Here is a 70,718-nt window from a genome sequence, read left to right on the forward strand (position 1 = left end):
GTTCTTGTGCAACATTTTGCTGCATCCCCTCTATCAGCTTTCAGATTCTCGGGACTTGAAGTGGGAGGAATCTCTTTTCAGCTCCCTACAATCTATGCAGGGGCTGCTAGAATGTCACCTCACTGTGTTGGGGGAGGGAGGTTAGTGTTAGCACAGGAAGGTCGTCGGTAGGCTGAGAGCTTCCAAACCACCTCCTGACTTGGTACCCCTAGTCAGGCACGGGAGCGGCAGTCAGATCATGTGGCCATATGGACAGCTGAAAGAGGATCTCTGGGGGGCTGGGAGGCAGGCGGTGGGTGATGGGCTAGGGTGTAAGCTCATGGACATATTTCTCAGGATGTACCACTCTTTGGTTCATCATTAAGCCTTCCCAGCTACAAGGCATTGTGGGACTTCTTCAAAATCCAGTGGGTCCCCAGCCAAAGGGAGGCCCCCTAGCTAGAGTTCCCAGCCCTTGCAAGCAGATGCCCTTGACACTGCTTTCTGGGAAGATGGGAGCTGGAGGGGCTTTGGGAGAGCAGTCTAACTGCCTCACTACAGATGAGGAAATGGAGGCATAGAGGGTTCACAGAGCAGGGATTCTTAAACAAAAGAGAACATAGGCAGAACTGGTTCTGTCACACATTACCTTGCAGTCTTGGGCAAATTTCTCAACTTTTCCGAGTTTCACTTTCCTTATTTATAAAACAGGGGTAATGAGAATACCTTTTAATAAATATCTCCAGCCAAAGACCACTAGAAACATTTCTGTTTCTGCTTGAACGAGTTGGGTTTATTACTCACTGCAGCCAGGGAGAGCGCGTGCGCGCGCACACACACACACACACACACACACACACACACACACCTCATTAAGAGGATGTTAGAAAGGACTTATGGGATTTGGGCTTGTGTTGGGTGATTTGGGGACAGGTTCAAGGAAGCTGGCTCTCCTGTGGATCGGATGTTGTCAGGAAGTGGGGCAGTTCTCTGACTGGGTATCTTAATCTCAACAATAAGAAGGGAATGAGAGGTACAGGTTAAAGCCTTAGTTGGTAAAGAAGGAACCATCCCTCAGATTGGCCAGGATAGGGGATGTTTGCTTATGTTTTTGGCTTGTGCAAGGCTCATGCTTTGTCTGTTCAAACAAGATCACAGAGGGCCATGCTTTTGTCTTGACCCCCCACAGTCACAGAAGGGCCTTGTCTGATGCTGATGTTCTGTGACATTGTGTTCAGTAGGAGAACATCGAAGACCACTGTGAGTGCCAGGTCAGCTCTCGGAAGTAAGTCAGGGGCTGCTTTTTTCTGTCTTGTATCAACCTCATAGAATTATGGGGACGATTAAAATGGTATGATGTTTGAAAATGCTTTGTACAAGTGGCTGGCAGAGTAACCGTCTCGTGAATGACAACTCTGATAACAGCAATAGTAATACTATTAATAAATGTGTTATTTTTAATTTTTTTAAATGTTTTATTTATTTCTAGGAGAGAGAGAGAGAGAGAGCGTGAGCAGGGGAGGGTCAGAGAGAGAGGGAGTCACAGACTCTGAAACAGGCTCCAGGCTCTGAGCTGGCAGTCAGCACAGAGCCCGACGCGGGGCTTGAACCCACGAACCGCGAGATCATGACCTGAGCGAAAGTCGGACGCTTAACCGACTAAGCCACCCGGGCGCCCCCCTTTTTTTTTTTAATTTTTTTACTGTTTTATTTATTTCTAGGAGAGAGAGAGAGAGAGAGAATAAATGTGTTATTTAATTGCTAATTTAAAACCTTGTAATAAAAAAGAGATTTGATACTAATGAGAAGCAGCTCTGGATGTTGCTGTGTGATCTTGGGCAAGTCGCTTCACCTCTCTGGGCCACAGTTACTTTCTTTGTAAAATAGGATGGTGGTATCTGCTTTCAGACATTCACGAGTTTGGTTATTTCTTTTTAATTAAAGATTTTTTAATGTTTATTCATTTTTTGAGAGACAGCACGAGCAGTGGAGGGGCATGGAGAGGGAGACACACTATCTGAAGTAGGCTCCAGGCTCTGAGTTTTCAACACAGACCCTGATGCGGGGGCTTGAATTCATAAACGGTGAGATCACGACTTGAGTCAAAGTCAGACGCTTCAGCGACTGAGCCACCCACGCGCTGCACAACTTTGGTTATTTTTGAGGACTATGATGATTATGGTGCTGAAGTGCTTTGAACACCGCACACCAAAACAACTTATCCAAAAGCACATAAATGTTTAGTTTCTTGGGCTCTTGACTGCTTTTAAAATGTGCCATCGACGACATTAAAGAAAGGAGCAAATAAACTTTTTTTTTTCCCCGTAGTGTCACCTTCCGGAAGTCTGCCCCTGGAAAGTCCCTCCAGTGCCCAAGAAGTGTCACAATCTCTCTTCCAAATGGGTCTCATGCTTCCTCAGGGGTAACTAAAGCTCTCTTGCTTTAGTGATAGGCCTCACCCAGGTCCATTCTCACGCTCACCCCACCTTGCTATTTATTTGACTTTCCTGTCTCTCAAAAGCCTGAGTAGGAGGTGGAGGATACCACTGGTTTTCTTTGGGATCAAGGACACCTCATCTTCAGCCAGTAGGAACCTCTTTTTAAGGAAAGGAAAGCTCTGTCTGCCCCCTGGTGGCAGCAGGAGGAAGTGCCACCTGCCCGGGAGGCCATATACACCCCTCCCCTGTAACGGGAAGATTTACCTCTTTCAGTATCTGCATTAAAATAAATAAATAAAATAAATATATATATATATATGTAATGTGTATATATGTATATATTATATATATTAAAGAAAGTGAGTTCATAAATCATAAATTAGTAGGAATAATTAATATAAAATATTTGTTGTGCATAGGTACGGACAATCTCTGCTCTCATGGTCTTCACCTTTGAGCAGGAAATCCCTTGAGACATTGAACAAGAGATTAACAGTGAATGTGGTGGCCATTTGTGGAGGGGAAGTGCAAGGTGTGATGGAAAAGTTAGCAAGGGACATGGCCAAGTGTGGAAGCGGTGGTGGTGGACGGGAGGATGCCCTGGAGACGTGAACTTGCAGCTGAGACCCAAGAGGTGAGCAAAAGTTACTCGGAGGGAGGTGTGTGTGTTGGGGGAGAGTGCTAAGTAGATGGGAAAGCAAGAGATAGCTTGAAGAAGAGAAGACACTCTGAGAATAAGTGGGGGGCCAGGATGAGATGGTAATGGGAGTAAAAGTAGGGACCAGATCCAAGGAGCCTTGCAAAACAAAGAGTTTGGGGCTTTATCCAAAGGCCAGAGAAAGGGCCTGAGCTTCTTAGAACCTGGTGGCTGGATGGGAGGAAGGGTGGGGCCTGTGGCGTGGGGGGCATGACAGTTGTCTAGATGGGAGAAGAGGGTGGCCTGTATTCATCAGAGAGCGATGGTTTGGGGAGGAGATCGTGAGAAAGTACAGTCAACAGGCTTTACTGACAGATTTCTCATGGGGGAGGCGAAGAAAAGGAAAAATTAAGGACAAGGGTCTGCTTCCTGAAAGAATGGAGAAGCAGGTCTTTGTGGGGGGCGGGGGGGGAGGACTGTGAGTTCAGTTTTGTAAATGTTGAGTCCAGGGTGCCTGTAGAACATTGAGGCGAATCAATGTTGAGTCGACATTGATTCAACCACTCACTTGTTCGGCAAATGTTTATTAGGGAGAGTGTATGTGGTGATTGAGGGCAAAGAGCCGACTCCATGGCCTCAGATTCTGGCTCTGCCAACTTACTAGCTCTGTGGGCAGATAAATCACTTCACTTCTCTGTCATCATCTGACTCACTTGCAAAGCAGGAGGGGTGGTAAGGTTACATACCTCTCTGGTTGTTAGTGAGGACTCAGGGAGTTAATCCATGTGAAGATGTCAGTGCCTGCACTCAGGAAGGACTCAATAACCGTGTCCTAACCGAGTGCCCACTGTGAGTTCCAGGCACTGTCTTGGGCTCTGGGTCATAGCCGTGGAGCTGACATTCTAGCCGGGCTGGGGGAAGGTACACAAGTAAACAATAATGGGCAAGATACGTTTCAGATAGTGATAACTGCTATGAAGAAAGTCACACAGGGTGCAGGGCCAAGAGGACCTACATTAGTCTGGGTGGCTCTGAATGGAGTGAGGGAGGAGCCATGTGAGTATGGGGGGAGGGTGTGGGTGGAAGAAGGGATGCGAAGATCCAGGATGGTCCAGGAACACAAAGGCCTGTATGGTAGGAGAAAATACAGAAGTAGGCAGCGGCTTGCTCGCAGGCTGTGGCAGCGCATAAGATTGTGATTCCCGGGGTGGTGGGCAACCACCGAAGGGCTTGGGGTGTGGGAATATCATGGCCTGATTTAGTTTTTTTTCCAAGTCACCCATTGGCCACTGTGAAGAGAATGCAATGTACCAAGAGGTCTGGGTTGGAGATGGATATTGGAGATTCTTCTAGATGGAAGACGATATAGCAGGGGTCGAAGGTACGGCCTGGGGACTGAGTTCAACAGCAACAGGGAGAAGGCAGCCCTGCTCTCCCCTTGTCAAGGTGACCCTGGATATGGCTTTACTTACCGTTGGGGGTGCTCCTAGGTGCCATGCAATGATCGAGATGAGTAACAACCACCGTGAAAATGTGCTGTACATGTCTGCTCCTTCCTTAGATGATTCTGTGAAGCCTTCCACACTCATTCCTGGCCTACTGGCTGTGTATGTAGACTGCTTTCAGGACCTGTGTTGTGCTGCCTGACCTTGAGATGCCAATTCATCCTTAGATCTCTCATCTATGAAGTGGGTGTGATAAAATCTGCCCTGCCCACCTCCCGGGAATACACGGAGGATATGATTAGATAAACCCCGGGGAAAGATGTTGAGGGGAGGAGGGGAGAGTTTCCTTCTTCCTCTCTTTCTACTTCACATCATGGATATTGCAAAGGGAAACAATGTTTAGGCATCACAGAGTGTGTGCGCAGAGTATCTTTGGTCCAGAACCCGAGGCTGTCAGAGTGAAGGAAGATAACACTGGCGCCCAATGAGATGGCGCAGGGCCAGCTACAAAGAGCCCAGAGCACCTACAGGGCATTTTGACAAGAGCTATTGCTCACATGGTGGCACTGTCTCATTGCTTTGCAAAAAAACTATCCCTTAATCCATGTTGACATTATGAGACTAGAACTGTTATCTTCACCTTAAAAATGAAGGAACTGAGGCTCAGAGAGGTTAAATAACTTGCCCAAGGTCACAGAGCTAGGAAGTAGTAGATTTGGGCTTCAAACCAGAACTTCTTGCTTCCAAATGGCCGGCTCTTAACTATTCTCAAGGGATGGGGAGTAGGTGATCATTTGCAAATGATGAACCTACTTGCTGGATTTTTCTTCTTCACTTATGCTGCAGAATGATTTCTGTGGGTTAACCTCAGTAATTGACAGAGAGCCTATTCTAATTCTACATAGTTCACTCACAGGCCCAATAGGATTATAAAAAAACCTACCAACATCTTTTACCTGCTCCAGTTACCTATGGGCATAGTAACCACCCTAAAGCTAGTGTAAAATAACAATCATTTTGCTATGTTCATGGACTCCATGGGTCAGGATTTTGGACAGGGCACAGTGGGAAGGGTGTCTCTGTTCCATAATGCCTCGGGCCTTAGCTGGGAAAACTCAAACAGCTGGAGGTGACTCCGTACTGGGGCTGGAATCATCTAGAAGCTTCTTCACTCATGTGTCTGGGCTGGAATAACTGTAAGGCTGGGCTAGCTGGGATGGTGGCCCAGAGTGCTTACCTGTGGCCTCTCCACGAGCCTTAGGGTTCCTTACAACATGGAAGCCTCAGAATAGCCAGACCTCGTCCACGGCAGCTCAGCGCTCCATGAGCTAGTATTCCAATAGAAACTTCCAGGAGAAAAGGTAGAAACTGTGTGACATTTTATGATCTAGCCTCAGAAATCCATAGCATCACTTCTACTAGACTATCGATTGAAGCGATCACAAGCCTGCCAACATTCAAGGGAAGGGGACATAGACCCTCACTTCTTAATACAAGGAGTTACAAAGGATGTAAAAAATGTTGCAGTTATGTCTAAACATTGCCACATTATTCTTAGGGGCAGGAAGATTTCATGGTTCTCCAACATGCTTCCCTTTGGGATGACATTCATGACAATTATGTGGGTCCCCAACCTTTCCATCCCAGGAAGGCCCAGAAAGAGCAATAGGCTGAATGTTTATGTCTCCCCCAAATTTGTATGATGAAAGTCTGATCCCACGGTGATGATATTTGGAGGTGGGACTTTGGGGAGGTGACTTGGTCGTGAGGTTGGCAGCCTTCGGGAATGGGGTTAGTGTCCTTCGAAGGAGAGGCCAGAGAGCCAGCCAGCTCTTTCTGCCACGTGAGGAGAGAATGAGAAGTTGACGGTCTACAACCTGAAGAGGATCCTCACCCGAACCTGACCATGCTGGCGCCCTAGTCTTAGACTTCCAGGCTCCAGAACCGTGAGAAATAAATGTGTTGCTTGTGGTACTTTGTGATAGCAGCCTGGAGGGGCTCAGACTAATAACGTTAGGCATCCCAAAAGACGAATTGGTCACCACACAACGTTTCTCTGTGATTTTATCTTTCTTAGAGTGACAAGTCTAATGTCTAATAAATCAGCCCTGTGTTCCAGATGTGATGGACTGATCAGCGCCAAGTGATTCAGGATCCTTTGCCTAATATAAGGAACCATTACCATTGATCCTTTGCTCAGTCAAGCAAACCGAAAGAAAAAACTCATTACTGTATCTCCAGTTTCCACAGCTGCCCTTTCACAATCCATTCGTTTAGAGCAGCTGAAATGATTTTCCAAAATTATAAGTCAGATGAGCTCATCCCCCTACCTTCTAGCGGAAACCAGCCCGTGACTTCCCATTACACTGAGAAGACATCCCGTATCACGTGGCCCTGTGCGATTTTTGTCTCTGCCCCAGCTACACAGGTTTTCTCACTGTTCTTGGCATCCATCAGACGTGTTCCTGCCTTAGGGCCTTTGGACTTGCTTTAGCCTTTTTGTTTGTTTGTTTTAAAACAATGGAATTTTATGTTGTTGAAAAACTCAAGTTTACAATCCCTTGGGAAATGGTCTTATTTCATGACTCCTTTTTTCTGATATACATATTTTAATATATATTAAATATCAAATAAATATATATTAATATTTGTATATATTTTAATATACTTTATTGTCAAGTTGGTTTCCATATAACACCCAGTGCTCATCCCCACAAGTGCCCTCCTCCATGCCCATCACCCCCCTTCCCTCTCCCCCACTCCCGTCAACCCTCAGTTTGTTCTCAGAACTTAAGAGTCTCTCATGGTTTGCCTCCCTCCCTCTCCTTAGCTACTTTCCCCCCCCTCCCCCTCCCCCATGGTCCTCTGTTAGGTTTCTCCTGTTCCACATATGAGTGAAAACATGTGGTATCTGTCCTTCTCTGCCTGACTTATTTCACTTAGCATAACACCCTCAAGTTCCATCCACATTGCTACAAATGGCCAGATTTCATTCTTTCTCATTGCCATGTAGTATTCCAGTGTATAGATAAACCACATCTTCTTGATCCATTCGTCCGTTGATGGACACTTAGGCTCTTTCCATGTTTTGGCTGTTGTTGAGAGTGCTGCTATGAACATTGGGGCACATGTGCCCCTATGTATCAGCACTCCTGTGTCCCTTGGGTAAATTCCTAGCAGTGCTATTGCTGGGTCATAGGGGAGTTCTATTGTTAATTTTTTGAGGAATCTCTGCACCGTTTTCCAGAGGGGCTACAGCAGTTCACATTCCCACCAACAGTGTAGGAGGGTGCTCGTTTCTCCAGATCCTCGCCAGCATCTAGAGTCTCCTGATTTGTTTCATGATTCTTTTAAAAACCATTGGTAGATAAGTATCCATGAACAGATGAAGAGTAAGGCAGACTGATGAATGGCTCTGGTGTTCACACTCCCTGTGTGTGACTCACTCCACAAGGGTGAAAGCAGCCCTGGTGAGAAGTGAGAAGGTACAATGTGGACATTGGATCGCATGCGAATCATTCAGGTCCAGTTGGTGACAAATACTCATGGTTTGCTCATTCTGGGCAGCCAACTATGCATATTTTACCGAAGAAATATTTTGAGGGAGTCCTTATTTAAGTTACATTGTGAAGCACAACTATAAAAATGGCTTAAACCCTTCTATTTAACCATCATTTGTAAAGTACAACTATACAACATTCTGCATTATATCTGAGGTATGATGAGTATCAGTCTAGATCAAAAGTACCCCACCTGCCAATTTCTACCATTTCTGAAAAGACCTAGATGTGTGAAAAAGGACTGTCCCCCCACTCAAAGAGGACTATGTCAGGAATTTAAACTTTTTATTATTTCTTTCTGTTCTTAGTGCCCATTCAAGGGAGGAAAAGAAAATTTCACATGGTCCCTTCCTTTCCAAATCCAGACCCAATGACTGACTATTGATCTTTTCTCTCCAAGAGATAGCTACTGTCTTCTTATCTTGTCTCGTTGTCACTGGGGTTGGCTTTCTGCCTGCCTGGGACAGGCAGGTGCCTGGTTCTTTCTTGTGGCTCCCATTGGGACTGAGTCTGGATTTCGGAAAGGTGATACTCTCTGCACCCTCCTCGGGGACCCTTCTGACACTAACGGGGGGGGGTGTTATTCAACACTGCCAGAAATATTTAAAATGACAACTATATCGTCAAAGGGAAAGAAGCAAGGTGAGGAGAATGGAGCTGGAAGAGGTGGATCAACTTTCGATGACATTTAAGTTACAAACAGGTTCTTTGAGGAATGGAAAGCAATTTTCCACATTTTACAAATTTTACAGAACTGGAAATACAGGTCTGGAAGCAATTTAAGGTTCCCTTTTCCTTTCCCAATCCCTGAACTTTCCCCATTTATCTTGAACAGCTTGTAAGTTACAAGCTTTAGAAAACCGAAGTCCTTAGAAAAACTTGCATTCTTTCTGTCCCTTAAAGTTATACATCTTATCATGTTTTTGAAATGTGAACACAGCTCACAATCACTGAAGACTGAAGGAAAAGAAAGGGAGGGGAGGGAAAGAGGCCTCTTAAAAACATAAACTGCTAAAAGGTCTCTTGTGCCCAAATCCCCCTATATATAATATATAGTCTCTTTAAGAAGAATTCTAGGGGCACCTGGGTGGCTTAGTTGGTTAAGCGTCCGACTTTCACTCAGGTCATGATCTCGCAGTTCGTGGGTTCGAGCCCCGCATCGGGCTCTGTGCTAACTGCCAGCTCAGAGCCTGGAGCCTGTTTCAGTCTGTGACTCCCTCTCTCTCTGACCCTCCCCTGCTCACACTGTCTCTCTCTCTCTCTCTCTCCTAGAAATTAAAAAAAAAAAAGGATTCTAGGGACAAATGCAAATTTCAAAAGTCTTCTTCACGAATATTAGCAACTACAAGGACTTTAAATCTGTGTGTTCATGTGCATGTTGTACATGTGAGATACTGTTCTAACTTGGGATGGTACTCCTCAAATTAATTTGTAAAAGACCCCTATTTAGTAGGTTCGAAAGTAAGCACTTGTAAGGATTGGACGTTCTAAAACTCTCAGAAAAATAGAAACTAACCCCTATTTTTTTCTTCAAGTTCACCTGATCTGGGAAAACATTTGATTGTTTGTTTAGTTAAAATAGACACGTCCTGGGGCATCTGGGGGGCTCAGTCGGTTAAGTGTCCGACTTCGGCTCAGGTCACAGTCTCACGGTTTGTGAGTTCAAGCCCCACAGTCGGGCTCTGTGCTGACATCTTGAAACCTGGAGCCTGCTTTGGATTCTGTGTGTGTGTCTCTCTCTCTGTCCCTCCCCTGCTCGCACTCCGTCTCTTCCTCTCTCCCTCAAAATAAATAAACATTAAAATTTTTTAAAAATAAAATAAAATAGACATGTCTTAGGGCCCCTAGGTGGCTCAGTCAGAGGAGCATACAGACTCTTGGTCTTGGGATTGTGAGTTCGAGCTCCACATTAGATGCAGAGATTACTAAAAAAATAAATAAACTTAAAAAATAGACATGCCTTCAGAGTTATCAGCATTAGAATGAAAACTTTTATTCTGCCTGGGTTAAAACCTGGGTTAAATAAGTTAATATGATCTCTGTTACAAAAGAACATTTTTTTAATAGCTTGGGAGAATGAAGGATTTTGATGTCCGATAAAGTTTTTATGGTTAATCTAAGCATAATTGTTATTAACAAGTAAAGAGGGGTAAATAAAATGAAACAATTTTTAGGCAAACTTTATTTTTTTTTAAATGTTTTTTATTTATTTCTAGGAGAGAGAGAGAGACAGTGTGAGCAGGGGAGGGTCAGAGAGAGAGGGAGTCACAGACTGAAACAGGCTCCAGGCTCTGAGCTGGCAGTCAGCACAGAGCCCGACGCGGGGCTCGAACCCACAAACTGCGAGATCATGACCCAAGCGAAAGTCGGACGCTTAACCGACTAAGCCACCCAGGCGCCCCTTAGGTAAACTTTAAATAGTCTCCCAAATCTTTTTGGTAACCTAACACCTTCAGGTTCTGCTGAGTTGGGTTAAGTGATAAGTTAAATTAACTAAATACCTAGATCATTTCCAAAGAAGATAAAATACCGCAACAGTAATTACTGAACCTAAGTTTATCTACTTTTAGCTTCCTTATTACAGAGAAACTAAAGATAAACTTGAGTCTGTTATAAAACATGTTTTGTGCTTTATTAAAAGACCATATGGGACACTCGGGTGGCTCAGTAGGTTGAGTGTCTGACTCTTGATTTTAGCTCAGGTCATGATCTCACGGTTTGTGAGATTGAGCCCCATATTGGGTTCACACTGGCAGTGTGAAGCCTGCTTGGGTCTCTCTCTCTCTCTCTCTCTCTCTCTCTCTGTCTCTGCTTCTCCCCTGTGCACACTTGCTCTCTCTCTCTCAAAATAAACAAATAAACTTAAAAATAAAATAAAATAATACTATACTATGAAAAAGTACATTTCTAAAAATTATGAAATGTATTTGTCAATTTGCCACTCTTGAGAATGTTGGTGTCCAGGTCACAATTGCTTAGTTATTAACTTGCACTAAAAATGAAGGTTTGTAAGAGTTAAAAAATTCTAGGGGCGCCTGGGTGGCTTAGTCGGTTAAGCGTCCGACTTTCGCTTAGGTCATGATCTCTCGGTTCGTGGGTTCGAGCCCCGCGTCGGGCTCTGTGCTGACTGCCAGCTCAGAGCCTGGAGCCTGTTTCAGAGTCTGTGACTCCCTCTCTCTCTGACTCTCCCCTGCTCACGCTGTCTCTCTCTCTCTCTCCTAGAAATAAATAAAACATTAAAAAATTTAAAAAAAAGTTAAAAAATTCTAATAAGGGAAATAGCTCTCTATGCAAGAAAGTAAGATGTTTGTTTTTGGCAAAAAGAAAAAGGAAAAAGAAAAAAAAAATATGAGGAATAGAAATATATTTTTGTTGAGGAAAAAGAAAGCAATTTTGTCCCGAAGTGAGGCTGGTTATTTAAAGAGGGTAAACTGAGGACGACATCTGAATGTGAAAAAGAAAGTTGTAGAAGTGTCATGAAAAACAAATCTTTGGGAAGGAATTTTATGTGTGGTGAGAAATGAGGAAGATTGGAATGAATGGGGTGGGGAGTTTTGAGAGTTTTGTTGGTTTATTTATTTGTTTTTACATTACTTACTGGTGAATTGTTTATTTGTATCTTTTGCACAATTTCTTTTGGAATGAGTTAAGTTTTACTATCAAAAGTAAGCTGGTCCAACATTAGAATTTGGTTTTCTCTCCATTAAAAGGGAAGTGGGTTTTTTTTAAGACTTGTGGTCTGCTTACGTTTTTTCAACCTCAAACATTCCAAAAGATTTGCTAAACTCATTAGGCTTACCTGCCGTGTTCTGTTGCTTGGGGAGCTTTGTCCAATAAGAAGGGACACTAAGTTTTCTTGATGTTGTTATTTGTAAGATTGAGGTACATCCATTCTGCTTCTAAAATGATGGCCCCTCTTGCCAGAACTTTGCCATCCTGATGTTCTGGTAACATGGCAATAGTCAGCAACCCAAGCAGAGAAATTGAGGTGGGTAAACAACGGCTGTAAAATGAAGCAAACAGACAGGGCTATGGGGAACAGCTTCCTGACAAACCTCATTTTTCAGTGTTTGCATTCCTTCGCTCTTCAGAGGACATTTAAGATGACTCAAATTATAAATGGACATTGGTGCAGAGACTTCTATAATATAGCAAAAAATAGTCTACCAGCAATGTCTGACTTGTCAGGTCCACAATCCTGGAAAAACTCTTTGTCTCCAGCTGGAGACACCTATAGCTGGATTTCTTTCTAACTGCCGCCGGGTACAGGTTACCAATATATTTTTGTTATTGCTTGTATGTTTTCTGATGGGCTGAAACTTTTCCCTGCTGCAAGGCTGATGCCCTCACTGTGTGGGGAGAAAACTGTTAAAAAATGTGTTTCCCACTTGGGATATACCTTCTGTAATCTCCAGTGATTGGAGCATTCACTTCATTGGACAAATCATACAACCCTTAACGAAAATCTTACAGATTTCTTGGAATCCCACCAGTGTACAACCTTCTGCCAATCGCTTGTCTCATGCTAGTACGCCCAGCTGCTGTAAGCTGCTAAAGTCTTATGCTCACGCCTATCACCAACAAGTTAAAGAAGACTTCCCAGATCCCAATTCAAAGGAAATTGTTGGTCACATTCTAGAGCCTGGTGACTGGGTATTTTAGAAACATTGTCGGAGGAAGACAGCCCTCGAGCCCTCTTGGAAAAGACCCTATCAAATGTTCCTGATGACTAACACTGTTGCAAAACTAGAAGGCACTGACCCTTGAGTCTACATTACACAGCTAAACAAGGCTCCGCTTGACATCTGGTCCCGTACAGACACCTGCTGTGGCCAACACCACCTGCTATACCTGGATTAATACTTCTGGGAAGTTGAAACTCAATTACATAAGAATGCTGAGTAAGCTACTTGGCTTGAAAGAGTAATCCCTTCAGTGGGGTCTTTCTTTGACTTATTTAATTTTGATTGGCTTGGGCCTTAGGGACCATGGCTTCGAAGGGCACACCAAATATTGGGAATTTTCCTGTTTATAGTAATCATGATCAACTTCCTGCCGTGTTATGCTCTCTCAAAAGCTTTAAATGGGTGTTCATTGCCACTAACCACCAAGCAAATGATCTCTCTGTGACTGAAATGTCAAAAAAGGAACAAAGATGACCAACTGAAAGCATGTGAGCCTAAAGTCATAACCTGTGAATATCACAGCGATTGAGCAAAAACATCCTGACCTATGAATACTGCCCAAGGGATCAACAGAAGCTGAAAGAACTATAGAGCATAGCCGAGAGTAGTGCTAATACCTTAAATTTTGAGCCCATCTCTCAGTTAAGCAGCGATTCTTTTTTTTAATGTATTTTTATTTTTATTTTTTAATGCTAATTTTATTTTATTTTATTTTTATTTTTTACAAATAGTTTATTGTCAAATTAGTTTCTACATAACACCCAGTGCTCATCCCCACAAGTGTCCTCCTCCATGCCCATCCCCCCTCCCCCCCCACATCCATCAGTCCTCAGTTTGTTCTCAGCATTCAAGAGTCTCTCATGGTTTGCCTCTCTCCCTTTCCCCCACCATTTCCCCCCTTCTTCTTCCCCATGGTCCTCAGTTAAGTTCCTCCTAATCCTCCTACACATGCAAACATATATTTGTCCTTCTCTGCCTGACTTATTTCGCTCAGCATAACACCCTCAAGGTCCATCCATGTTGCTACACATGGCCAGATTTCATTGTTTCTCATTGCCATGTAGTTTTCCATGGTATAGACAAACCACATCTTCTTGATCCATTCGTCCATTGATGGACACTTAGGCTCTTTCTATGTTTTAGCTATTGTTGAGAGTACAGTTAAGCAGAGATTCTGATCAAAAGGGAGTTCTTGTTGAAAAGAAAACCACAGGACTCCTGGGGGGCTCAGTCAGTTGAGCATCTGACTTTGGCTCAGGTCATGATCTCACGGTTCATGAGTTCAGGCCCCACAGTGGGCTCTGTGCTGACAGCTCAGAGCCTGGAGCCTCCTTCAGATTCTGTGTCTCCCTCTCTCTCTGCCCCTCCCCTATTCACGCCCTGTCTCTCTCAAAAAAAAAAAAAAAAAAAAAAAAGTTGGAAAGAAATTTAAAAGAAAAAAAAGAAAAGAAAACCACAGGCCCCAAATGGCTTCACTTAGGTTCAGGTCCCAAGCCAGTAAACCAAGACTTAATACCCAACCTGACTGCAGTCTCAACCCCCTAGAAATTTAACATTTTACTAGTCAGCGTGGGAATTTCCTGGTCAGCCCTAGGAAACCGACTGATACACCCTTTCTATTCCTCTTAGGAGGGTGATGTTGCCCAAAACAATAGATTCTTTGTTAATGATTTCCTTTTTTCTGCTCCTTGTTTCCCTTTAAAAACCTTTCCTTTTCTGCAGCCCTTTGGTGATCCCCTCTACTTGGTAGATTCATGAATCAATTAACAAAGCCAATTACACCTTTAAAATTTACTCCATCTAACTTTTGTTATTTTTAAAAAAATTTTTTTTTAAATTTTTTTTTAATGTTTTATTTATTTCTAGGAGAGAGAGAGAGAGACAGCATGAGCAGGGGAGGGTCAGAGAGAGAGGGAGTCACAGACTGAAACAGGCTCCAGGCTCTGAGCTGGCAGTCAGCACAGAGCCCGACGTGGGGCTCGAACCCATGAACCGAGAGATCATAACCTAAGCGAAAGTCGGACGCTTAACCGACTAAGCCACCCAGGCGCCCCTAAAAAATTTTTCTTAATGTTTGCTTATTTTGAGAGAGAGAAAGAGAGAGAGAGAGAGAGCATCCGTAGGGGAGGGGCGGACAGAGAGGGGGACACAGAATCTGAAGCAGGCTCCAGGCTCTGAGCTGTCAGCACAGAGCCCGACAGGGGGCCTGAACTCACAAACCATGAGATCATGACCTGAGCCGAAGTCGGACGCTTACCCAACTGAGCCACCCAGGCGCCCCTAACTTGTGTTATTTAACACCAGGATGTGGCCCATCTCTGACTCAGACCCGAAAGTATTGCTTCTAAAGCTTCTGCCCTTACTACTTTTTATGGAGAAGGGAAAATATATATGAACGTTCTAAGCACAGAGCCTAGGATCACAAAAGTGAAACATCGTTTCATGCTGTCGGCCATTGACAGAAGAAATTCTTCTCCATCTTCTGTCTTACCCAACCCCCTTAGCTTAAGACTAACCAGCATTCCTGCAAGAAGAGAGAACCAACGAGCAGGGGAGGGGGGGCAGGTGGGTGTGTGTGAAGGCTGGGGAGGGGCATGGCTGGGCAGTTTCCCTGCCTGGATAGCTGGGTGGGAAGCTGTGCCGGAGGCTGAATAGGGCCCAGTAGCCAACTGGGTCCAAAGGCTAAAACTGCCTGCTTTTCAAAGTGTCCTCTGTATGCCCTAGACTGAGCTTCAGGAGTGTGCCCAGCGCTGTCCCCCACCTCCTGCCACACGGCTGTTGCCTGTTCTCTGAGCTCAGAGAGCAAACAGTCCTGGCCCCTGGCAACCATCACACACCTCTACTCTCCAGGATGGCCATGGGAAGTTGGGGGAGGCATTCTCAGCCTCTTTTAGCAGGAGCCATCTGTGGGGACAGCAGCCTGATATGCTCATGTGACCAAAGCCCTACTCAGCTGTCATCCCAATGGTGGTGTCCCCCGTACCCTCTAGCCTCCAGCAGCGAAGACCTCCTGGGGATTACAGAGCCTCAGATTGTTGGATCAGGAAGGGCCTTGTCTAATGCCCTGGGCAACTCTGTTCTGACCTTTGCCAGCCTGGATTCTAAAGCTTAGAAGGCTTGTTGGTTATGGGAGACCAACCGAGCTCTCACACTCGCTGATCTACGACCTGCTATGTGTCAGGGCTGGAGTCCCTGTGTCAATCAGGTGGGCCCAGCCCTCAGTGAGTACGCAGCGAGTTCGTGGCAGTAACAATACATTCACATTCTTCCTGAATTCTTATACCATCATCATCTTTGTGGGTGACAGAGTGGAAGCTCAGAAGGGGGAAATGATTCATTCAAGACTCCTTAGCTGGGACTTAATGAAGATGGAGTCACACTCAGACCCCACCACCGTGCAGTCAGGGTCCGACGGCTCCTTCCGTGATTTCTCTACACCAATCGTCTTGCCCCATAGGTATCACACAGTAGGCGCCTAGTGAATATTTATGATGGAAAGGGGAAAAACAGAAGGACTCGAAGGGAAGGAGATGTGGGTTCAGAACCTTGTCCCTAGAGCTTTGCATGGGACCTTGGCGGGGTGGGGGGAGAGTCTAAATCTCTGATGGGCATTTACAGTTGATGATAATAGTAACTCTCAATTCATAGCTCTGATGCTGGGAAGATGGGTGAGACTCCATGAGACCATGAGCACAGAGCCTGGTACACAGTCAGCCCGGAAAGCGTGTTGGTGTGGAAAAGAGAGGGAGGGAAAAAAAGAAAAGAAAAGATAAGAGAGAGGGAAACATATCCAAAATGGCTTGAGACTGTTTAATAGGAGTTTCACCTTAATGGGCCTCAGGTTCTTGTATCAAATGCGTTCATTTATTTAAAACAACTGCTTTTTCTGTAGCGCCTACTATGTGCTCTGTATCAGGACACTAGCCTCCACCACCAGCCCTTCAACAGGGATCTACACGCGGATCCACCCGCCCCAAATCTAACCACTTAATCCCAGGCTCCATCGCTTCCCTGTAGGCCCTGCCCTTCGCTCTCCCGGCATTACAAGGAGACCCAGGGGTCCTGGGCCCAGCCCTCGCCCCACCGCAGCCCTGCGCTCAGGCCCCAGGGGGGAGTAGGGGAGGGAGGAGCAGGACCCGGGTCCGGTCGCAGCTGGTCTATAGCTGCGCCAGACCTGGAAGTTGCTCAGGTTCCTGGTTCCCACCGGGGCCAAGAGTGACACCTGACCCCGGGGGATTGTGAAATGGAGTGAGGTGGCAGCCCGCCCGCCGGGGCCGCTGAGCCCTCTCCCCCCGCGAGCGTCGCCCCACCCCTGCCCCACTCTGCCCCGCGCGCGTGGTTAAATCCCCGCACCCGGGCGGCGGTTCACACCTGCACCCCTCCCGGCGCAGCACCATGCCTGCTCGCCGCCGCGGCCTGCCCGCCGCCCCCCTCCTCCTCGGCCTGCTGCTGCTCTGCTTCTCCGCCATCCCAGGTGAGCGGGGCGGGGTACCCCGGCGCCCAGGGCGGGGGGGGGGGGGCGCTCCCGGAGCGCCAGGGCAGGGCCGGGCCCAGGTGCACGTAGCTTCTCTGGGAGCTGGAGAAATGGAGGATTCCTGGGGCGGAAGTGGGGAGACCCGCGAAGGCTAAAATTCGAGGATTCCCTGGTCCCTGGAGGTGGTGACTCCTGGAGCTGAAGGTGTGCGGTCCAGTGAGCTGGAGGTGGGGGACACCAATGGCGGCTGAAATTTGGGGCAGACCCTTTGTGCCGAAGGTGGAGACTTAGTTGCGGGGTGGGGGGAGAAGGGTCGGGGAGTGGGGGGAGGAGTGGAACCCTCTGCCGAGACATCGGAAGCTCCTAGATGCTCAGATGTGCGGGGGTCCCCCGAGGATTGAGGGCTCTGAGGACAAGGCCCTGTACTCACAAGTGTCGGGGGCCCCGGGCCTGGAGGGGGGCCCTCTGAAGGCTTTAAGGGGGGGGCCTAGGGGCAGAGACTGAGAACTCCTAGGAGCTTGAGATCTGGGGCCCGGGGAGCAGGAGGCGGGCGTCTTCCGGGACTAAGGCTTCTGGCCCCACTGACCGTGCGCCTCCCAGGCAGAGAAGCAGAGAAAGCGGGCGTATGCCCCCAGCTGCAGGCGGACCTGAACTGTACGCAGGAGTGCCACTCAGACGCCCAATGCGCCAGCAACCTCAAGTGCTGCCAGGCCGGCTGCGCCACCATCTGCCACCTGCCCAACGGTAACCCCGGGGCGCCCCGTGCGGGGCGGGGAAGGGCGCGGCGGGCTGGAGGAGGCCGCGGGCAGAGATCGGGGCAGGGGGGGCGCTCCCGCCGCACCCCAGGGACCCCTGCGGAGTGGAGACAGACGGAACCAGCTCCGCGCTCTCTCGCGGGGCCCGGGGGGACAAAGGCGTCGCTGAAGCGCAGCGGGGGAGCGGGGGAAGGGAAGTCCCCCACCCCTGGCCGGATTCCATTCCCTGGTGCGTGACGGGCTTCCGGGCAAGCACAGGCCGGGAAGGTGTTGCCGGAGGTCAGGGCACCTAGTTCGCAGTTTCCTTCCCAGCCGGTTGGAGCCGCAGGGAAGCCCGGGGCAGGCGAGTGGGCTGGGTCCCAAGACCTTGGGCGCTCAGCGCTCTCTGAGTCCCTCCCCTGGTGCCTCCCCCAGCGCTGGGGGAAGGGCTTGGAGCGCCCCGCCTGGCAAGACTCCCCGGCTTCCTCTGTCGAGGCGGAAAGACACTTTACAGAATTAGCAGAGCGCCTAGCCCATCTTAAAGATGTGATTGTGAGCGGCAGAGAAAGGTTCTTGCCCAAGGTCACACCGTCACCGCGTGACTTGGCATGAGTCATAGCGAAGTTCAACTTTTGCCCCTTCTTGGAAGGCTGGTTTGAAGGAAGTCGGGACTCCTCCTAGAGCACCCCTCTATAAAACACCCTCTTCCACTGTAAGGAGAGAAAGAGCTTATGTGAAAGCCTGGGTGGTCCAGAAAAGGTCCTTCCTGGAGCTTACCCTCCCCACCAGGCAACCAGGAAGCTCATCAGAGCAGGGGGTGGCCTTCGACCAGATGGAATCCAAGCTTCTCATTTATCGGAGGGAAGACTGAGGGCGAGAAGCAGGGATATGAGCTGGGGTACCAAGGTATTGTGACTACTGGTCTTCACCCAGAATATAGCCCCTGCCGTCTTCCTGCTCTTTCTTCCAAGATACCAGCAGGGGCTGGGACCATTTATAATCAGAGACCTCAGATTTGTGAGCAAGGAATCGGGGAGGTAGAGGGAAGACTGGTCCATCAGCAGCTCCTGGGTCTGGAGGCCTCTAATCTGGAGCAGAGAGAGGAGGACCAGAAGGAGAGGTGGAGATTGAGAGAGAGGAAGCATGAGGGAGGCAGACAGACAGATGAGAGAGAGGTGCAGGGGGACAGGAGTGCCTGCCTGTTAGGTGCAGTCTTTGCTGGTTCCTTGCCTCAGATGGACAGACTGAGGCAGGAAGAGGGACGGAGCGAGAGGGCCTCCTGGACTAGGGTCTTAGTTCTGCCCTCTGCTGGTTGTGTGATCCTGAGCAAGTCGCTTTACCTCTCCAAGCCTCTGCTTTCTCATCGGCAAAATGGGGATGATGATCCCAAACTCTGTAGGATTACCATGGGGGCTAAATGGCATAACATACTAAAGATGTGTTTGTGGAGAGTAGATACTCTACACACATCGGCGTGTTTTGTCAGTAAACCATTCCTGATTCCCTTTTGTCCCAGAAAAGCTCAGCATCCAGATCTCCTGGCTTTTGCAAGGGGGTGGGTCTCTCTGCTAGAACGCTCCTGTCCTCTGCAGCTGATCAGCCTCCTCTGTGCCTGTGTTTGGCCTTTGGCTGGGCTTGCTCCTGGGGCTTCTGGGAATGGAGTCCCGCTCCCTTCTCCTTGACCCAGGAAGTTGAGCATAGGTTGTGTGTGTGTGTGTGTGTGTGTGTGTGTGTGTGTGTGTGTAAATGAACGGTGACTGCCTGGGCTCAGGTCTTGGTTTTACTTCTTACCAGCAGTGTGGTGTTGAGTGGTGCCTTCACCTGTCTGTGCCTCACTTTCCTGGTCTGAGATAGGAACAGGGTTAGAAGCAGCCCTGACAGAGGAAATACTTGATGTGAGGATTAGAGAGAAAATGGGTCTACACCAAGAACACTGTAAGCGGCACATCTCTGCGGTGCTGTGAGTGCACCGTGGATGAGTGGGGCGGAGGGGGGTCGAGGAGTGAGTGAAGAGACTGTGGGTGCACAACCCCTCATGCGTGCACAGCTTACGAAGCAGCAGGATGCACAGTGCACAGACTCTGGAGCCAGATTCCTGGGCTTCCAATCTTGCCTCCACCCAGTCATAGGCAAATTACTTAACCTCTGGGTGCCTCATCCATAACACAAGGAAATATTAACAGTACCTCTCCCTCTTATAGGATTATTGTGAGGATCAGAGAGGTTGATGTATGTAGAGTGCGTAGAATAATGCCTGGCGCACAGTAGGAGCTAAGTAAGTGCTAACTTATCGTTACTCATTCTTATTGCTGTCGCAAAGCAGTTTGGCTCCTCAGTGAGAAGGAGTGCTTGTGTATGGCCCCCAGGCTCCACCCCAACCCCAGGACGCGTGAGGCAGCTGAGCGCTGATCCTGTGTACCACCTGAGGACACAGCCTGTACCACCTGAGGACACAGCCGCTCCGGGGTGGGGTTTCTGCTCTCCAAGTTAGGCCACAGAGATAGGAAAAGGCAGAGCCGGGCCTCGACCTGACATCCTGTGATTCCAAAATCAAGGATGGAGGAAGCAGGAGGAGGAGGGGCGTGCAGACCGTCTCCCTAAGCGACCTTGGGATCAACTCAGGCAGCGGGCAGCTCTGCAGCTGGTGACACAGGGGAGGGCGCTGGGAGGTGGCGCTGTGGACAAGTGTTCATCTCCCGGCATCCCCTCCGACCACTCCCCCTTGCTCCTTTCTCCCCAGAAAAGCAAGGTTCCTGCCCCCAGGTGAACACTGACTTCCCCCAGCTCGGCCTGTGCCAGAACCAGTGTGAGGTGGACAGCCAGTGTCCCGGCCTGCTGAAATGCTGCTACAATGGTTGTGGGAAGGTGTCCTGTGTCACTCCTGTCTTGTGAGGTAGGTGTGGGAGGGGGGTGGAGTGCACTGATGCCTCCAGGTAAAGATGGTGGCCAAGGAGGACCTGGTTCATGTCTGTCCATTTATTTGCTTTCATCCACTCAGCAAGTATCTGTTATCTGTCATGTGCCACGCACGGCTCTGGGTGCTGAGGATGGCCCACGCATGGGCAAACCACACAAAAACTCCTCTCTGATGGGTTTTACGTGCTAATGGACAACAAAGAAGAATAAATAAGCGAGCGTGTCCTGTAGAACGTTCGAGGGAGAAAAGTACCCTGGAGTCAAAAGAAACAGAAAGGGGGTGGGGGAGGGGCAGGATGGGCAGGAAGCAGGGTTGGCATTTTTTTTCACAGGGGCGCTCAGGGAAGGTCCCACCCAGAAGGCAGCATCTGAACAAAGACTGGCCAGAACTTGAGGGAGGGGGGAGGGGGCGTGAGGCTCTCTGGGGGGAGTGTCACAGGCGAGGGGCAGCAGGTGCAAAGGCAGGAGCATCCCTGGTGTTTCAGGAAAAGCCAGGGGGGGGGATGGGAGCAAGGAGAAGGAAGAGGAAGGTCGGTCAGGGGTAAGTGGAGCAGCTCCTTTGGGGCCTGATAGGTCATTATAGGACTTTGGCCTTGACGCAGAGATGTTGCCGCCATGGAAATGGGCGTGCTTTGACTTAGATTTGAAAAGATTGCTGCGGCTGCTGGGTGGAGAATAGGCTGTAGAGGGGGCAGTGGAAGACGCAGGAGACCAGCTAGGAGGCTCCTGTGAGAGATCGGCTGGGAGGTGGCCGACCAGGGGAGGACGGTGGCTGCGTTTGGGACCTGTGTGAAGGTAGATGGGACAGTATTTGCTGATGAACTGGGCTGTGAGGGACAGGGAAGATTTACTCTGATTCCTCAGCATGCACTTAGAAAGTCTGCAGCCGTGTCCTGGGAAACGGGACAGTGGACAGTGCCGGCGGGGGGTGGGGGGGGGAGGCGAGAAGCTCTTTGCATGTGGCCAGTGGGAGGCGAAAGCCTGATCTTTAGTTTCACCAAAAGCTTGGCTTCTCAGGACACACATGACAGACAGGAAGTACATATTTGAAGTGTGAGGGGCACTCGCTCTGTAGCAGGCTGGGGCCACGTTTGGCCACCGCTGGTGGCTCTGCCCGTGCAAGGAAAGGGTTGTGGAGCCTCCCTTCCTCTGGCAACAACTAGAAACAAAACGATGTCAGGTCCTAGAGTAAGTGTGAGGAAGCAAACAAATACAAGACCCCAAGCATGTGTTTGGTTGGCCCCTGGGGAGGTCGGGCACTGTGCCCTGGTCTCGGGGCCAGGTGCCAGGACCCTTCCTCACAGGGCTTGCAGCCCCGTGGCTGTGGCAGAAGGATGGACGGACAGTCCCAGTGCCTGTCATCAGTGCTGCAGCGGGGGAAGGGCTGAGCGTGGGGGGCAACAGAGGAGGAAAGCCCCATGGGGTGGGAGGTGAGGGGGTGGCGGGAGGGAGCAGGCTTGGCAGAGGGATGGCCCTCCCTGGCCAGCCCTCAAGGATGACTAGAAGGTCATTTGTGGGGTGAGGTGCAGGAGGAACAAGAACCTGGAAGTGCCCTTTGGTTGAACTCTCAGTATTGATGGTGGGGCTCCCTCGATAAGCCCTCAGCCCAGGGATTGACCGGTCACTGGTGGGACCTGGTATCGCCCACGTGAGAGGACTGAGGCCACAGGGAGGGGAGGGTGTGCCCGAGGCCCTGCGGTTGCTATTTCAAGGCGTCCCTTCATTGCCTGGGAGGGAACCAAAGTCTCCACGGGCCCAGAGCTCTCCCGTGATGCCAACCATCTCCTGCGTCCCTGACTGACAGAACGTGGCTGGACTTTGTGGCCAAGAAGACCTGGGTGTGGATTTCACTTAACTGCCTCTGACACTTAACTAGCCTTTTTACCTCCCTGAGTTGCAATTATTTTGCTTGTAAAATGGGATCAATAAGACCTCCTTGACCAGCGAATCCCAGCTTTACCTAAGGAATGGAAGCATTCGCACTTCCTGGTGGCAGAAAGGCTCTTAGATAAGTGATGGCTGTCCCTCAGAAAGGCCCCACCAGTCAGTTGGGCCACGGGTACCCAGGTGTGTCCTGGGATGGTCTGAAGCAGAAGAGGTGAGTCTAGGACCTGCAGAGAAGTGCGGGCAGAGCCCCCAGGGCCTCAGGAAGGTGAGGCTGCTGTGTGTGTGTGTGTGTTGGGAGGGGAGAGTCGGGAGGGCTTTGCTCCAGAATTTAAGCTCTGTGTCTTCTTGTCTCGTATGTTGGGTATCGCTGTGGGTGTATTATTATGATTTTCTTCCTCCAGCTCCAGCCACCACAGCGCGAGGAGTGGGGGAGTGGAAGTTTCTGCCCGGCCCTGCCCGGCTCCAGCCCAGCCGCCCTCCCCTCTTTCTGGCCTCTGCACTCCCTCCAGAGCTGAGCACAGCTTCTGCCTTTTGCACCCAATAAAGTGACCATTCCCAGCACTGGGGGGAAGGGCCATGGCCTCCATTCTTAACCTTTCTGCCCCTGTCTCCCCTGACTCTAGATTGATGGGGGGGGGGGCCGGCGGTGGTGACCAGGTCATCCTGGCAAAAAGTCCAGGGAAAGATCAACTGAATCAATGAACACTTGCTCAGGCTCGGCTCGTGTACGGCTTGTGTAGCAGCGCTTTCTTTGGGAGGTTGGTCGTTGTCTTTTCCGCGGAGGGACGTGGAAGAGAGAACAGGCTCAGAGACGTGATGGAATGCTTCCGAAGTCCCTCCCGCTCATGGCCGGGCCCGCAGCACTTCTCTGTGCCCTGGACCCAGGGCTGGGAGACTTGCTTGTGAGATCTCCTGGAGCCAAAAAACAACCCTCAGTGTAGCTGATGACAGTCCCGTGTTCCAGACCAGGAATCCAGCCACTGACTTGCTTGCGGCCACAGGGACAGAAGTTGGCAAAGCTGGTGTCCTTTGATTGTTTTTCATCTATCCATTTATTTTAATGTTTATTTATTTACTGGGGGGGGGAGGGGCAGAGAGGAGAAGGAGAGAATCCCAAGCAGACTCCACGCTGCTGCTGGTGCAGAGCCTGACACCAGGCTTGAACTCCTGAAACATGAGATCACGATCTGATCCAAAATCAAGAGTCAGATGCTTAACTGACTGAGCCACCCAGGCGTCCCTTAACTGGTTTTTAAATCAAACCATTATTTTGTATAAATAATACAGTCACATGACCAAAATTCAAAAGGTAAAAAAAAAAAAAAAAACACCTCGAAAGGGTCTTTCATACTTGACTCCTTCCCCTGCCCCTCCCCACTATGGGGGCAACCAATTCTGCCAGTTTCTTATGTGTACTTTCAGAGACCTAGCTCTGTGTCGGTCCTCACCCTCTCCACCCCTTTCTTTCCCACTCTTTCTATTTTCTTGTCCCCTCCCCCCATCCCTTTCTCTATTCTTTCTCTTCCCCTTGCTCTCTCTGTCCCTTTCTGTTCCTCCATTGCCTTTTTTTTTCCTGTCCCCCCCTCCATGCCCCTCTCTATTCCCTTCTCTCCGTGCTCCTCTGCCCACCCCAGGGCCGCTTTTACCTCCTTGTCTGCTCTACCCACTGTGGGATGTGAGAGATCAGGGCAGCTTGAGGGCAGTTGTGTGGAGAGAGAAGAGCTTGGTAGTTTGGTGTTTGGCCAGTCTTATCTTTCTCCTCTTCTTGTGGGTCCCTGCCCCAGGCCATGAGCCAGGCAAGACCCTAGGGCTTCTCCATCCACCCCGTTAGGGATGCAAGGTGAACACGGAAGTGTGGGTACTCAGTGCATAAGGCTGCCCCTTGGCGGTAGATGGCAGTGTACCTTTCTCTTTTCTGATTTCTGTCCCTGCCCAGGCTTGAGTCCCCCGAGCCCTTGCAGGCAGCAGCAAAGGCATCTAGAGATGGGCTGGGTAGAAGCCCCATAATGGGACCAAATGTGTGGCTGCCCTCCCCCCCTTCTCACTTTCCCCAGGTTTGTACGGGGAGAAAATCCTAGGCAGGGTCCCACCTAACTCAGGGATGGCAGAGGTGTGCCTTTGTACGCCTGCCGCCTTTCCCCTCCAGCACCCACATCGCACACCTGCGTCACTCATGCTCCTCGGCTCCCTAACCCAGGGCCCCAGGAGGCTGCGACCAGCTCCCTACTGCCCGGGGCCAGCAGGCAAATTTGCTCCTCCCGATTTCACTCAAGAAATGAAGTGCCACCTTTAGAATATCAGACTTGGTGGCTGAGATTTTACTGCATGAGAAGGCTGCCCAGGGCCACCTGAGTAGGGATCTGAGGAAGATGGACCCTTGCGCCCTTCACCAGAAACTTGAATGGGGGTGGGGCTTTTTCAAGGGGGTCCTGGCCCACGGGCCTCCTGGGGAAGATTAAGTGGGGAGAACCACTTACATTCCTTGGAGTTACCAAGGATCCTAGTGATGAACAGGAAGAATCTGCTAGAAAAAGAGGGTTAAGGGGTTGAGTGGGTCACATGAGAAAATGGGTGGGTTTGGAGGAGCCCCTGGCCCAGGAGATTTCTTTGATCAACTTTGCTATTGAGTGGCTGCTGCTGGTCAGGGACTCTGAGGGTGTTTGGTTGAGGGGTGTGAAGAGGAAAGAAGGGGGAGCTGCTCTGAACAGGCCCCTTCTGCCCCTCTTCCAGGCCTCCATGTTATGTAGCCAGACCACAGCCGTGCTTAGTTTGGGCTAGGAGGGAGGTGGCTCCCGGGGCCAGGAGTGCTGGTAAACTGTTGGCTCCAGATGGGACTATCACTCTCGTGGAACCTCCTAGAACCCCTCAGTCCTGTTGATCCCCCACCCCCAGAGTTCAGGACAGGGTTTCTTCCTGCCTTTACTTTCTCTTATTTCCAACATCAAACTGCTTTTTGCTGATGCCTCTGCACCCTATCTCCAGCCCAGAGGGCTGTGTATGGTAACACCCATATGGAAACAAGCATCTCTTATGCAGGAAAGTGCAGGCTTCGGGTTGGACGGAAAATAGACGTTACACACACACACAAAATGAAGTTCTAAAGACAGGCCAGTAGAGGATAGCCCTAGTTGAGGACTAGCATAAGCAGAGGCATTTGCTCACTCAGTAAATATTTATTGAGTGCCTGCTATGTATAGGTGGCTCGGGGTTAGTATCAAGGAGGTTGTGTGTGTGTGTGCACACGCGCATGTGTGTTCCTGTGTGTGTGTGTAAGAAAGAACTCACACATGTATACCATGTCAAGTGGTAACACAAAGATGGGTAAGAGGACTGATGAGTCCCAGGAATGGGATAGAGGTGGGTGTGGCTTCTTTGTAGAGGGTGTTGAGGGAAGATCTTTCATTAGGCGTCATTCAAGTACTGAGTAGGGTGAGGGAGGGCATGAGCCATGTGACAATCCATGGGAAGAGAAGTCCGGACCCAGGAAACTTCCAGAGCTAAGGACCTAAGATCAGAGTGTGCTCTGAGTATTTGAGGATGGTCCAGGAGGCTAACGTGGTTGGAGTAAATGAGCAGTCAGGGGCACAGGGGAGATGAGCTCAGGGAGGTAGTGCGGACATGGATTAAAGAGGGCGCTGTGGTCACTGCAAAGACTTTGCCTTTTATTCTAGGGAATTTAGGAACCACGGGAGGGGTCTGAGCAGAGATGTGCCTTGATCTATCAGACTTGTGTTTCAAAAAATCTTTCAGGTTGTTATGTTAAGAATAGACTCTAGGGGGCGATGTGGGAGCAGGGAGAGCAGTTACATTACCGCCGCAGGGCAGGGAAGAACTGCCCCTTTGTTCCTATGTCTTCATATAGTTCCTGCTTCTCCCCCGCCCCACACCCCACCCACCAGGCCCCGCAAGTGCCGCCCCGACGCTTGGGCAGCTGGGATGTACCAGCTGTGTGGCTCCTGTGGCTGCTCCCTGGACCCGCTTGCCCTGCCCACGGATGCATCTTCGGGAAACCAACTCGTAAAATAATCATATTGCAAACACACTAAATCCCCCACCTCCTGCCGCAGCTGATAATTCTACCACAGGGTCATGGCAAAAGTGAAGGGTGAGGAAGCATAAGAACAGTGTGACGGCTGACCGATCACCAACGCTCCATTCAGTGCTGCAGTCTGTTGCTGAGGGTCCGGTTTGCTCAGCTCTGAAAGGTGGTACTTGAGGGGAGTGCTGTGACCCCCGCAGCCGCGGAGCAACATGGCATTTGTAGCACCTGCCTCACCGGGAAGACGTCCTAGATTCAGAAGTCTCTGTGTGTCCCCCCTCAGCGGGCACATCAACCCCAGGGCCCAGCCAGACCAGACCTGTTGGGGTGAGCTCATTACACACAAAGATGGGATCCCTCGAGCTGCTCTGTCCCCAGTGTTTGTGCCCCTTATACCTGAAGCAGCCCTCTGGCAATTTTTCACCAGATGAACCATCCGAAGCCTGTGGTTTCTTACAGGTTAGGGTTAGTTTTAGGATTATGGGCAGGTCTGGGCACCAGGGGGATAGGCGATGGAAAGCGGCTGCCATCTGTGTGAAAACAACAGCTCACCAATGCCCACAAGACCCATTTGAACCAAACTCCAGGGAGCAATCTACACAGACTCATGAGTAGGTGCCTGGGTTGGCTGAGCGGTTTGGAGCACAAAAGCCTCCACATCGGCTCGTTCATCATCTCTGATGAAGGGCCCAAAACTGTGCTTTGACGCTACATAACATCTCTCACATCTTAATATGCTAGTGAGGCGTGGACGCGCCATCACAGGACAGCTCTCCGGTTTGGGGAATTCCAGTTGCCTGTGGTTCAGAATGCAGAGTCGCCCTGTTGTTTCCCCTACTTTAACCTATGGTTTCCTGGGACTCTGTATTCCACACTCCCCATAGCTCTGATTTGGTTGGGCTTATTTCTCCCTGGCGTTTTCCTTTCCTATCCTCTCCTCTCCTCTCCTCTCCTCTCCCTTTCCCCTTTCTTTCCCCTTCCCTTCCTTCCTTAAGATTTCTTTCTTTCTTTTTTAAAAGAGAGTCAGAGTGTGAGCAGGGGAAGGGCAGAGAGAGAGGGAGACGCAGAATCCGAAGCAGGCTCCAGGCTCCAAGCTGTCAGCACAGAGCCCAATGCAGGGCTTGAACCTTCGAACCGTGAGATCATGACCTGAGCCGACATAGGACGCTTAACTGACTGAGCCACCCAGGAGCCCCTGCCTTTTTTTTTTTTATTCTTTCTCATGCTTTTATTCTTTTCTTTCAACTTTTAAATTTGACATAATTTTAGACTTCCAGATGCAAGAGTAGTGCCGAGGTTTCCTGCATACTCTGCATCTATTCATCACATACTTACATTTTCCCACATTTTCATTCATTTTTTCCTTCCCTCCACACCCCACAACATGCTTTTCTGTAGCATGTGAGAGTAAGTTGCAGATGTCTTAAATATGTCAGTGGATTTCCTTTAAAATAAAGGCATTCTCTTAAATAGCCACAGTACAATAATAACCACATTCAGGAAATTAACATTGATATGATACTATTATCTAATATACAGACTGGCTATGTAATTTATAGGAACTGGTGCTACATGAAAATATGGGGCGCCCTGTTCTAAAAGCTGAGGGTAATATGCCATTAAAGGTACTCACATATAATGCTTTTTAAACTTTCTCATAGTCTCTCTCTAGACCTGTCATAGTACTTTTTAAATGTTTTTTAGTGTTCGTTTATTTTTGAGAGAGACAGACAGATGGAGTGTGAGTGGGAGAAGAGCAGAGAGAGACACACACAGACTCCAAAGCAGACTCCAGGCTCTAAGCTGTCAGCACAGAGCCCGACACAGGGCTCAAACCTACGAACTGTGAGATCATGACCTGAGGCAAAGTCAGATGCTTAACCTACTGAGCCACCCAGGCACCCCTGTCATATTGCTTTTTACTTATTATTTAATGTCACTCTCCCTCGGGCATGAGGATACTTGTAGGGGGCTATGAAGACTCTCAGAGGCACCTAAGGTCCTTGCCCTGATACTTGGCAGTGTATCCTAAACCATTCCACCTGCTGCTGGCTTATCCCTCGTGCCAACTGCCAGACTGAAGCTCTGTGCCCCAGCTGTGGGCAGGAAAATAAATTTCCTCTTTCTATAGTTCTCCTACTCCAACCCATGGATGGGTGCTCCCCCGGATTGCAGTCCCTGTGCTGGATGTGCTTGGTACCTGGATTGGAGTGGGTGAGGGGTTAGCCCCCGCCGAGCAGCCTCCTGAATGCACCATGGTGCTGCCTTTCCCCGACAGGGACAGTGGCTGCCATGGCCTACTCTGAAATGCCATGGGGTGGGTACGCCTCTCACCCCGCTGTACCCATACCCAGCCCCCCACTAGGAGGTGATGGAAATGACAGATCATGTGCTTCCCCACTAATGTGACTCAATTGCCACTCCAGTCATAGGGTGGCAAGGTCAAGGGGGCAAAGGTGGACAGGAGGACACCAGGCAGAGCCAGGGAGTACCAGGAGGCAGAGAGTCGGCTGCCGAGAATCCATCCTGGGAAGGCAAGAGGCAGGACAGCTTTTAAACCAAGGCCCCATATCCCCGCAGCGTGCTATATTCTCTCAATGGTCTTCACCTACAAAACACAGATCCAAAGGTAAAATTACTGGGAATATTAAGTCAGTGACCACAGATCATTAATCTCAGGTGCAGGGCCCTCCTGGGTACAGGGTCCTATGTCGCTTAGTAGTACACCTGAAGGCCACAAGTCTAAACGTCTAAACCAAACTGACTCCATGACAGGCTTTAAGTGTCCCCTCTAAACTAGAAGGCCTGAGTTTCGGCTTCCCTGAAACTATTAGGTAATTACACATTGCCCAAGGCAGGAGTAACCACCCATGCAACACCCAATCAAGAAAGGCCAGCGACCACCCTCCACACTGTTAAGGGAGAGGCCTGGAGAAGGAAACTATAGATAGGACTCTGTTACCTAATGTTAAAGTTAACCTGTTAGTCGCCGAACAAGACCCTAGCCTCGCTCTGTGATTGGTTGAATTTAAAGGTACTCTAAATGTTGTAATTGGATCCCGCCAAAAGTAACGAATACTCTAGACAATGTGTATGGTCAAACCCGATGTCAATGATGTTGAATAATTATGATTGGATCACTGTTCCCATGTCACAACTTCTGTAACTCCCCTGTCTCAAACCCCATAAAAACCCTACTCTGCCCTTGTTCGGAGCTCTCAGCACGGACCCACGCGCTGGTGGAGTCTGTGAGCCCGAGCTCGAGCCCGTAATAAAGCCCTTTGCCTTTGCATGCGTGACTCGGTCTCCCTGGTGGTCTCTAGTTGGTGAGGATACTGCGATCTGGGTATAACACACCCATGAAGTCTGTCTATAGAACTTACTCAAGGCCCTTTATAGCAAACAAGAATTCTGGATCCCGAATTGAATTCAATTGTCATGTCTCTTTAATCTTCCTTAATTTGGAAAATCTCTGTGATATTTTTTGGTCTTTTGTAACACGGACATTTTAGAACATCACAGGCCAGTTATTTTATAGAATATTTCTCAGTTGAGCTTCTCTGATATTTCTTCACGATTAGATTCATGTTATGCATTTTTGGCAGTAATACTACCCAAGAGATCTGGTGTTCTTTGTGGTGTATCATATCAGGAGGCACATGATGTTGATTTGTTTCCTTAAGAGTGATGACGTTAACTTTGATTACTTGAGTAAGGTGGTATCTGCCAGGATTCTCCACAATAAAGTCACTACTCCCTGCCTTGTAATGAGTAAGTATCCATGGGAAGATGTATTGAAGCTCTGTAAATATCCTTTTACTTCTCAACATTTTACTCACTGGTTTTAACATCCACCAATGATCCCTGCCAGAATCAATGATTATTGAATGATTGCTAAACAATGGTTTTCTAATTCTATCCTTTACGGAGGTTCTTTTGGCTTCCCATCTTGCCACTGTGAGGGTTGGATGTTGTGTTCTACCTATAGCCCCGGAGGGAATGGCTGGGGATGAGGAGGAAACTATGTTGGAGTTTTTGGGGATCTCTTCTCTGAGTTTTGGTTCAATGTTTTATGCCAGGGTTCACTCTGTGTAATTAGTGGAGTATCCTACTCCCAAGAGGGGTTACCCACCCATTGGGACAGAGGTTGGGATTCTGCTTGCTCTACATCATTCTGTCCTGTTCATGATCTCTCCATAGCAGCCATGAGCTCACCTTCATGTCAAGAGAGGAAAGCACAGGTGCCTCTGTATGTTGGGTCCTTTATACATAGGGAAGAGGAAGGGAGGAGGAAATTTATGAAGGGCCTCTACTACACCTCCTTCCTCCCAGCTAATGTCCCAATCTTAAATGTATTTAATGCTTTGTCTCTAGTTTTCGCTTATTACTTGGGACTATTCATTCCCAGCTGTTGTAGTCTGCATCCTGCTCTGCCTTTCTCCCAGTGCAGCAGGATAAGTGGTTACCCCTGGTGGTTTCTGCCATTTCTAGGAGGGACTTTAACCCTCGAGGTTCTTTTTTAATTAACTTTTTATTTTTTAAGCAGGCTCCACGCCCAGCGTGGAGCCCAATGCAGAGCTTGAACTCCCAACACTGAGATCAAGACCCGAGCTGAGATCAAGAGTTAGACACTTAACCTACTGAGCCACCCAGGCATCTCCTCGTGAGGGTCCTTCTATAACTTTTCCCTGGGCTGCCTACTCTCAGCTCTCGCTTTTATTGTCGCCAGTTTGGGAACTGTTGGAAGAATTCCCAGGTGTGAGTGGTCTCGTCTTTTTCGGCCTTGTTTCTCCACATTCCGTATCACAATTCACCAGATTCTTATATTTACTTCCAAGAGCTCAGTGTTTCCCCTGTCAGTCTACATCCTCCCAGAAGCCACTGCCAAGAGGGGATTAGATGTGCAAGCAATTTACTGGTGAGGCGTCACAAAGGATAAATAGGGGTGGGAGGAGGAAGGGAGAACCTTCAGAAGGCGATGGGGGTCTCACACTAGTGAAAACGAGGTGGGAAGGCAGGGGGTTTGGGCAGAAAGTCTCATTGCAGCACAGTTCTAAGAAGACTTTTCCGGCTAGCAAGGAATCTTGGTTGCTTATGAGGGGGGTCCTCTATCTCACAGGGATAGACCTGCTCTAGGACCCCCATGGATCTCAGTTGTTGGCTGGGAGCAGCCTGGGGGAGCAAACAAGATGGAAGATCTAGAAGGGTGGCAGGTGGATTGTCAGTCAGTTGTAGTTTCCACAGCCAGTTCTCTTGGAGGAGGCCAGAGCTTCCCCTCCCTCCCTTGCTTCCTGCCTTATCCCTTTCTTCCTTCCTCCCCTTCATAATTCATAGGTGGTGAGAATCATAGTATTGGCTCATAGCTTAAAACCTTAACTCTGAAAAAAATCCCAGGTCTTTCCTTTCCTTGATGGTATAATGTCTAAGAAACTAACCAGGAAGTACTTGATGAGTACTTACTCTGTGCTTGGGTCAGTGTAAAGGAGAAATATGTAAGGCAAAGTCCCTGCTTTCAACCCACAAAATGTGAACATGAAAAGGTAGAGGCAGGCAGACCCTGAATATCCCTGTGGAGTCCATATGGAGAAGTCCAAGGGCTTATATGGGATGCAGAGGTGAGGAGGGACTGGGCTGGCCACGGCAGAGCTGTACTTTAATGATAGCAAACTAATTAAGAACATGGGTCTTGGAGTCAGACTTTGATTCAAACACCAGCTTCTTTCCTTGCTAGTTTGCTATTTGGGGCAAGTAATTATTCTTCCTGACCTTCCACATTCTCATTTGTAAGTTACAGATATTAATAGAATCTTCCTCTCCAGGCTGTTGGGAATATTAGATGAGATCATGTATGCAGAGCACTGAGCTTGGTTCCTGGCATGCCATAAGTGTTTCATAAGTGGTAGTTATTAAAATTTTAGTGAAAGTTATTGCGTATTGCATGCTTTTAAAATGCATGTCCTCTTTCACCCAGAAAGAGGACTTCCACTTCTTATAATTTCTCCTAACTAAACAATCAAAAACATCTGCGGTGATTTATTATCCTTGCAACATTACTTATTTTATATTGAGAAACCATAAATAATCTTAACATTTAATCATAGCATTTTGCTTTAAAAATATGACCTATCCATACAAGGAAAGCTCTATGTCTTTTAGCAATTATGTTGCAGAATATTTAATGATATGAGAATATTCATCCAATATTGTTAAGTGATAAAAGCAGGTTATAAATCTGCATTAATATATGCTCCTAAATTATTCTCTATCACTCTTCCCAGAAAAATTTTTATGTTTTATTTTTATTTTTAGAGAGTCAGACAGATTACAAGTGGGGGAGGTGCAGCGAGAGAAGGAGACACAGAATCTGAAACAGGCTCCAGGCTCTGAGCTTTCCACACAGAACCCCATGTGGGGCTCAAACCAATGAACTGCGAGATCATGACCTGAGCCGAAGTCAGAAGCTCAACCAACTGAGCCACCCAGGTCCCCACTTCTCAGAAAGTGTTTTGTTTTGTTTTGTTTTGTTTTGTTTTTTGGCCTTGAGAAGATTGCTCCTGCCCCGAGGAGCATTTGGAAGATCTTCCTCTGTCATATGTGAGTTGAGAAAAAAATGTTTTGTTTATTTACTGATGTAAGTAATCTCTACACCCAACATGGGGCTCAAACTCACAACCCTGAGATCAAAAGTGGCACACTCCCTGACTGAGTCAGCCAAGTGCCCCTGAAATGCAAAATTGAATGAGACCCTCAATACCAGGCCAAGAGGACTATTCCCAGGGCCAAACATAGTTTATTTGGGACCCAAGGGTCTAGTTTCTTCTTTCTGGTAGTTTTCGTTTGTCTTTACATCTAAACAACTTTTATAACGTGACAGCTGTCAGAACCCACTTGGCCACTTAGGTATTTGCACTCACAGGGACAAGGTACTATGAGTCCTGAGCTTTCTTCACCTGTGAACAAATATCAGAGAGGAAGGATAGGGAGGGGGAAAGACCCAAGAACTGAGACTTCCAACAGTCACTGCTGTGTTGTTCGGGCCAAGGTGCTCCCTGTGGCAGACAGACTTCTAATGTGGCTCCAGACAATTCCCACCTCTTGATATTAATGTCCCTGTAAACTTCTCTCCTGGCTTTCGGGTTGGACCTAGTGACTTGCTTCTAATGAGCAGTGATGTCGTGGAAAGCGATGGAGTGGAGGAGGAGAATGGAATGTGTCTTCTGTCTTGGCAGAAAAACTTGTTACTTTGAAACCCTTCGAATAAAAGTCGTTGCTGAAAATTAGACTCACAGGGGATGTTCTGAGATCCATGAAAAGTGTAGCATAGCAGTTAAGATCATGCACTTTGGAAATGGACCAGCCTGGGTTCAATGCCCAGATCTGAGACTTTCCAGCTGTAGGACTTGGAAACATTACTGTGGAAAAAATAATGGAAGTAAATTCATTTTTTCTGTGTTTGCTCACCTACCACTGCTTCTTAGCGTGGCGTGTGCCCACCAATTACCCAGGAATCTTGTAACAATGCAGATTATGATTCAGTAGTTCTGGAGGGAGGCCTGAAATTCCGTATTTCTAACAAGTTCTCAGATGACCCGGAGACTGTTGGTCCCTGAGCCACACTTGGATTAGCATGGGTACCGTCTAATTTTTAGAGTCATTTATTGTTTATGAAGAGCTCAGCACAGTTCTTGGCACAATGGATGGTAGTTCTTTTTCCCTTGGGCAATAGCAAACAGCTGACTTGGATCCAAGGGGAACACCCTGCAGCCAGATGGGCAACAAAGGGGTGTACCAAATGAATGCTCCACCTTCATTTCTGCCCTCCATTCCTGAGTGCAGAGGACATCAAGGGAAATCATGGGGCAGGCATTGCAAGGTAGAAGGAAGGGCGTTTTTCTTAGATCAGTGGCACCTCTGTTTCATTCCCACCCTGCGGTTTTAGAGAAGTCTCTACTGTTTTCTCCTCTGACATTTGTTTTAGCTGCTGTTTTCCCCTCTGAGACTTGAGCTAACTGAACCAGGTGATCCCCGCATTTTCTCCTTTCTCTCCAAGCTGTAATAATTGGTGTTGCTTAAGGCAAACCAAGGGACTCCAGAAGCAGGGTTCTTCACTCCTCTCCCCACGTAGCCTGTGGCAGGAAGATGTGGTGTAGACTTAGTAGACAAGGGCTTTCATAAAAATTCACTGAGCTTTAAACTACAAATGGTCCTGGGGCACCTGGCAGACTCAGAAGAGTATGCGACTCTTGATCTCAGGATCTTGAGGTCAAGCCCCACATTGGGTGTAGAGATTACTTAAATAAAGACTTTTGAAAAATGATCCTAAAATCTTCAACACCTATGCCCAATTCCCTTTTCCTCTCTGGGTTCTGTTGTTCCTTTGTCTTGTTTTAATGGGCTCTAGGAGTTTTTTTCCTGTTCCATTGTAGGCTCTTCTGATATCATGCCCCAGGTTTTCATATTTATCCCTCTCTCCTTTTTTTTTTTTTTAAATGTTTTTTATTTATTTCTAGGAGAGAGAGAGAGAGACAATGTGAGCAGGGGAGGGTCAGAGAGAGAGGGAGTCACAGACTGAAACAGGCTCCAGGCTCTGAGCTGGCAGTCAGCACAGAGCCCGATGCGGGGCTTGAACCCACAAATAGCGAGATCATGACCTAAGCGAAAGTCGGACGCTTAACCGACTCAGCCACCCAGGCGCCCCTATCCCTCTCTCCTTTAAAACCTCTGTCCTCCAGTAAGCTAAGCAATAATTCAAACAAAGTATCGACAGCTGTTAACTCTTAATTTTCCCAGTGTATTTGTATGTAGGTAGGTATGTATTTTTAAAAGAAGGTCTTGAGATTTTAAACAGGTTTTTAATATTGGTAGAATTTCAGGCACAGAGATGAGTGATTTCAAGAACACAGCAGGGAGCATCGATATGGGGTGAAAAGGATGTATTTCTTGCTCACAAAAATACCTCGTATTGCTCTATAGCAATCTTGACTGAGGGTTGTGGTCTTACAAGGAAATCAGGTGTCCTTGCAGACTTTCTCACATGAATCTTTCCTCAAAAAGTTCTTGCCATTGCCATTACAGCCTCCATAGAAAAACTTCACACATTTGAAAGTTTTCGCTTTGTAAAATCATTGTGACACTGAGGACTGACAAAGCCCATTTCCTTTTTTTAAAAAATATAATTTATTGTCAAATTGGTTTCCATTCAAAACCCAGTGCTCATCCCACCAAGTGCCCTCCTCAATGCCCATCACCCACTTTCCCCTTCCCCCCCCAACCCTCAGTTTGTTCTCAGTATTTAAGAGTCTTTTATGGTTTGCCTCCCTCCCTCTCTGTAACTTCTCCCTCCCCCCTCCCCCATAGTCTTCTGTTAAGTTTCCCAAGATCCACATATGAGTGAAAACATATGGTATCTGTCTTTCTCTGCCTGGCTTATTTCACTTAGCATAATACCCTCCATTTCCATCCATGTTGCAAAGCCCATTTCCAAAGGGAGGTTGCATACATCTGAGGAGCCAAGATTGGCAAGGTCTAAAGAGAGAAAGGGGTTGAGAGAGGCCAAAGCCATCATTTTCCCCTTCAGAGCACCACATACCAGGGGCAGGGATGGCCCTGGGCACAATTGTGAGGCTGTCTACTGTAACTGAGCTCTTTACCCCTTCACTCCCAGACTACCTGCCCACTGGGCCATGACCTTTTCCATCTGCACAGAAGTTGAGGTTTTCATTTCTGAGAGTATCCTGATGTGGTGGAAATCCCAGACTTGAGAACTCAACTCAAGTGAATTCAAATCTTAGCCCTGATACTTACTGTGTGATCAGGCATCAACTCAACCTCTCCAGATCTCTGTTTCTGCATTTGTAAATTTAGGGAGTTGAACTCTGTCATCTCTGAGCACTCTTCCAGATCTGACTTTCTTGGTCTAATGAGTAAGATCTCCCAGGCTCCCATGTCCTGTCTCATCGTCCTTCCAGAATGATATTCCATTGAGAAAGGAAGACTGACTGGGGACCTGAGAGTGGGCCTCTGACTCAAGTCCTAGCTGTGTGACCTTGGGTAAATCACTTATATCTTTGACATTCAGTTCCTTTTGCTGTGAAATGGGGTAATGTCCACATTTCAGGTTTACTGAGGGGTGAGAAATCACCAGTGGATAGCACTGACACATAGAAAAGCATCATCTCTCCCTTCCTTAACTAAGACGACTCTTGAGAGCAAGGGTCTCATCAAACTCATTTCTGAAGTGTATGGGCCTAACTCAGGTCCGGCTTTTAGCTCTCAGTTTATTTGTTAACAGAAAAAAGCCATGAGATCCTCTGAGGCTGGGTTACAAGTTTCTTTGTATTCTGTTTTTACGTCCCTTTTATGGGAATGGTTTTATTCTTGCCATTACCCTTCAAGGTGGATATTAGGACTTCCAACTTTACATGAAGAAACTAAGGTCAGAGAGATGAAGAGCCTTTCCTAAAGTCATGCCTGAAATTTCTGGGCCAAGAATCAAACCCAGGATTGGCAGGCTGCAAAGGCTTGTAAGTTCTCAATTCATATTTGTTGTTGGAGAATGAATGGATGGACGATCACTCCTATGGCAGACTTTCAGATGTCAAGCTAGACAAAGGAAATGTTTAGGCTCTGACTTATCCTCCTACCTGTATGGCAGACTCTGAGGGTGAAGGATAATAAGAAAGATATAGGACAATTAGTCTAGTCAAGATGAGAGACAGAATGGGGCATGCTAGGTGTTCCTGAGTATCCTAGTTACAGCAGCCTCACTCCCTGGACCTTTACAGGGGACTCTGCAGGGAGTAGAGTTCTATTTGCTTTTTAATTTTCTCAGTCCTGCCTCTCTGCTCATTAAACCAAAGGGAAATCACTTGGCCTGTTTCCTTTCTTATGGAATGATAATAACAGTGCCTTCCGTGCCTGTGTGCATACGTGCAAATATATACGTGCGCGTGTGTGTTGCATGTGAAAGATGCTTGCTAAGTGCTTTGCAAAAATCAATTTTTTCACTTCTGCTCCCCCCCAACTAATAGTTTTCTTCTCTATTTATCTTGCTTTCTATTCTATTCCTTATTGTTTTTGTCTTTCTACTTTTTTTGTGTGTTTTGGGGTTTACTCTTATTCTTCTCCAACATCTTGAGTTCTGTGTGGTTAATTGAATTACAGCTTTCCTTCTCGTCTAATATAAACACTTAAGTGATAAATTTCCCTCTAAGAATCTCTTTAGCTACATTCCACAAGTTTTTTTATGTGGCATCTACATAACTGATTAGGTCTAAGACAAGAATCTATTAAGAGTTAAATTATACTGAGAACTTTACATGTATCAGACAAGTTGATTAATAAAATAGGTAAGATCATTTGCCTGATTTTACAGAAGAAGAGACTGAAGCTCAGAGAGGCTAAATAATGCTTCTAAAACCTGGAGTTTGGAAGTAGTGAAGCCACGATCTAGACCCAGGTGTCTATAGGTATAGGTGACTACAGGTATGCCTGTTTTGTTGACTACCACTTCCTTCCTTCCTTCCTTCCTTCCTTCCATCCTTCCTTCCTTCCTTCCTTCCTTCCTTCCTTCCTTCCTTCCTTCCTTCCTTCCTTTTTTCCTCCCTCCCTTTCTTTCTTCATTTAAATTTACATCCAAGTTATTTAGAATATAGTGCAGTAGTAATTTCAGGAGTAGAATCCAGTGATTCATCCTCTACATATAACACACCGTGCTTATACCAACAAGTGTCCTCCTTGATGCTCCTTGCTCATTTAGCCCATCCCCCCCACCCAAAACCCCTCCAGCAACCCTCAATTTGTTCTTTGTATTTAAGAGTCTCTTATGTTTTGTCCCCCTCCCTGTTTTTATGTTAATTTTGCTTCCCTTCCTTTGTGTTCATGTTTTGTATCTTAAATTCCACAAATTAGTGAGGTCATATCGTATTTGTCTTTCTCTGACTGATTGATTTTGCTTAGCATAATACACTCTAGTTCCATCCATGTTGTTGCAAATGGCAAAGTATAGAAAAAGCCCAAATGTCAGCAGATATTTAAATTGGAGTGTGCATCAGAATCACCTGGAAGGCTCATTAAAACACAAACTGTGAGACACATTCCCAGAGTTTCTGATTCAGTAAGACTGGCAATTGGCTTCTGGAAAAGGAAACAAACTTTGAAAACCACTGGTCTGTCAGCTTATTGGGAGGTTTAGTATCCCAGTTACATGTAAGAATCTGTGCTCTGTAGCTACATGCGTGTATGTATGCATGTGCATACGTGCAGAAAGCTACATGTGCAAGTGATAAGAAGATCACTGGAAGATAAAATTTTGACTTTGAATTTTTAATGTTCTCCCTTACAGCTTTGTATGTTTGAATTTTCTATAACATGTAGGTATTACTTTTATAATTATTTATCATAATATGATTTTTTATTTTTTATTTTTTTAATGTTTTATTTATTTCTAGGAGAGAGAGAGAGAGACAGCATGAGCAGGGAAGGGTCAGAGAGAGAGGGAGTCACAGACTGAAACAGGCTCCAGGCTCAGAGCTGGCAGTCAGCACAGAGCCCGACGCGGGGCTCAAACCCACGAACCACGAGATCATGACCTAAGTGAAAGTCGTACGCTTAACCGACTAAGCCACCCAGGCGCCCCATAATACGATTTTTTAAAGAGAATCTTACAGGCTCCTCAAAAATCTTGGAAACTACTGCTAACTGTCCCCATTTCCAGTAACCTTGGATATAGTGCATTTCATCCCCTACTTCCATTTGCAGATTTTAAGCTCCAGCAAAGAAAGTAGTCCAGAAGGGAGACTGCTCCTACAAGTAGGTCTGACTTGGCTAAGCCCCTCACCTCCAAATTTTGACTCCTATCCCCCCTTCTCCATCTCACCTTATTCGCCACCAGCCCCGCTCCAGACTTGAATCCCCCTCCCCCTTCTCTACTTGTTCTTTTCCCTCTCTCTTACCATCTTTTATGTGTATTGTGTATTGTTTTTCTCTCTCCAACAAGAATATGAATTCCACAAAGGCAGGGTCTTTGTTTTGCTCATTGCTTTAGCCTCAGCACCTAGGACAGTGCCTGGCATATTGTACACGTATATTTGATGAACATATATTTGATGAAATGAATTGAGGTGACTCCATATCCTATAAGTTAACGGATGGACTCTTTCTGTGCTGCTGGACCCCTGCCCTATTCCCAGACTATTTTTTTTCTCAAGTTAGCTGACACACAGTGTAGTCTTGGCTTCTGGAGTAGATTCCAGTGATTCATCACTGACATATAACAACCAGTGCTCATCCCAACAAGTGCCCTCTAATGCCCATCTCTCATTTTCCTCACCCCTTCTCAAGCTATTATTAAAGCTCTAGCATTCCATACCAACTTTGTCCTAATACTGATCAAGGTTCTTGGCAGAGGGTGAGAAGCAGGAACAATTGGAGAGAGACCTGGAGCTGCATGTTGCCACCCAGCTGGTAGCCAGACCCGGGACTGGCATTTTAAGAAGAAAGGGGACCAAATGGGAGGAGCCTAGGCCCATGTTCAGCTAATTTACTCCCAATCTCTGCTAGTTACAAGGCTGAGCTACCCATAGAACAGAGTGTCCAGCCAAAGCATAGCTCTGCCTTTCTACTTTGGCCTTATTTGATCTGATTTTATCCAAGGTCACTTTACTTCACTTCAGGGTGGAAGCCCCTTTAACAATAATAAAACAACAGCTACCATTTTCGAGTGCCTTACCTTTCCAGGGACCATATAAAAAACTTTTCACACATTACCTCCCGTGTGAATCTACATAGGATTCCCACAAGGCTTGGAACAGATCTTATACACAAGGAGAGGTTAAACTACTTTGACTATTGTCACATGGATAGCAAGTTTCACAGTCAGGACTGGGACTCTGGCCTGTCCAGCTCCAATGCTCTTGTATCATTCATTCAACAGACACCTATTGAACTCCCATAATGTGCGAGTCATAGTCTTAGGTGCTGTCTCCCTCCCCTCTGTGGACTCCAGGGAATTGTTGGAACAACATATACATTGTCCAGAGGTCATAAACAATTACCTACTTGGAGAAGATGCAGACTGAGTGTATCTAAACAGAAATATCAAAAGCAGTGTTCAAAGAGGGCCCAACTTTGTTTGGTTTAGAGAACCATTTGTCAAACCACATGCCACCATCACCAGAGTCCAGCACATTCCCCACCCAACTCTTTTCCTGGATCCTCCAGAGATTTGATTTTTCAGAAGACAAAGCTGGCATGCTTTAGTGGGATTTAATGAGCCTTGGATTTGAAGTCTGAGGCTGTGCTTTTGTGTCCAGGGGCTCTTGGGCAAATTATTTAACCTCTCTGAGCCTCAGTTTTTTCACATATAGATTGAGGGGAGTTACACTGCAAATTATTCTGGCTTGTTTCCCAGAATCTTGGACAAGTGTTCAATGAATATGCAAATGTAATTTCATCATTCATTGTAAATGCACACACAGGCACATGCCATTTTCAGGTGTGTGTGTGTGGGTTCATGATGTCTTTTAGGAAATGATGTGTTAACCACATAGCACCATGCTTGATCCCTAAAGACATGTGTTTCTCATTTTTCTTATCACTAGTAGTTCTTCCTTCTCTTGAAATCCCCTGAAGCTATGATACTCATTCTTTGGCCACTGCTTCTCCCAACTGTAATCTACACAATGGTTGGCAACTCTCTCATCACCTGCTGATTTTCACTGCTTCCTCTACCTTTATTTCCTATTTCTCTCTCTGCAGAGGAGATGCATATCTACATATCAGTGTCTCTGGGATTCATCTTCTTTTGTACTTTGGTGGTCCACCAGCATTATTTCTGGGATCTCTTTCCTTAGCTCTCTCAAGTGGTTAAATCAGTTCATCCGAAAACAAAATAATGGCAAAAGGAGATGCCCAGGGAGTGCACAGACTGCCATTTGCCATTTAGGCAGAGGAAAGTCAGGATTGCTCCTTTGAAGAACTTACCAGGATGCTCCCTCCTCTAGAGTAGCTGGCCTGGAAGTAAGAATTGGTCTTTTAACATACTATACAGAAGCGCAATTTTCATCTGGTGAGGGGCAATTCTGCTTCCTTCAGGAACACTTGGCAATGTCTAGAGACACTTTTGATTGCCACAACTCAGAGGTGGGAAGAGACCTACTGGTAAAGGCCAGGCATGTTACTAAACATCATCCAATGTACAGAACAGCCCTACCACACAGAATTATCTGTACCCCAGTATCAATAGTGGCAAGGTTAGGAAACCCTGCAGAAAGAATTATGGATGTAAGTACTTTTTTAATTAAAAAAGTTTCTAACATTAGCAGCATGATAAGAACTCCATGCAGTGAGGGCAGTGCTTGACAAGGTGTACCTTAATTTTTTGGCTATATAGGCTTTGTGGGTGGGTGTGGGAGGCACTGGACTTTGAAAACCAAGCACACTGTACCAGGTTGTCCTGGGGAATCTTTGACCATGACTCAGTAACTTGGCCCTTTCTTAGATGATTAGGTGCAGGGTTAACTGTGATTCCAGAAGATTGAGAGCAAGTGTAAGATTTAATAAGTGCACGTTAGAGAAACTTACAACTTCTTGCTGGTTATCCACCTGTTATACTTATCAAAGGACTCTTACTAACCCCACATCAACTGTATGTGCATACATGCATGTGTGTATGTGTATGTCTGTATGTGTGTAAATAATTAATTATATTATTTTTGACTAAGACCTATTTGATTTGGGTGGTATGTGGATAGGGGAATATACTGAATGGAATTTTGAAAGAATGAATTTTCCCCCATTTATTTTCTAACGTCCATAAAACCTTTCTCTTATCTAGAAAGGGAAAGAGGCTAACACCACTTGAGCACTAACTATATGTCAGGGAGACTTCTGCCTTATCACATTCTCATAAAAAGTCCTTGCAATAGATATTATTGCCATCCTCATTTTACAGAACAGGGGAACCAGGGCTTAGAGAGAAGACGTGCTTGTACATATAACAAATACATTTATCATAAGCATGCACATACGAAATGAGTTGATTTCTATTTTTACCTTATTTATGTTCCAAATAAATGTACAGAGGGCAAAAATAGGGTTAATCACTTTTAGAGTCAATTCATGTCTTAAGAAATCCAAGAGGAAATTTTAGGAAACAGTGATAGTTATATGGGTTCTGTTGTCCCTTCCCGATATGTTATTCCCATGGAGTACAACTCATTTGATGAGAGGAAGACATAGACAAAGGGCTTGGAGCCTCAGGTCTTCCTGGGATGGGTGTGATTTACAGTATGTTTTACTGAATCTTCTGTGGCTTTGCACAGATCCACCCTTTTCCCATCAATACCACCACTAATATGTTTTGAACATCACTGGAGGTGGGAAGGATGAGATCCTCAGGTGAGTCTAGGGGGAAAGATCCTTTCTTTGTCTTTCGAGTGGTGCAGGTGTGGTAACTGGGGTCCAGAGAAGATACCAATTGGCTCATTGTTGCTCAGAAAGTAAGGGCTGGGGCCAGATTTACAGAAGAGTTTCTCAAGCCCAAAACTTTTCTACTTTTTACGGGACTAGTCTAGCTTTACCCTGTTATTTTGGAGAGAATGTTCTCTCTGTTTCTCACTCAAGCTCCAGATCTTCCTGATAACTAGATCCTTCCAATGAGAAAGTAAGATAGTAAATGACCTCAGTGTTACACACTTATGTCCATGTTCTAAAGGCACCCTTCCAAGGTAAAATTTACCTCAGAGGAATAGGGGGCCCACAGCATATGTTGACAAGCTTCAGGAAGCAAACATGGGGAAGGACTCCATTGGACACATCACATAAGGGTGACAAAATCTCTGGCAAGAAAAAAGCTCTCTTGTTCTTATTCAGACTTCTGGGTTCAACGTCCCCTCCAGGTGCCATCTTCACTGTATCCATCAGCATTTCTAAACCCAAATGCTCCTCTGGTTATTTTGAGCAGAAAGGAAATTTAGTTTTTACAAATTTGGGTAGTTCTCAAGATCACCAGCAGGACTGGAAAATAAGACTAGAAGAATGGCTGGGAACAAGGAAGGCTGCAAAGTCTGGTTCTTTCAGCTTTTAGAGTGGAATGCTGGTTTTACCTCATGTCAAGACTCCTGGTAGGGACTTCTCTAACTGTAGGAATGGGATTAAGATGTAGGGATGACTGACAAATAGCCGTTATACACATCCTGATTTCTAACTAGGCCATAGAATCTGGCAACACCGTGTTACCCTTCAAACCTGGATTTTAACTTTAGTTTTGCTGTTGATTTGCTGTGGGGTCTTGGATGAATCTATTTCTTACTGAAGCTCCCATTTGTACATGTGTTTAAAAAAAGGAAAGTTATTGGGGCTGTGGAACTCAACATTTCCTGAGTTTCTAAATCATTTCCAGGTTCCTCTGAGCATTTCTGGCTCTGGAGACAGCTTCCAAGAGAGAGAATAAGGAGAGGGAAGATAAGGGGTCCTGGGTGTGCATGACACCATGAGAAACACTTGAAGATTCCACTTGAGATGTCCTCTGGATTCTAATGGGCAGAGTAATGAGAAAACAGTTGATTACAACAACAACAAAGACCCAAAGCACAGCATCTTCCACTGAGGTCTTTGTAAGGTAGAGTGTTCCTTGTGCTCAGCCCCGAGGGCTCTGAGTTCATTCCTGAGGACAGCAGGTAAGCAGACACTATCAACTGCAAGGCACACTCTGGCCATTTTCAAGGACTGCTCTGATCCATGGACCCTCTAGGACAGAATGATTTTGTTCCAGTCATTCATGTATGTCAATCAAGAACAAGAAGTACCAATGAGATGGACAAACTTCAGGTGGTTATCAGATTTGGCTAGGTACCTGAGCAGCCATAATTTTTCAAATTGAGAAGTACTCTTTCACATTATTAATCCATTACCTTCAACTTATGGACAGGAAACTGAGGTCCTGAGGGGAGTATCCCTGCACCCTGCCCTGTGTTAACCAGGTCATACATTCAACCAGGGGCAAAGTTGGGATTTGTATTTGGATATTTTTATCCCAGGGTAAGTATTCTTCCCACAGGATGTAGACCAGGGATGACTTGCAAATTTGGTCTGAATCATAAAGATGCACAAAGATGGGTTTCCCAGGAAAGCAGACTACCTCTCACAGATGTGTGCAGGCAAGGGTCATGTAAATGTGGGAGATACCACACACATGGGCCACTTGGCTAGATGGTCACTCTGCAAAACTGCCAGACTAGCAGGACTTTGGGATCTTCTGCACAATCTTTCCCTCATGCTCCCCACTTTTAATGATTCTAACATTCATCTAATGATTTTAATATTTTCTCCTGATCTCCTTTTATATAAGGAGCAAGCACAAATAGACTTCTTAAGCTTTTTTTCCCTCATCAGTGGATTGGCCCTTGACTATCATCCAATGCACAAGTTCTGAAACTTTAAAATCACCTGGCACTACTTGTTAAAAATGCATATTTATGGTATCTGGAGGACCCAATTTTTATTTTTATTTTTTGTTGTTTAGTTTTTCTTTCATAATCATAAACTTAATTCTGAAATCAATCTGGACTTGGAGGAGAGGAAGGAAAATATGGAACCCCTAGAACTGCAGTGAGAGCAAAACACTTCTAAGATATTTTGAGAAGATGGGGGTGAAATGATGCTCTTCTGATCTAAAGAAGGAATGGTCTGGTAGTTATGATAAAACACAAGTAAAATTTATTAGATTTGTCCACAGGCAGCAACAGTGATATTCTTGCTGTTCATGCCATTCCTGGTCTTAAAGCGCCCCATCACTTCTACAATATTCATGCCCTCTTTCACTTTGCCAAAGGTCACATGCTTGCCATCTAACCACTCAGCCTTGGCAGTGCAGATGAAAAACTTGGTATTGCTTGTGTTGGATCCAGCATTTGCCATGGATGAGATGCCAGGACCTGTGTGCTTCAGGATGAAATTCTAATCATCAAATTTCTCCTTTTAGACGGAGTAGCTGCCAGTACCATTATGGCATATGAAGTAAAGTCTCCACCCTGGCCAATATTCCCAGAATAATCCTGTGAAAGCAGAAACCTTTATCACCAATTTTTGTCCTCCCCAGTCTTCAGAGCACAGAAGTTCTCTGTTGTCTTTGGGGCTGTGTCTGCAAACAGCAGAAGGAGATGCAGCCCAAGGGGTTGCCTTCCATGTTGATACCAAAGAACATGGTGGGGTCAATTGTGGCTGGACGGTGTCTGCAAGGCCCGAAGGACCTGCATTTTAGACTCACTTCAAATGACCTAATTTAAGTGTTTGTCATTTTCAGAAATACTCATCAGTTTAACCAGCCTTTTTTAAAGAGGGTAAAACTGGGAGATGTGGATTACTAGCTGAGTAATGAGTACTCCCCACATGTTCCAATTACTTACCTATTTCAGTGAATGAAATTTCCTGAAACATATTCTATTTCCCACCGTTTTGTGGGTGAACACTTTGGGAGGGAATCAGCCTGCTGGTTCTCCCCTGGCATCTTCACCTGGTTGCAGTCAGGTGTCTGCTGGGGCCACAGTCATCTGAAACTCTGCTGGGTGGAAGCTCATTCACGTGGCTGGGACCTGACACTAGCTCTCAGGTAGAGCTTGTCTCGGGCTGTCGACCAGAGCACACACGAGTGGGCCTTCCCAGCATGGTTGTCTCAGAGTAGCTGGACCTCTTACATGGCAGTTGCTTCACACACACTCCCAACAAGCATCCAGAAAGGATTGAGTGCACTTTTTCTGGCCTAACCTTAGAAGTCACACAGCATCATTTGACTTTACTCTACTGGTCAAAGCAGTCCCAACATTTGCCAGGACTCAAAGGGAAGGGACATGGACTCTACCTCTAGACTGAAGTATGTGAAAGAATTGTGGGTCTCTGCTTTCAAACCGCTTTTCAAACTGTGTCTTTCCCTCCTCCATCCCTCCTATCTTCTCCCTTCCTCTGTATCTCTTCTTTGCTTTCCCTATGTTCTCCTTTCATGCCTCTCCCCTTCTATTTGTAGTGGTTGTGCTGGACTCTGGAAATGTATCCTTTATTGAAAGCCCAGGAAATAAGCCCATGAGCCTTTTTGGAGATGGATCTACCATGAAGTTGATGGAGCTCGAGCCTCCTGAGCAAATCTGGTTCCATTCCTAAGCATCTTATGACAATTTAATCATGGCCACAGGGTCACCAGAGTTCCCAATTTGCAGGATTTCCATATTCCTCTCTCTTTCTTTTGGTGTTCCTGGAAGACCCAATGACTTCTTGTTCTCTGAACACTGCACAGAAGGAGTAGATGTGAATTATTCATTCTAACAATACCAGACCACACAGAAAACTTTATTAGGGAAACTGGTGGCTTCTAAAGGATATATGGGGACCCCAAGAGTTGAACAGATAGGGTCTCACACTGAGAAAGGGCCAAAGGGTAAAGGCCATTATGTTTGGAAAGAAGCTGAGCTGGAGGAAAGAGAGTAGGCAAATGCTGGGGTTTGGTTTTTTGGAATGGCCAATGTCTTGGCAGCTGAGGAAGCCAATAAGAAACATCAGTCAGGCACACACGGAGAGAGCTCCAGACTACAACCAAGTTCTGAAGGCTGTTGCAGTTCTCTTCATCCTGCCCAGGGAGTTGATGACTCTGCGAGATAGCAGACTAGAAAAGGATGAGATGCTCAGGCCATGCTCACCTTGGGAACCAAATCTTGTAGTTAATGGAAAAAAGGAGATGAGGTCCTTTTTTTACCTTTTCACAGGAAGAGAAAACAGAAGTGGAGTGACTTGGGCTCATAGGGTGATCATGTGCTCCATTCTTTCCTGTCGAGCCCCAGTTTAAGCCTGTTATCCCAATGTAGTAATGAATGGCATCCTCTTTCACTCTCAAAAGTTTCTCGGTTCGCAATTTGACAATAAACTATTGGTAAAAAAAATAATAAATAAAAATAAATTAAAAAAACTATTATAGTAAAAGATTAAAAGAAATGTAAAAAAAAATAAAATGTGATACATCAAAAAAAAAGTTTCTCGGTTTGGTCAATAAAGCATGTGGTTGTCCTAGCTATAATCACGTTAAAAAGGAAAATTAAGAGAATGAGTGATGGTGCATGGTGCCCAGCCCTGGGCTCTGGGCTGGTTCACTGGGCATTCTTCTGACGTGGTCTTGGACACTCCACCACTTCTACTTCCTCTCTCTGCACCCCCTATCCATCTCCTACTTGCCAACTTCCCTTTAACTACTGCTCCTTTTCCCACCTTCTCTTCCCAAAACATCCTCTATCTACCGCTCTGCAAGGTGCATTCTTACCTCATGATTGGACTGGTTCTGTCAGCCCCAAGCTTGCCAACTTCCTGGAATGGGCCAGCCAACACCCATACCTCCCACCGGTGCAGGTGAGCATGGGAGATGGGACCCCCGGACTTACATGTTTCTGGGCAGATGGCCCTGCAGACAGCTTCAGACTGGAAGTTGTTGTTCCCGGCACAACTGCCATAGCTAAATTTGGAGCAGCTTTTGGTTTCCTTATTGTACCACCAGCGTGGAATGAGGGCCAGGCAGATGCCAACTTCTTTGGGCAACTGCATATGTCTGGAGAGAGATTGCCAAGCAGTACTGTTTGGGTGCCTGCATTGCTAGAGAATATTCCAGGCATGTGCCTAGGCTTGGGACAATATAAGAGTATGATATTTCTAGAACTATATGAACATGTTAAAAATATGATGCTGCTACACTCCTCCATGCTTTTGCACATGCTTGGAGTGTCCATCCCTCTCTTGCTTACCAGGTGCCCTCTTATTCATTCCTCAAACCATCCCCAGACATTAAACCCTTCTATGATGCCTTCCTGGCCCCATCTTCTTTTTTTTCTCTATTGCTTTTTTTTAATTTAAATTTTTGTTATTCTTTGTTGCTTTCAATCTTGCACACATACTGATCACTTCTGTATAATTATTTGTTCATATTTTCTGACTCCTCCATCAGAATGTGAGGTTTGCACCTTATGCTATCTTGGTACACCAGTTCCTAGCAGATAATGTGGCACTGAGACAATGTTTTAGGAATATATATCTTGCACTTCAAGAAATACTTATTGAGCAACCATTTTGTTCACAATACTATAAAGTACAAATAGAGTTCTTAGAACCTCATTGTCTAAAGCACAACGACAGCATTTATTAAAGTTCTTAGCACTTGACATATGTTAACATATGACCTTATGAGGTAGGTCCTCTTATGGCCTTCATTTTACAGATGAGGAAACTAAGGCTCAGAGAGGCTATGTAGTTTCCCTAAGATCACATAGATGACAAGGGATTTGAAGATAGATATACTCTGTTACTCTTAGGATCAAGACAAGACCCCTTAGTCTGGCTAGCAAAAGCCAACCATGTCAGAGCCTTGCCTACCTAGCTTGGCCTCACCATTGTCATATTTCTCTCTCTTATCATGGTCATGCTCGCTCTCTGGTCTCTAGACTTTCTGGGCCGGAGCATGCTATCTCCTCACACAGGACCTTCGCACATGCTATTACCTGTGCCTGAAAGCTGTTCCCTTCAGTTTTTTGCCTACTTACAACCCATATTTCAGAGCTTAAATCTTGGATCTTTTCCCCAAGAAAACCCTTCTAGCCTCCCTGAATTATACTAAGTAAGCAGAGACCATCATGGATGTAAGGGGCACCAGTAAATACTTGTTGAAAGAATGAATGAATAGTCCTTGATGGTCTTCTTTAGAGATCAATCATATGGGCACAGCAAAAAGAGTACAGGAGGTCAAAAATGGTTAGGGAAGGCATCCTGGATTTATATAGACAAATAGGTCTGGAAAGATACTTGTTTCTTAGAGCTATCGTATCTCCTGACGCCATGTTGGCATTTGGTAGGACCTCCATGGCTACTTGACATCTCAGAGGGTCACAGAAGAATAGCTAAGAGACCATGTCGTCTAATACCTACATCTTTCTTACATATGGGGAAACTAAGGCCCATAAAGGACAATCTCTGTTACTCATACAACATATCTAAATAGGGGAAGAAATGAAATAAACCCCACTCCAGTCCAGCACTGTTAGGATTTGTGTCAGGCAGAAGATGCACCCAGACTCTTGGTCAGAGACCAGCCATCATTCAAGGGGAGGGGTCCAGGAATGCCAGCGATGATGGGCAGAAAGTGGGGGGTCAGGAGTGAGGGCACTGGATAGTTCAGAGGGTTTTTGTGTTACCTTCATTGAAGTCTATACATTTCTTTGCACAGTTAAACTTGCAAAACTTCATCTTCCCTGGGCAATGTTTTTTCCTCCCACAATGGTCGCTTTCTTTGAAACTGCATGGTGGTGTGTTTTGGGGACACTTCTCTGAGGGAGGAAACAAGGGAAGAAGGAAGGCTAGAACCCTCCATGGCCAGGCCCAGGGCACCACTGCCAAACTAGAGAAGCCTTTTTTCACTTCATCATCCCCAGAAGGTAGTGACCTTTAGATGGCTCTGGATTTTCACACCACTGCCCCCACTCCCAATCCTGTAATGACTCACCATGTAGTACCTACACCCAGCACTACCCCACCCCAACACTCATAACATTTCAGAGAGAAGGATGCTGTCCACTAGGGCTACTCTGGTCGCTTGGCTTTCCTGTGTTTGGATGTTCCCTGGGTAGGGGCGAGGGTGCTGTAGCTCTTCCAGGTGACTGAGGTCTCCATTTGTGGAGTCAGGTGTGGTGTCTAGACTTTGAATTCTGTGCAACCCTTGGTATGACAGGCACCACCCGTGGACCTTAACTCATTCATCTGCTTATAGAGTTAGTTTGAGGATTAGGTGATAAATCTTGTAAGCCATCGTCAAGCTGCTTGGGGCATAATAATAATAACTAATATTAACAAGGTGCTTACTGTACCCTTGTCCTTTTCCCCTTAATTCTCATGACACTTCTATTGGTGAGTCCTATCAATACCCACATTTTATAAACAGGGGAATCTGGAGCACAGGGAGGTTTTGTGAACTTCCCCAAGGTCACACACAGCTACTGAGGAGCAGAACCAGGATTTGAACCTGCAATGTATGGCTTCACTGCTGAGTGTTCAGTATATTTTAGCTGCTACTTAAAAGGGATCTTCATATCTCTGCATTTCAAGGGACTTCCAGAGACCATTCTTTACTCCAAAAGCAAGGACCCTCTAGGGTGTGGGTGTGGGGAGACTTTGGGGGCTGCAACTGGAAGATTTGAAGCTGCTAAGGGTGGTGCTAGGGGGAGGGATCTTTCTTCTGGGGAAGGTCCATAAAGTTCCAGCCCCTTTTTAGTCCATCTTATGGGACCCTGGTCCAGAAGGAATCCCTCTCATAATCACAGTGGGGAGTCCGTTGCTACAGACTCAAGTTCCTGTGCTCATAGAGCACATCTGTCCAGGAGTTTGGCTGAGAATATCTCCCCTTTCTCTTGCCCAGGACCCCAGGCTGAAGGGCGGAAGTGTTCCTCCTCTGTAGAATTCTTTGTTTCTCCCTCCCAGCAACTTCCATTTTTCCACCGGGAGGCCCTAGTCCCTGATACTTACTGCCAAAAAGTGCCTCAACCAACTCAGCCTCCTGAACTCCCTCCAGGTGGATGAATAGTGCCAGAACTGGCACAAGTCCCAAGGGCCCCATTTCAAGAGCTACTGGCCTGGCTGCTGGCACCAAAATTAGGAGTTGCTCCTCAGTAGCTCCTACTTCTGAACTTTGGCTGTCCTGGCTCAGGAACCACATATCACTGGAGACAATACAGCCACACTTCCTGTGCAGGGGAACACCAAGTCCCCGAGGCCATCGGCGGGAGTATCTGGTACCCACAGCACCAACCCTGGGGGAAGAAACTCTTGAAAGGCAACTCCTACTTCTCAGCTCTCTGTGGCTCTCTGACTCTCTGGTCAACCAGGGAGAGGGGGCAAAGCTTGTCTGGGACTTCTAGACTCCCTTGGAGAAAGGGAAGTTCAATTCCAACATCTTCCATTTCCCAGTGTTGAGAGATCAAGAATATTCCAGTTTTCTTTCCAATCTTACCCTTCTCCTGACATATCTGTTTGTCTCCTTATTTCTCTCACACTTTATTTTTCTTCTTTCTGTGCTCCCTCCTTTTGCCGTGTGCCTGCCTTTTTCTCTTTTCCTCTGAGTCACCCTCTGGATCTCTTTCTCCCTCCCCTTTATTTCCCTTCTGTCCTCCTTTTTCTTCTTTTTGGGCCATCCCTTTTCTTTAACCATCGTCAAAAAGTAAAGGCATTACCATGGGTAGCATGTGGGGGAGGAGACAGGTTGATCTTAGGTTGAACCAAATCTCCAGAGAGTGTTTGTCAAGATCATGGTGCTTTGAAAGCAGGAAAGGAATGTAAGCTGGTGCAGCCCCTCTGGAAAACAGTATGGAGATTCCTCAAAAAATTAACAATAGTACTCTCTTATGACGCAGCAGTAGCACTGCTAGGAATTTACCCAAGGAATACAGAAGTGCTGATGCATAGGGACACATGTACCCCAATGTTCATAGCAGCACTCTCAACAATAGTCAAATCATGGAAAGAGCCTAAGTGTCCATCAACTGATGGATGGATCAAGAAGATGTGGTATATTTATACAATGGAATACTACAGGGCAATGAGAAAGAATGAAATCTGGCCATTTGTAGCAACATGGATGGAACTTGAGGGTGTTATGCTGAGCAAAATAAGTCAGGCAGAGGACAGATACCATATGTTGGCACATATAGGTGGATTAGAAGGAAGTTAATGAAGGACCATACGGGAGAAGAAGGGGAAAAATAGTTGGGGAGAGGCAGGGAAACAAACCATGAGAGACTCTTGAATGCTGAGAACAAACTGAGGGCTGATGGGAGTGAGGGGGAGAGGGAAGGAGGGTGATGGACATGGGGGAGGGCACTTGTGGGGATGAGCACTGGGTGTTATACGGAAACCAACTTGACAATAAACTATTTAAGAAAAAAGTTTTTTTAATGAAAGCAGGAAAGGATGCCAGCACTTCCAGAGAGCCTCAATTATTGGGTGCAATTTGGAATGGGTGATGCAAAAGGGAAATAATAACTCTCAGTTATGACATCAGAACCAGCAGCCGTGGGGCATGAAGATTCTTCCATTGAGTTCTTCAACTTAAGGTTTGAAGGTTTAATAAGGCATGTTCTTGGCTCCCTTCTGATTTCACCTGTGGCTGCAGGAGACAGACCTAGTGCCCATTTTTTTTCCTAACCCACTTTTAGAAATATTGAGGTGGGATTCATATCAGATAAGATTAACCATCTTTAACAGGACAGATCAGAGGCTTTTTAGTACCTTCACAATGTTGTGTGACCACCACTGTTATTAGTTCCAACATATTTTTATCACTCCAGAAGAAAAGCTTAGGGGCACCTTGCTGCCTCAGTTGGAAGAGCATGCAACTCTAGATCTCAGGGTTGTGAGTTCAAGCCCCATGTCAGGTGTAGAGATTACTCAAATAAATAAAACTTTAAAAACAAGAACAAACTGAGAACTGATGGGGGTGGGGGGAGGGGAAGGAGGGTGATGGGCATGGAGGAGGACACTTGTGGGGATGAGCACTGCGTGTTATATGGAAACAAACTTGACAATAAACTATCAAAAAATAAATAAATAAATAAAAAATAAAAACAAAAACAAAAGAAAACCTTATACCTATTAGCAGTTGCTATTTCCCCCAGCCAAAGCCTGTCCCTGGCAAACAGTACTTTCTATTGCTATGGATCTACCTATTCTGGATATTTCATATAAATAGATTCATACAGTAGATGACCTTTTGTGTATGGCTTTTTTTTTTTTTTTTTTTTTGCTTAGAGTAATGTTTTGAGGTTTCTGTGGCATATGTTAGTGCTTCCCTCCTTTTGTGGCCAAATGACACCCAGTGCTCAGAGATAGCTCCCAACTTCAAGTGTCAGTCTCTACCTCTGTGCTACAGGTTTTCTCTGGCTCCCTGACAGCTTGCTCAGCTTGCATGCGGAACAATCTGGAAGAGCGAGGGGTTTAATACCTCCAGGCATCCAGGAGGGGATGGGAATCGATGAATAAACGCCTCAACTGCCCCATCACAGGAGATCAATGCAGACATTTGGACACATGTTTTACAGCATTCCTTAGAAGGCCCCCAGGGAGAGTAAGCTGTAGTTTCCCCCCATGGTAACCAGCTCATAGTTGACTCTTCTCTTCCTGTATCACTTATTCCACCCCACTTTGCATATCTTGAGATCTTCCAAGTAAACTGCTTTTACCCAAGTCCTTGTCCCAGATTTGGTTTCTGGGGGATCCAAACTAAGGCAATGCCTAGAGACCCTGAGTCAAAAAGGCTTTACAATTTTTGAAGAAACAGAGGAGGACAATGTCCCTGGAGCTCTCAACTCAAGAGCTGACTGTGTTCCCTCCCTTTCATTGTATCACAAGAGGCCTCAGTGACCCTTTATTCTCTGCAAAGTGTAATAACCAACAGATGTGAATTATTCAGCCTCAGAAGCACAGGGCTACACAAAGTACTTTATTGGGGTAAACTGGGAGCTATGCAGGGGGCTCTAGACGTTAGACATAAAGGAAAGAAGCATAGAGATGGGTCAAAACAGAATAATACCATGTTTAAGAGGCTGAGATAGAGGAAGGCAAATGCAGATCCTGGGGCTCCATATGGGGAAGAGCTGAGGCCTTGGAACGTGAGAGTAGAACGGTGGAAACCAACACGGAACATCGGTCAGGCACACAGACAGAGCCTTGGATCATGAGCCAAATCCTGGTGGTTGTTCAGGTACATCCTAATGAGGATTATAAGCCTGGAGAGAATGTAGGACAGGACCAGCTAAGCACTTTGGGCTCAGCTTATCTTTAGAACAAATCTTGACGTTACATTTGTATATCTTTGCACAGCAGATTAAAACAAAGTGGGTTTGCTCTGGGGAGCTATAGCTTTCCACCTTAAAGGCAGAATTGAATGTGGTTGGGAGTAGACAGCTGGCGATCCAGCACTAATCTGGAAGCCTTGTGACTTCTCTGATGTTGGTCTCTGGGATTTCACCATGTCTGCATCCTCCTTCCAACCCTCTTACTTGCCAGCTTTGATTCATGACCATGTCCCTTCCCAGCCTTAGTTCCTAGAAAGCTGCTGTACAACCCTCTGCCAGGTGCATACTTACCTCCAAAGTGGAACTGGCTCTGCCAACATCTGGTCTACCAAGGATGTAGCCATCCCTGAACAAAGCAGCCAAACCCAGACCTCTCAGCATGGCCCTAAGAGGTTGAGAAACCCCATAGACTCACCTTTTTTGGGGCACATATTCTGGCACATGGCTTTGGACTGGAAGTTGTTATTGTTCCCTTTGCAGCCACCATAGATGAACTCGGAGCAGGTGTCCTTTTCCTTATCATACCACCAACGACGAAAAAAAGCCATGCAGGGGCCAGTTTCTTTGGGCATATCACATATATCTGTAGGAAGACCCCAGAGTTGAGAAATAAGAGTGCCCACCCCTCAGAAAAGGAGCTGTTATTGTTACCCTTGGACACCACCAGAGATGAAACTGAGCAGGCTCCTTTCACCTTTTCATACCTCAGGAGCCCAGACCCATTGGTGTGTTGTACAGATTGTGGGGAGACCCCAGAGTGGAGCTGTTTGGGTTTGGACCCCAGAGTGAGTGATGTTCTCTGCATCCCCAGAGAACATCAGTCTTCCCATTCCTTCTGATCACTCTCTCTATTGTCTTCCTTGAGAGTGAGGAGACTAAAGGCTCTGCTTCCAAAAAATAAACTATTGGGACCTCATCAAGATTAAAAGCTTCTGCACGGCAAAGGAAAAAATCCATAAAATTAACAGGCAACAAATGGAATGGGAAAAGATAGTTGCAAATGACATATCAGATAAAGCGTAAATATCCAATATCTATAAGGAACTCACCAACTCCACACCCGAAAAACAAACAACCCAGTGAAGAAATGGGCAGAAGATATGAACAGACACTTCTCCAAAGAGGACATCCAGATGGCCAACAGACACATGAAACGATGCTCAGCATCCCTCCTCATCAGGGAAATACAAATCAAAACCACACTGAGATACCACCTCATGCCAGTCAGAGTGGCTAAAATGAGCAAATCAGAGAATTCTAGATGCTGGCGAGGATGTGGAGAAACGGGCACCCTCCTACACTGTTGGTGGGAATGTAAACGGGTGCAGCCCCTCTGGAAAACAGTGTGGAGGTTCCTCAGGAAACTAACACTAGAACTCCCCTATGACCCAGCAATAGCACTGCTAGGAATTTACCCAAGGGATCCAGGAGTGCTGATGCATAGGGGCACATGTACCCCAGTGTTCACAGCAGCACTCTCAACAATAGCCAAACATGGAAAGAGCCTAAGTGTCCATCAACGGACGAATGGATCAAGAAGATGTGGTTTATCTATAGGATGGAATACTCCATGGCAATGAGAAAGAATGAAATCTGGCCATGTGTAGCAACATGGATGGACCTTGAGGGTGTTATGCTGAGCGAAATAAGTCAGGCAGAGAAAGACAGATACCATATGTTTGCACGTATAGGAGGATTAGGAGGACTTAACGGAGGACTGTGGGGGAGAAGAAGGGGGGCAATAGTGGGAGAGGGGGAGAGAGGCAAACCACGAGAGACTCTTGAATGCTGAGAACAAACTGAGGACTGATGGGTGTGGGGGGTGAGGGGGGTGATGGGCATGGAGGAGGGCACTTGTGGGGATGAGCACTGGGTGTTATATGGAAACCAACCTGACAATAAACTATTTGTAAAAAAATAATAATAAATAAATACAAATAAAGGCTCTGCTTCCAATTCAGTGTGTGCATATTGACCTCCCACGTTAACTGTCTTGTCCTTGACTTCCTCTTCTGTACAATGGGAATGCAAAATCTCACCCTGCTTGTGGCACAAAGCTGTCTTGAGGTACAAATGAGACTACCTTCATGGGACTCGAGGTTGTGAACTTGATTCTATCTGAATGTGCAGCTTCTAGCAGTGTCTGGCAGAGAGTAGCTGCTCAGTAAATACATCCTGAATGGATTGAAGTATGGAAGTGCCTTGGAAATGACAAATTATAAGCCACATACTCTGCCCTCCAAACCATGACAGGAAGAGAGAATATTGGATCATGAGTAAAGGGCAAGTCCACCCAGGGAAGCCAGAGGCTAGTATTTTAGATAGCCAAGCACCCTTCTTCCTACAGAAGGTTCCTACTGGGGGTGCCTGGGTGGCTTAGTCGGTTAAGCGTCAGACTTTCACTTAGGTCACGATCTCACGGTTCGTGGGTTCGAGCCCCGTGTCAGGCTCTGTGCTGACTGCCAGCTCAGAGCCTGGAGCCTGTTTCAGAGTCTGTGACTCCCTCTCTCTCTGACCCTCCCCTGCTCACGCTGTCTCTCTCTCTCCTAGAAATAAATAAAACATTAAAAAAAAAAAAAAGAAGGTTCCTACTGAAGTTAGTTTCAGTCCTGTTATAGGTTGAATTGTGTCTCTCCCTACTCACTGCACCCCCTTTCGTTTGTTGAATCCTAGTCCTCAGTACTTCAGAACGTGACCCTATTTGGAAATAGAGTTGTAGCAGATTTAATTAGTTCAGATGAGTCATACCGGAGTAGAATGGATTCCTAATCCAATATGGCTGGTTTCCTTATAGAAAGGGGAAATTTGGACACACACACACACACACACACACACACACACACACACACACCACAGCGGATACCGTGTGAAGCTGAAAGTAGAGGTCTACAAGCCCAGGATTGTCAAATATTGCAGGCAAACCACCAGACATTAGGGGAGAGGCAAGGAACAGATTCTCCCCTCACAACCTGAGAAAGAACTTGCCTTGCCAACACTTGACCTTGGATTTATAGCCTGCAGAACTGTGAGACAATACATTGTTGTTTAAGCCACCCAGCTTGTGGTCCTTTGTTGTTGCAGCCCTTGCAAACGAATGCAGATCCAAACTAAACTCTATGTTCCATGAGGGAAAAGTTCCCATAGCTGAAGAGGTAAGTCCTGCTGATTTTTATCCTCCTCCTGGCTCACCTCTCTGCCACTCTCTTTAAATCTTGGTGTCTCATGCCTGAGCTGTTGGGATAGCCTGGAACCGATCTTCCTGTCCCTGTCTCTGTCCCTTCTAATCAGTCCTTTGTGCTACCCACCAGAGGGAAGCACCTAATGGTCCTGAACAAAGCTGATCATGTCATTCCACAGCTAAGACCTTTACTTCATGGCAAAGTCTTCCCATGACCCGCAGGCCTTTTGTAATCTGGCTCCTGCTTATGATTCTGCATCACCACCTGCCACCACAGTACCATTTGAGGTACATGCTCCTGCCATTTTCAACACCCTGTGCTATCCCACACCTCCACACCTTTCACTTTCAAGTCCTCTGTCCACCCCGCTCTTGTTCATTAGTGACAGTCCCACTCTCCCTTCAAAACCTTCCTTAGACGTCAGCTCCTCTGTGATGTCCCTGACTCCAGTCTACACCCAACACCTTCATAGGTGCCTGGGAAGATCCTTCATTGTTCCACCAGGCTTCTGAATCTCTTGTCGATGGTTTCCATCCTCAGTCTTATCCATGAGGTCACGAGCTTCTAAGGGAGCAGAGATTTTGTTTAATTTCATCTTGGGGCCCCATTCCTAGCAGGTGGTCCAGCATAGAATAGGATCTTGCGGAACGGTGAGGGTAAAACAAAAATGCATCCTGACCTGAACTGAATAAGTCATTCATTGAGCACCTACTACGTGCAAGATGCTTTTTAAAATAAATGTTTATTTACTTATTTTTGAGAGAAAGAGACAGAAAGTGCCAAAGTGAGTGGGGGAAGGGCAGAGAGAGAAGGAGACAGAGAAGCCCAAGCAGGCTCCACGCCATCAATGCAGAGCCCTATGCATGGCCTGAACTCACAAACCTCGAGATCGTGACCTGAGCTGAAACCAAGAGTGTGGCATTCAACTGACTGAGCCACCCAAGTATCCCTGAAGATGCTTTAAGAGACAAAAAAAAAAAAAGGCATGGCCTCTGCTTTTTAGGAGCTCCCAGTCAAGAATAACAAATAATTTAAGCTAATGTGTGTCACTTGGTTATACTGTATCCAGGAATTGCTCTAAGCACTTCATGTGCATCATCTTATTTGATCTTACAAATAACCTTTATTAACGGTTCTTTTATTATCTGGGGAATCTGGGGAACAACAGGGAAAAGTTGTTAATTTGTCCGGGCTAGTAAAAACCAGAGCTAAGACTTGAACTCAGAAAGCCTGGATTCAGAATCCCTCACCTTTAGGCAAATAAACAACTTACCATCTACTTGCCCACGCTGCCCCACTGTCAAGTCCTGCTTACTTTACTGACTAGACATCTTTCAAACACACCCCAGTCTTCTCCATCCACTCAGCTACCTCTCTGGTCCAAGCTACCATATCCTCTCCTCCTGAAATCCTTCAAGATGTTCTGTTTCTCCTCTGTCTGTGCATCATAAAACCCTGATCACATCTCTGTCCACCTCAGTGGTTTTTCATTGCTCTTGGGATCAAAGTGAGATGCTAGCCCACCAGACCCTACCTACCTAGGATCCTTTTCCTCATACCATGCTCATATGCACTCTTGCTTTCTGGCCTCCTAGGCCTCACCATTGAGCCTTTATGCATGTTATTCCTTGTGCCTTGGAAATCTCTCCCATCCACTCTTTACCTACATTTACTACCCATCTTTCTGAACTCAACTTCGGGTTTGCTCTCTCAGGGAGGCCTTCCTCACCTCCCTGACCACACTAGTCAAATCCCCTTATAATTCTCAGAGACACTGAATATATATTTGTTAAATAAATGAGTAACGAATCTTTGATAGTCTTTTTGGAGTCCAAGGAGATGGGCATGAGGTTGAGATTGCAGAAGGAAAGGAAAAACCCTCTGGTCTGTAGTGGTCGAGGGAGGTTTCCTGGTGCTAAGTTGAACTTATAGAAGCAGAGAGACAGCCCCTCCGCAGCAAAAAGCTGGTAAATACCAATAGCTTACTAATCACTTGCAGCAACAATGTGCCAACAATGGCCACCTGGGGACTCAGAAAGTCATGAGTTACAAACAAACAAAAAAAGAAAATCTTAAGGCTGAAAAGCATCCAGTCCTACAGTGTTTCAATCCTACACTCATATTCTATTCGAGGAAACTGAAGACCAGACTGGATGAAGATACTACCTAATGTCACACATAATATTAGGAGCAGGGATGGATCTAAATTGCAGGTCTCCCCATCCAGCAATCTTGCTGAAAGACCAGCCCCTAGAAAAGTGAGGATGATGCTACACAGGTGGGCAGAAGGTAAGGGTATGGGCAGACAGGCTGGTTATTCTGAGGCTCCTAGTATTACCTTGGTGGAGGTCTAAACATTTTTTCCCACAGCTGAAGATGCAACACTTCTTCTTGCTGTCCAGACATTGTCTGTCCTTCGTGCATTCATCCCTTTCTTTGAATTCACATTCCTCTTGGATTCTGGGGCATCTCCCTAAAGGAAAGGACAGTTTTACAACCATGAATCTTAGAGGGCACAGTGCCCACTCTTCTCCCAACCCAAGGCCACTCTGGGAAGTCAGGGAAGTTTGCTTCTTCTCTGTTCATCCACAGGACTCCTTTTCCTTAGGGTGCTCTCATGTATTTCCCAGCACCGTCTACACTATGCTCCCTTCTGAACACCCTTTACTTTCTACCTTCTTACCCTATCCTTAGTTCCACTCCCTAGCCCCATCCCCTCTGAGTCAGAATTTCTCAACTTTGCCACTTGATCATTATTTATGGGAGGGAGAGGGCTGTCCTGTGCACTGTAGGGTGTTCAGCATCTCGGGCCTCTATCCACTGGATGCTAATAGCACTCCCCAGCTTAACAATCAAAAATACCTGCAGATATTGCAAATGTCCCTTGGAAGGAAAAATCGCCCACTGAAATCCACTGGCCTAAGCTAATCTGATCATTTTGGCCTGGTTGAGGAATCAGTGTTTGGGACTTCCCCCCGGGGGTGCTATTACACAATGATTAATATCACTCACCCTGGCAGCAGAGAGTTGGGTTTTTTAATTCTACATCTTGGTTTACCACTCACCTCTCTGAACTTTGGTTTCTTCACTTGAATAGCCATTTAAGCCTTACAAAGTTGTTGAAGGGGGAGTGAGACGACGTGTGTAAAGCTATAATCATAGGAACTGATGCATAACAATGTTAACTAATGTTTGTCAACTGTTTACCATAAGCCAAGGATTTTTCTGTGCATTTTAAATGTTTTGAAATGCTAAATTAAATATTATCTCAGGGTGCCTGAGTGTCTCAGTGGGTTAAGTGTCCAACTTTTGATTTCAGCTTAGGTCATGATCTCGCAGTTGATGAGTTCGAACCCTGCATCAGGCTCTGTTCTGGCAGCACAGAGCCTGCTTGGGATTCTCTCTCTTCCTCTCTCTCAGCCCCTCCCCTGCTCCTGCTCACATTTCCTCTCTCAAAAATAAATATACATTTAAAAAAATTAAATGCTATCTCCTGTAATCCCCCTAATATCTCTAAGAGGTCAGTTCTACTGACATCCCCATTCTGTGGAGAAGGAGATGGAAGCACATGGAATTTAACTAACTTACCCTAGTTTATAGCTACTGAGAAGTGAAACCAGAACTTGGACCCACCATGTCTGACTCCAGATCTCTTTAACTCCCTGCTTTCTAAATGTTCAGTAAATGGTAACCAATTATCATTATTACTCTATAGTCATGGAGGATTACTGTCTTCAGTTCAAAGAAACTTCTGGATACTGTCTTTTATCCCAAAGGCAAGGAACCCCTGGGGATACAGGAATACTTTATAAGACTACATTTGAAAGAATCAGGAGTTGATAGAGATAATATCCTGAAAAAGGAGGCTGTTTTTGATGTGAAGTGAGGGGAAGATCCCCTAGGCTTTCCAGATTCTTATAGCCCCTCCCATATGCAAGATCCTGTGACTCGTCCCTCCACCCTCAATTGACCCTTCACTTCAAAGGGGCTTAAAGCAGGGGTTGCCTCAGGCCCAGATGCTTGCATTCACAAAAGGCATCTTCCATAAAGAGGGAAACAGGAAGAAATGTTCCAAATACCTCCCAACCTTGGAGCAGGCTAACACGGTGGGAAGCAACTCAAGTCTCAGCACTCGTTCCATGTTTCATCCTCCCAGCAACCTTCCCTCTCTCCAGTGCAAGAGGTGAGGCCCCACTACTTACTGGAAAAGATCCAGCCATGCAGACCAGATCCCTGGACATTCACTAGAAGGGTGGATAAGAACAGGATGCTCAAAAGTCTCGAAGAGTCCATTCTGAAGAAGAACTGGCCTGTTCCGTGGTTCCAGAATATGAAAATGTCTGTCTGACTTTGTCCAGCCTATTTCTTCAGTAGTCAGTATCTTGGATGTGAGAGCTGGAGTCAAGCCAGCCACCTCCTATCCTGCTGGGAACACCAAGTTCCTGAGATCATCAATGTGACCAGCTGGCATCTACAGCCCACAGCCCTGGGGAAGGGTCTTTTCTTGGATGGTTCATGATGCTCAATAGCCTGGGCTAGCCTGGGCCCTCTGGTCCACCATGGGGCATGGGCAAAGCTTATCCCATTTTCCGGGTGAACTTAGGAGTACATGCCACCATCAAGGGTCTTGATAACTTTGAGAGTTACGGAATGTCCTCATTCTCCATTCATTTTCCATTTTAGCTGCACACTAACTGCTATGCCCCTTTCATTTGTTTCTGACAATGTGTCTCTATGGGTGTCTTGGTATCTCTTTGTTTATCTGTGCTTCTCTGTGTTGGTGTCTGCCTTATTCTCTTTTCCTGTGGGCTTCTCATGGTCTCTGTGTCTCTTTCTCCCTCTCCCACGCTCTCCCCCATCCTTCAACTTTTTCTCTTTGAGTAGTTCATATTCTTTGACTAAGGCCAAAGAGTAAATATGCTGCTATAGAGTGGAGTGTAAGGAAGGAGGAGCCTGTCAGCAGAATTTTCAGATACTATTTGTCAAGGTCGTATTGCTTTGAGAGCAGTGGAGAATGTCAGCAGAGCTTACAGTGCAAACTCCTTCTTGTCAGAGGAGGAACTGTAAAATAGGGGGGCCTCTTGAGAGACTGTACCCCAGTGAAGCTGCATCGGTAGCAGAGTTGCTGGTTTCTCTCTCTCTCTTTTTTAATATTTATTTAAATTCTAGTTAACACACAGTGCAATATTAGTTCCAAGAGTAGAGTTCACTGATTCGTCACTTACATACAACATCCAATGCTCATCATAGAAAGTGCCCTTCTTTTTTTTTTTTTAATTTTTTTAATGTTTTATTTATTTCTAGGAGAGAGAGAGACAGCATGAGCAGGGGAGGGTCAGAGAGAGAGGGAGTCACAGACTGAAACAGGCTCCAGGCTCTGAGCTGGCAGTCAGCACAGAGCCCGATGCGGGGCCCGAACCCACGAACCGTGAGATCATGACCTAAGCGAAAGTCAGACGCTTAACCGACTAAGCCACCCACGTGCCCCAGAAAGTGCCCTTCTTAATAGCCATCACCCATCTAGCCCATCCCCAAACCCCCTGCCTCCATTAACCCTTAGTTTGTTCTCTATCATTAAGAGTCACGTATAGTTTGCTCCCCTCTCTCTTTTTTTTCCCCAGGGTTTCTGGCTTCTGTCTGGACTGGTGGAAGGGCTCAGGAGAGGGTGCTGGAGAATTTGGCAGCATTCCTACATAGACTCCACAATGCCAGCCAGTCAGTCAGTCCCGGCAGAGGGAGAGCCTCTCTTCAAAGAGTAAATGTTGTCTGTAGGGTCCCCATTTCTTTCCTCAACTAGCTGTTGCACTTTTGGGCCAAGATTTATTCTCTATTTGTCCTACATGATGCACAGAAGCCAGACAAAGCTAGCTGTATCATCAGCGAGTGACTATATGGTCACAAAATTTAGGATCACAGACAGAGGCTCCTGTATGAATCTGTGGTGTATGTCTCAGCCTATTAACAGTGATAGTCTCAGCTAGGAAGGCCTGAGACACTCTTGGGGGCATATTTACTCAAAGCGAGGCCCACATGCATTCCCTTGACAGACATTCCTCCACCACCATGGGTCAGCATTGTGGTCGGACCAGCCTTTGTGGTTATTATGATCACAGGACTTAACCTCTGCCAAACCTTCAGGGAACTTCAGAGCATATGATTTATTATTATGCACAAGCCCTGGAGGGTACATGGCATGCCCAGAAGGCCACACAGAAGGTCGTGGACAAAGAGAGGGGTAGAAAATGCAGACCTGGGACTCTGCCTTTATTAGGGTCCAAGGGCGGAATGTCTAGGGTTTCATGGGTTCACTTTTTATTGGTGAATTTAAAGCATATAAAAGTAGGGATTACGGTGTGGGGAGGGAGAAGCAGGGTCCCTCAGGTGGTCAGTTATCTAGGTTCCTTGAGACCTTTCCAAAAGGGGAACTTCATGGGTGAAGACACCCTGGTTCCTTATCTGGCTGTGTTGTTGGTATCTTTGTTATGCAGCTGGGGCTGGAATAAACACTTGGTGCAAACTACTGGATGAGCAAGAGAGATATGTGAATGAATGGATGGCTCCTAGTATGATGAATGGGAAGATAGTTGGAAGAATATGAAGAAAGATGGGTGAGGGTATCATGGATATTTGGGTGCATGAATACATGAACATGGCTGGGTGGATGAATGGCTGAGTGAAGAAATGGATTGGATTAAACAGAAGGATGGACAGGTTAGTAATGGGATGAGTGGGTAATTGATGGAAACTCTTTCAATGGCAGGTAGATGAGTGAATTGTTACATGGATGGAGGGGAGATAGGTGTAGAAATGATGGAGAACTATGTTGACAGGTATGAGAATGTGTGTGTATGAAAGATGAATAAAGGCTAGATATAAAACAGGCAGCTGGATAGGTGGAAAGAAGATGGATGAGAAGGGTAAATTGATGGATATATGAGTGAAAAAAATGGGTGGAAAGATTGATAAATTTAAAGGTATGTCAATGCAGGCTAGGTGAGTGGATGGGTAGGTGGTAATTGGATTGAATGATTAGTGGATATTGGGGACAGGGTAGAAGCATGAGTATATGAATCAAAACATTAACCAAAGTTAAAGACATAAAAAAAATTATGTGGAAAATAATTTATACTACTCTAAGTAATACATTTGAAAATGGAGAGAAAATGGATCAATTTTGGCAACATATAAAACACCAAAATTTACAGAGGAGGAGGTAGAGAGCCTATATATACTATAAGGTAAAGCACACACACCCAAAAAAAAAAAAAAATAGTAAAATTGGATTGCCTGAGTGGCTCAGTCTGTTGACCATCTGACTCTTGATTTTTGGCTCAGGTAATGATCTCACAGTTTGTGGGATCAAGCCCTGCGCTGGGCTCTGTGCTGAGTGTGGAGACTGCTAGGGATCTCCCTCTCCCTCTCTCTCTGCCCTTCACCCGCTCATGCTCCCAATCTCTCTCCCTTTCTCAAAATAAGAAAATAAAAATTTTAAATTATTTAAAAATTATTTAAAATATACCACTAGAGGGGCGCCTGGGTGGCTTAGTCGGTTAAGCGTCCGACTTTCGCTTAGGTCATGATCTCGCGGTTCATGGGTTAGAGCCCCGCGTCAGGCTCTGTGCTGACTGCCAGCTCAGAGCCTGGAGCCTGTTTCAGTCTGTGACTCCCTCTCTCTCTGACCCTCCCCTGCTCACGCTGTTTCTCTCTCTCTCTCCTAGAAATAAATAAAATATATATTTAAAAAAAAATAAAAAAAAAAATAAAATAAAATATACCACTAGAGAAGAAACCTTACTTAGTTGCTTTTGGAGCTCAATTTTGTGTAGCCCTTTAAAAATAGAGGATATTGCGGCGCCTGGGTGGCTTAGTCGGTTAAGTGTCCGACTTTCGCTTAGGTCATGATCTCGCGGTTCGTGGGTTCAAGCCCCGCGTCGGGCTCTGTGCTGACTGCCAGCTCAGAGCCTGGAGCCTATTTCAGAGTCTGTATCTCCCTCTCTCTCTGACCCTCCCTGCTCATGCTCTCTCTCTCTCCTAGAAATAAAAATATTTAAAAAAAATAAAAATAAAAATAGAGGATATTATTAAATATTATTATGGAAAATATTTAAAATATGACAGATCATAGGTGGTGCCTGGATGACTCACTCAGTAGAGTATGCAACTCTTGATCATGTAGAGTAAGCCCCTGAGGGCATGCCTCAAGTTCATGCCCCAAACATTGGGCATAGCTATTACTGAATAGAAAATAAAAATAAATTAAAATATTAAAATATTACAAATCATAGGAAAAATAAGCTCCCAATTAGTTTTCCATACTAGTTTGTTGAAAGTGGTATGATTCCAATAGCAAAACATACAAATTAATAGACTCATTTTTCTTTCGACTCTTGATGTGAAATTTCTAAATAAACTATTTGCTAAAAGAACTTTTGGTGTATTAATAGAAGTATACCTTCAATATGATTAAGGTCAATCCAGGTATGCAAGGATGGTTCAATGTATGAAAATTTAATAATATAAGTTCTTATGCTAACAAATTAGAAGAGAAAATTACTACATGACTAGATGCTTGAAAGGTATTTGATAAATTCCATAGTAATATCCAATAGCAGTTGTAAATGTATAAAAAGAAAACAATCCAAGTGCAGTAAAATCTATTTATCTCAAAGCCCACAACAAATGACATTTCATACAGCAGGAGACATTGACTTTAAGATAAAGAACCAGACAGGTATAGATGTCATTGTCTTTATTTTCAACATTATTTCAGAGGCTCTACATGATACAAAAAGACAAGAAAACAAAGAAAGTCATGACATTGGGGAAAAAGAGAGTCAAATTACTCATCATTTTCAGTCATGATTATATATAAAACCTAAGTAAGCTCATTAAATATTGTTATACTTCTTTTTTTCTAACAGAACTTTTAAAAATTATCTCAAAGACTTTGTTTTAATCAAGAATATTTTCTTAGAACCTGTTGTGTTTTTTTTTCATTTCATTGTTTCTATACTATATTATGTTTTTGTTTCAGAAATGACATTTCTGAATCCATTCTTCATATTTTTTGTGTTTTTTACATTTATTTATTTACTTATTTATTTTTAATTTATTTTTTAAATTTACATCCAACTTAGTTAGCACATAGTACAACAATGATTTCAGGAGTAGATTTCTTAATGCCTCTTACCCATTTAGCCCATCCCCCCTCCCACATCCCCTCCAGCAACCCTTTGTTTGTTCTCCATATTTAAGAGTCTCTTATGTTTTTGTCTCCCTCCCTGTTTTTATATTTTTATTCCCTTCCCTTATGTTCATCTGCTTTGTACCTTAAAGTCCTCATAAGAGTGAAGTCATATGATATTTGTCTTTCTCTGACTGACTAATTTTGTTTAGCATAACACCCTCTAGTTCCATCCACGTAGTTACAAATGGCAACATTTCATTCTTTTTGACTGCGAGTAGTGCTCCGTTGTGTATATATACCACATCTTCTTTATCCATTCATCCATCAATGGACATCTGGGCTCTTTCTATACTTTGGCTATTGTTGATAGTCCTGCTATAAACATTGGGGTGCGTGTGCCCCTTTGAAATAGCACACCTGTATCCCTTGGGTAAATACCTAGTAGTGCAATTGCTGGGTCATAGGGTAGTTCTATTTTTAATTTTTTGAGGAACCGCCATACTGTTTTCCAAAGTGGCCGCACCAGTTTGTATTCCCACCAGCAGTGCAAAAAAGATTCTCTTTCTCCACATCCTCACCAACATCTGTTTTTGCCTGAGTTGTTAATGTTTGCCATTCTAACGGGTGTGAGGTGGTATCTCATTGTGGTTTTGATTTGTATTTGCCTGATGATGAGTGATGTTGAGCATTTTTTATGTGTCAGTTGGCATTCTTCATATTTTAAACAAACCTTCATTTATTTAATTTTTATTTTTTTATTTAAATCCAAAGTAGTTAACATGTAGTGTAATAATGATTTCTAGAATAGAATTTAGTGATTCATCACTTACATATAACACTCGGTGCTCATCCCAGCAAGTGCCCTCCTTAAAGCCCATCACCCATTTAGCCCATCCGCTCACTCAACACCCCTCCAGCAACCCTCAGTTTGTTTTCTCTATTTAAGAGTCTCTTATGGTTTGTTTTCCTCTTTTTTAAATCTTATTTTTGCTTCCCTTCCATTATGTTCATCTGTTTTGTTTCTTAAATTCCACATATGAGTGAAATCATCTGTCTTTTTCTGACTGACTTATTTCGCTTAGCATAATACATTCTAGTTCCATCATGTTGTTGCAAATAGCAAGATTTCATTCTTTTTGATCACCAAGTAATATTCCAGTGTGTGTGAGCACGCGTGCATGCGAGCACTGGTATATATTTTTATATATAAATGGACAAAGAAGATGTGATGTATACATGTCACATATACGTTCTTTGTCCATTTATCAGTCGGTGGACATTTGGGCTCTTTCCATAATTTGCTATTGTTGATAGTGCTGTTATAAACATTAGGGTGCATGTGCCCCTTTGAATCAGCATTTTTGTATCCTTTGGATAAATACCTAGTAGTACCATAGCTCGGTCATAGGCTGGTTCTATTTTTAATTTTTTGAGAACCTCCATATTGTTTTCCAGAGTGACTGTACCAGTTTTCATTCCCACCAACAATGCAAAAGAGTTCCCCTTTCTCCACATTCTCACCAACATTGGTTGTTTCCCGACTTGTTAATTTTAGCCATTCTGACTAGTGTGAGGTGGCATCTCGTTGTGGTTTTGATTTGTATTTCCCTGATGATGAGTGATGTTGAACATTTTTTCATGTGTCTGTTAGCAATCTGGATGTCTTCTTTGGAAAAGTGTCTATTCATGTCTTCTGTGCATGTCTTAACTAGATTATTTGTTTTTTTGGGTGCTGAGTTTGGTAAGTTCCTTATAGATTTTGGATACTAACTCTTTATCTGATATGTCATTTGCAAATATCTTCTCTCATTCTGTCAGTTGCCTTTTAGTTTACCTGATTGTTTCCTTCACTGTGCAGAAGGTTTTAATCTTAAGGGGGTCCCAATAGTTCATTTTTGCTTTTGTTTCCCTTGCCTCTGTAGACATGTCAAGTAAGAAGTTGCTGTGGCCAAGGTCAAAGAGGTTGCCGCCTGTGTTCCCCTCTAGGACTTTGATGCTTTTCTGTCTTACATTTAGGTCTTTCATCCATTTTGAGTTTATTTTGTGTATGGTGTAAGAAAGTGGTCCAGGTTCATTCTTCTGCATGTCTGTCCAGTTGTCCCAGTAACATTTGCTGAAGAGACTGTCTTTTTTCCATTGGATATTCTTTTCTGCTTTGTCAAAGATTAGTTGGCCAGATATTTGTGGGTCCATTTCTGGATGGAAAAATTCCCAACAAGATACTAGCAAACCGGATCCAACAATACATTAAAAGAATTAATTAATTATCCACCACAATCAAGTGGGATTTATTCCTGGGATTCAGGGCTGGTTCGATATCTGCAAATCAATCAATGTGATACATCACATTAATAAAAGAAAGGATAAGAACCACATGATCCTCTCAAAAGATACAGAAAAAGAATTTGACAAAATACAGTATCCCTTCTTGATAAAAATCCTCAAGAAAGTAGGGATAGAAGGAACATACATCAAGATCATTAAGGCCATAAATGAAAGACCCACAGTTAATATCATCTTAATGGGGGAAAACTGAGAGCTTTCCCCCTAAGGTCAGGAACATGACAAGGATGTCCATTGCTATCACTGTTATTCAATATAGTGTTGGAAGTCCTAGCCTCAGCAATCAGTCAAAAAGAAATAAAAGGCATCCAAATCAGCAAGGAGGAAGTAAAACTTTCATTACTCACAGAAGACATGATACTCTACATGGAAAACTCAAAAGACTCCACCAAAAAATCTGCTAGAACTGATCCATGAGTTCAGCAAAGTCTCAGGATATAAAATCAACATACAAAAATCAATTGAATTTCTATACAGCAATAATGAAGCTGCAAAATGAGAAATCAAGGAACCAATCCCATTTACAATTGCTCCAAAAACCATAAAATAGGAAGAAATGTAACCAAAGAGGTAAAAGATCTATGCATGCAAAACTATAGAAAGCTTATAAAAGAAATTGAAGAAGATGCAAAAGAAATGGGAAAACATTCCATGCTCATGGCTTAAAAGAACAAACATTATTGTCAATACTACCCAAAGCAATCTACATATTCAATGCAACCCTTATCAAAATAACACCAATATTCTTCACAGAGGTAGAACAAACAATTCTAAAATTTGTATGGAACCAGAAAAGACCCCAAGTAGCCAAAGTATTATTGAAGAAGAAAAACAAAGCTGGAGACATCACAGTTCCGGACTTCAAGCTGTATTACAAAGCTGTAATCAAGACATTATGGTACTGGCACAAAAACAGACACATAGATCAATGGAATAAAATATTGTTGTATTTCTTAAGACAACTTGGCAAGGTGGTTGGTAGAAGATAAAATTGATAGCTTTTTCTTATGTTACTCATAATTAATTACATTGATGATAACGTTTTTCACTTACTATTCATTTTTGAGGTTCCAGGCACTTCAGTCCACAACGTGAACAGCACTTCTGTGACAGTGGGCAATCATAATCCCGAAGGCACACAGGTCTATCAATCTTGGAACACACCACAGGCTTGTGCGGGCAGAAACCTGATTTGGCTTTATGGGATAAAATAAGACACTTGATCTTGAAATACTTGATTATAGTTTGAGACAAATTTGGGAGATTTGGAGAACCCTAAAAAGGGCTTTCTTCTGATGAAGTGTCTTACCCTTCGCCATAGAGTAACAACAGATTGTATAAGGCAGAGTATC

General features: G+C 45.5%; 3 protein-coding genes and 1 pseudogene across 4 annotated transcripts in view; 1 reads left to right on the plus strand and 3 right to left on the minus strand.

Moving 5' to 3' along the window:
• The first annotated feature begins 16,916 nt into the window (after window positions 1-16,916).
• WFDC2 (WAP four-disulfide core domain 2) lies at window positions 16,917-27,835 on the plus strand. 2 transcript variants are annotated; one of them, XM_039248509.1, is made up of 4 exons: window positions 16,917-17,218; window positions 17,819-17,962; window positions 20,693-20,845; window positions 27,814-27,835. In XM_039248509.1, the coding sequence occupies exons 1-3, from the start codon at window positions 17,140-17,142 to the stop codon at window positions 20,842-20,844; spliced, it is 375 nt and encodes a 124-aa protein (XP_039104440.1). In that variant the 5' UTR covers window positions 16,917-17,139; the 3' UTR covers window position 20,845; window positions 27,814-27,835. The 2 variants fall into 2 exon arrangements, with proteins under 2 accessions (XP_039104440.1, XP_039104439.1); XM_039248508.1 differs by lacking the exon at window positions 27,814-27,835 and adding an exon at window positions 23,157-23,348 and having other exon boundaries at window positions 16,922-17,218.
• Window positions 27,836-45,438: 17,603 nt separating this feature from the next.
• Window positions 45,439-48,373, minus strand: LOC120242631 (annotated as a pseudogene).
• Window positions 48,374-54,403: 6,030 nt separating this feature from the next.
• LOC120242623 (eppin-like) lies at window positions 54,404-62,190 on the minus strand. The gene is made up of 4 exons (XM_039248503.1): window positions 62,039-62,190; window positions 60,175-60,309; window positions 55,073-55,240; window positions 54,404-54,588 (listed from the first exon to the last, which is right to left on the minus strand). Exons 1-4 carry the CDS (start codon window positions 62,127-62,129, stop codon window positions 54,581-54,583), a joined length of 402 nt encoding a protein of 133 aa, XP_039104434.1. The 5' UTR covers window positions 62,130-62,190; the 3' UTR covers window positions 54,404-54,580.
• Window positions 62,191-70,422: 8,232 nt separating this feature from the next.
• The window catches only part of WFDC8 (WAP four-disulfide core domain 8), a 10,398-nt gene continuing 10,102 nt past the window's right edge, over window positions 70,423-70,718 (minus strand). The window contains exon 6 of the mRNA XM_039248515.1: window positions 70,423-70,562. Within this exon, the coding sequence (XP_039104446.1) occupies window positions 70,423-70,562 (140 nt within the window). The remainder of the gene's footprint in view (window positions 70,563-70,718) is intronic.

This window comes from Hyaena hyaena, unplaced genomic scaffold (assembly GCF_003009895.1).
Source record: "Hyaena hyaena isolate Hyena2069 unplaced genomic scaffold, ASM300989v1 scaffold_312, whole genome shotgun sequence".
Classification (NCBI taxonomy): domain Eukaryota; kingdom Metazoa; phylum Chordata; class Mammalia; order Carnivora; family Hyaenidae; genus Hyaena; species Hyaena hyaena.

What these genes read in the sequence shown, in the direction of transcription:
- WFDC2 (XM_039248509.1), top strand. Translation starts at nt 17,140, where the DNA reads ATGCCTGCTCGCCGCCGCGGCCTGCCCGCCGCCCCCCTCCTCCTCGGC. An exon ending in CTGCTTCTCCGCCATCCCAG is followed by an intron (nt 17,219 to 17,818) that starts GTGAGCGGGGCG and finishes TGCGCCTCCCAG; the next exon opens with GCAGAGAAGCAGAGAAAGCG. An exon ending in CATCTGCCACCTGCCCAACG is followed by an intron (nt 17,963 to 20,692) that starts GTAACCCCGGGG and finishes CTTTCTCCCCAG; the next exon opens with AAAAGCAAGGTTCCTGCCCC.
- LOC120242623 (XM_039248503.1), bottom strand. Translation starts at nt 62,129, where the DNA reads ATGGACTCTTCGAGACTTTTGAGCATCCTGTTCTTATCCACCCTTCTA. An exon ending in GCATGGCTGGATCTTTTCCA is followed by an intron (nt 60,310 to 62,038) that starts GTAAGTAGTGGG and finishes CCTTTCCTTTAG; the next exon opens with GGAGATGCCCCAGAATCCAA. An exon ending in ATGTTTAGACCTCCACCAAG is followed by an intron (nt 55,241 to 60,174) that starts GTAATACTAGGA and finishes GTCTTCCTACAG; the next exon opens with ATATATGTGATATGCCCAAA.